The sequence below is a fragment of the Mustela erminea genome, chromosome X, assembly GCF_009829155.1.
Source record: "Mustela erminea isolate mMusErm1 chromosome X, mMusErm1.Pri, whole genome shotgun sequence".
Taxonomy (NCBI): Eukaryota; Metazoa; Chordata; class Mammalia; order Carnivora; family Mustelidae; genus Mustela; species Mustela erminea.
Genome location: NC_045635.1, coordinates 97,233,944 through 97,306,032, shown reverse-complemented (window position 1 = coordinate 97,306,032; position 72,089 = coordinate 97,233,944). Strand labels below are relative to the sequence as shown.

At 38.6% G+C, this 72,089-nt stretch overlaps 1 pseudogene; it reads left to right on the top strand.

Annotated features, from left to right (window-relative positions):
- Window positions 1-34,935: 34,935 nt before the first annotated feature.
- Window positions 34,936-39,210, top strand: LOC116582337 (annotated as a pseudogene).
- Window positions 39,211-72,089: the final 32,879 nt, after the last annotated feature.

The window sequence follows — 72,089 nt, the reverse complement described above, 5'->3', positions numbered from 1 at the left end:
AAAGAAATAAAAAGAGGCATCCAAATCAGCAAGGAAGGAGTCAAATTTTCACTATTTGCAGACTATGGGATATTATATGTAGAAAACACAAAAGATTCCACCAAAAATACACAAATTCAGCAAAGCCGCAGGATATAAAGTCAATGTACAGAAATCTGTTGCATTTCTACATGCCAATAAGCAGCGGAAAAAGAAATGAAAGAATCAGTCCCATTTACAATTGCACCAAAACAATAAGATACCAAGGAATAAACCTAACCAAAGAGGTGAAAGACCTGTACTCCGAAAACTACAGAATTGTTATGAAGGAAATTGAAGAAGACACAAAGAGATGGGAAAAAATTCCATGCTTATGGATTGGAAGAAAAAACATTTTTAAATGGCTATACTACCCAAAGCAATCTACCCATTTAATGTACTCCCTATGAAAATACCACGAGCATTTTTCTCAAAGATAGAACAAGCAATCCTAAAATGCATATGGAACCATGAGACCCTGAATAGCCAAAGCAACCCTGACAAAAGCAAAGTTGGAGACATCACAATTCCAGACTTCAGGCTCTATCACAAAGCTGTAGTGATCCAGACAGCATGATACAGGCACAAAAACAGACATATAGATCAATGGAACAGAATAGAGAATCCAGGAATGGACCCACAACTAATCGTCGACAAAGCAGGAAAGAATATCCAATGGAGAAAAGACCGTCTCTTCAACAAATGGTGTCGGCAAAACTGGACAGCAAATAAATGGTTAAGAATGTAAACACCAGCATATCTGGTGAACCTCAGGTCTCACTGTGCTGGCATAGACCCTTTACCTCATGATATAGAGGTGACATGGTGACACGTGTGTGTTGTCAACTAGACAATAAAACCAGCACTGAAAGAGAGAAAGAGTTTAACACAGTTTATTCTCCAAGGCCCACCAGTCAGTTAAGCCCCTTCTCCTCTGGCAGGGAGAAAGGCCAAGAGTATTACTCTAGGGAAAGGCCTTCCACACAGAACAAGTGGAGTGGGGAAGAAGTAACCACTCACCTCCAAAAAAAAAAAAAAAAATCATTCAACTCTTGGAATAAACAGACAGGTAAGAACTGCCTAGTGCTTAAGTTGAATTATAAATCTCATTTCTTAGGGTTTCCAAGTTCAAGAAGAAAGGATAATGGTATGAACTACCCTTATACCATATATACACCAACCTGAATATTCAAAGAAATTAAAAGTAAGGTTTTCTGTGGAAGATGAACTCTCAGATAATGGATGAAATTCTGTGCCATATAATTAAGCTCCCCCAAATCAAACTATGAGAAAAGGAATTAAGGTATTGAGACAGATGCTCTTTCTGCGATTTACAAGAAATACCATTTCTTAATAAGACATTGATTAGTGATCACTCTGCAGAAAACATCTTGTGTACTGAAGCATGTAATAAACTGTCAGGAAACAAACTGAACCAGCAACTAACCTTTTGAAAATTCCCTTTAAGTTTATTTGATCTCTTTCATAAAAAAAAAAAGAAGATGAAAAGACTTATTTCTTACCATTTTATTCTTGGTTTGGATGCAGGCCAAATGTAAGCAGGAATCGTAAATAAGAATGTAATATCTAGCATGCATAAATGGGCATCACCTATGGTTGAGTGATTAGAATTGTCCTGCTGTTCTCTTTTCAGTTTATTTTATTAGAAGGATAAAACTTTTCACTTTGTTGGTGTTAAATACAGGAATTAATACACCAAGAGTAAGAAAACTCTTTATTCCCCCAAAATAAGATTAACAGCGTTTTCATAATTAGACCAAACTAAGCTACCAAGTCAGGTCTTTCAACATATTGTATCTTCAGCCTTGGTTTCCATTTAACTTGGCAAAGAAACATCAACCTCTTCATTTAGAGTACAGTCCAATAAAACTCTTGAGCAACATAAATGGATTAAATTCCAACTATATGGTATACCCTTTAATGTAGAAGATATAGCTTCTCCCTCAAAGATTTTCCATTCCAGTGAAAACACAAAACCATCAAATGCCCTTCACACCTGTTCTCTGGTGATTTGAGAAAGGAGTGGTCAGTAAAGGTTCTCGTGAATAGGAAGGCTCTGTGGAGGAAGGTGTCCTTAAGGAACAGGTAGGTTTACTTCTCTCTCTGTTTTTATCTTAGAGTCTATAGTTACAAGAACAAAATGAGAGTGGCTGGAGGGGAGAGGGGTGGGGGGATGGGCTAAATGCGTGATGGGTATTGAAGAAGGCACTTGCTGGGGTGAACACTGGGTATTATATATAAATGATGAATCAACAAGTCTACTCCTGAAACCAATACTGCACTATATGTTAATTAACTTGAGTTCAAATTCAAAAAAGGAACAGGTAGGAATTTGGTAAATAAAGGATAGAACAGAGGGTATTCCTCAATGTGGGAACAACATGGAGCTAGAAATGAGATTGGTGTGAAAGAAGAACAATTTATGTGGAAATCTCATGATATGGAACTAGTGGAAATAGAAGTGGGGATAGAAGGTAGATCCCAAACATGGAAAGCATGCCAAGTGTTCAAGACGGATACATTGACAAGTGCATCATTAATGAATTCTGAGCAGAACAATGTGCTTAAATTTGCGTCTTAGGAAATAAGAGGTTATATGAGAGGGACGCCTGGGTGGCTCAGTTGGTTAAGCAGCTGCCTTCGGCTCAGGTCATGATCCCAGCGTCCTGGGATCGAGTCCCACATCGGGCTCCTTGCTCGGCAGGGAGCCTGCTTCTCCCTCTGCCTCTGCCTGCCATTCTGTCTGCCTGTGCTTGCTCTCTGCCCCCCTCTCTCTCTGATAAATAAAATCTTTAAAAAAAAAAAATAAATAAATAAAAATTAAAAAAAAAAAGAGGTTATATGAGGAACGACAAGATAGGAGATACTGTAACAGGCTGCTGTAGTCATGTAGGCTTAAAATAGGAGAAACGGAGAGCATTACACAGGAAAAGAAACAAATCTGTAATTACACCAGGAGATTTTAGCACAGATTTCCCCAGAAACTGATAGATCACACAGACAAAACACAAATAAAGATATGAAGGATATGAAAAACACAATAAAAAATCTCTATCTGTACCCATCATTTAGGTGGTACACATTCATCTAACACAGGTATTAACCACGTATAGGTCACAAAATAAGTCTAAAAATAAGATATTTAGCCCATTTTTGCTGACGACTATGTGATAAAATCAACAAAAAGAGAGTAACCTCCATATATCTAGAAAATCAAAAACAAAACCAAAAAATTCCATGTAATTTATAGCCCAAAGAAGTCATAATACAAATAAGAAAATGTTTGCAACCGAGTAATAATAAAAACACGGCATTTCCAATTAGGGATGAAGCTAAAATGGCCCATAAAAAAAGTCTATTCCTAAAACCTTTTTTTCCAATATAGATTTTAAGCACAAAAATTGCCTTTGTAGCAAAATTGCCTTTGTACCCTACCCTTTGTAGGGTAAAAAAAGTACAACAGAGCCAACTCAAAGAACTGGAAAAAGGAAATAATAAATACCTAATACCTAAAGAAAATCAATTTCATGCAGAAATGGTAACAGAAAGAGAAAACAGACAAAAATCAAACGCTGGTTCTCCGAAAGGTCTAATAAAAGAGAGAAACCTCTGGCAAGATTCACTCTCTAGGAAAAGTTCCATAACCACAAAGATCACGTTTGCGTTTTTGATGTTATTAATCATTTTTTTTCCTACCACTTTACCCCTAGAACCTAGTTCAGATCCTGAAACATCTGGTTTGTCGATTAATACTTACTTAAGAGCTGTTGGATTTGAGAGGATGAACTGCCATCCAAATGGAACCAGGGCCTCTATAGAAATCAGGTCCCCGCCCTGTAACGATGGGAATGAAACTTCTCTCTGGACCTTAAAAATACAAATAGGAAATAGATTTGAAATCCATTCACATTGCCTCTTGCCCTAGGACTCGGACTGTGAATCTGCAATGTACTTTTCTCAATTAGATATCACACATCTATTGATTTATCTATTCCTTGTGCCTCTTTCCCCCACTCAGCTTTCTTGCATAACCTTGTCTGTTTCACTTCCGATGTCTACCCAAGACCTCAAGTCGCCCTGAGCGTTTACCAGCACTTGATTAATGTTAGTTAGCTGACTGAATCAACGGAATGCTGGAATAGATTTAAGACCCCGAGTTTGAAGAGAGACCTATGGGTCAGGAGCGGAGAGATATACATGTATATGGCTTGGGTGCAAAGTTCAGGGAGAGTTGTAGTTTTAGGAGGCCTTGGAATAGAGGAACCAGCCAAAGCTGTGAGGAAAGAAATCATTAAAGAAAACAAACTTACAGGGCCTCTCCATTTTTTTAAAATACCATATAATTCTCTACTTTAAATGTAATGCAGAGTCATCGCATAGGACTTGAAAAATGGAGAAATGTACTAAGAGGGAAGCCATGCACTTTCAAAATGGGTTTGAAAGCTATTCACTTCAAACTCTAGTTAGAACAGATCTATCCATCGTCTGTTCGGTGTTAAGTTGTGCCTGGGCGGGTGGCAAAGGATTGTGAGTTGTTATTAAGCAAGGAGGAAACATGGCCCCTGTCCTTTAAAGAGTTCGCAGTTAAATCGGGGGGTGGGGGGTGGAGGGAGGACATAACAAGCCCCACGAAATAATCAAGAATAACGCCAAAGTACTACATGATGAAGGGCATAATCGCGCATAAAAATGAAAACTTACAGAGGGGTAAGTCTGTGATCAGTGTGGGCTGGAGAATGGAGTTAGTCAGAGGTTTCCCCAAAGAGGCAAATTTTTGCTTAGGCTGCGACAGGATCTCTGGCGGGGGGCGGGCAGGTAGGCTGTGGAGGCGAAGTAGGAGCCGAGCACAGCCCGGAAATGGAAGGGAAAGACTGTACGCTGTGTGAGAGCCTCAAGGCCTGAGATCTAGCCTCATCTCTGTCACTAATTGGCTGTGAGTTTGAGAGAAGTTGCCTCAAACTCCGCACCTTTGTAGGAGCAGAGTTCCTTGTAGCTCCCATTGTGGTGGAGAAACCCATCCAGTCTGTCCTTTCCACTCCCGATGGTCGCCTATCCTGCCTCCTTGGACTTTCCAATAAAGCCTGGCATTCGTGGAGAATGCGGATTGATTTGAGAGGAGGAGCATTCATTTAGGCGAAACATGACTTTCCAGTTAGGACAATTTCTGCAGATTTGAGAGTATTTTCCACTGGAGGCAAAGCCAAAGGCAGATTTGCATGACAATTGGTATAAAAGTTACATCACCTCTCACTTCACTTGTCTCTTTAGCCTACCCCCAGGATGGGAAGAAGGCTCTGACACACGAATTTGTGTGATGTGAAACTTTCCCTAAGAAGTACCAAATTGCATGGTTAAGTACTTGCAACAGGGGATATGTTCTATAAGTACAGTGAGATTTTCAGAATCCACAGGCAATTTGCCTCCTGTGGAGAAATCCTCCTCAATGACTACTATATACTCCTGCCAAAGGCAGATGAAACCCAGCAGTTTTTAAAGGCAATGCCTTCCCTTTTGTGCCCCTGACAGTTTTTTTTAAAATATTTTATTTATTTATTTGACAGAGAGAGAGATCACAAGTAGGCAGAGAGGCAGGCAGAGAGGGAGGAGGAAGCAGGCTTCCTGCTGAGCAGAGAGCCCGATGTGGGGCTTGATCCCAGGACCCCGAGTTCATGACCTGAGCTGAAGGCAGAGGCTTTAACCCACTGAGCCACCCAGGTGCCCCTAGGAGGTTGATTTTCAGGAAGAATTTTTTTTAAAAAAGATTATTTATTTATTTATTTGACAGAGAGAGAGAGAGAGAAAGAGATCACAAGTAGGCAGAGAGGCAGGCAGAGAGAGAGGAGGAAGCAGGCTCCCTGCTGAGCAGAGAGCCCGATGCAGGGCTCCATCCCAGGACCCTGAGATCATGACCTGAGCCGAAGGCAGAGGCTTAAGCCACTGAGCCACCCAGGCGCCCCTGTTCCCCTGACAGTTTTCACCATTGTTCTCCTTCTTTCCCTTTCCTCTCTCCGTCCCCCTCTCTCGCTCTCTTCCTTCCTCTTTTTTTTCTTTTGTTCTTTCTGTCTGTGCCCTTCTCCTTTCCCTTCCCCCCTCCTCTCTCTCCCTCTTCCTCCATTTGTTTCTCTCTTTTTATTTCTAAGTTCCTCTCTTTTTTTTTTTTTTTGTATATAAGGCAACTTCACTCCCTCTTCCCTCCAATTATCCATTAAAGTTAAGTTTCCTTCCATAACCCTTATTGACGATTTCTCCCCCTCTGAGAATCTACATTCAGACAGTTGAAGTCTTTCTTGTCAGCTTGAAGTCAAGGAAAAGAACCAAAGGTGTGTTCAGGTTGCATAATAAAAAGAACAATGAAAATTCATGTCAACATGTCAATGAAAAGTCCATGAAAGTGAGACCACACAGTACATTGTTTTACTAATATATAGTTGAGTAAAAATGTGAAATCTGTCAGCTAGAGCAGCAGAAAATGAGAAGTCTCAGTTAGTATTCAGAAGAACAAGCTCTTAGTTGAGTCAATTAATTCTTGCATTTCGTTCTAGAAATGCAGGAGTTAGATACTTCCCCGGGTTTTTCATTCCATTCTGCAGATCTGAAACACATCTCTTTTGTCCTGTTGTTTCAGAAATAGCTTTGTTATCATTTAAATGTCATTGGCGGCTACCTCTGCAAGTCTCATCCTCCTCTCCTCTTAATATAACATTTTTCTGTCTTCCACAGAGCCCCAAACGTGAACCTTCAGCATACCTACCAATCAAAATGTATTTTTCTAAATTTAGAACTGCCTAGAAATGGTATTACTAGTGGCCATGATTTTTATGCTTTTGGGAACAATAAGATTATTCAGGAACAAAAGTAGAGGCATTCATTTCCTTATCCTCTGTTGATTTCAATCAAAAGAATTGTCAAATGTAAGGCTGAAGGAAAATGAATATATTGTAGGTAAGATGTCCTCTTACTTTCTCCCGTATCAATCATTTTTAGGGTTTGCAGATCATAACAAACAAATGAAAACAACCAACGAAACAATCATAAATGCCCAACAAATCTCTAGAAACTTGCATGTTTTTCTTTCTTGAGATCTATCCACTCTAAATTTGATATACCATCGTTGGATTCTGTTAAGCTAAGTGGGTAGTTCTGATGATTCAGGGCACTTGTTTGTTCCCCTAGTAAAGATCAAATAATTGTAACACATTAATTCATTTATTAATTTTGTTCATTTTTAGATGCACCTGTCCACCAAGCGGGGAGTGGGTGGGCTGTGGCGATTTTTCCACTCTGCTTCTGGGCTTAGTAAAGTAATCGACAAAAGATAAAAATTCAGAAGGAAGGCCCAGATATGCAGGGTTCCTGAGGAAAAGTGCAAAGGTGTTTTGAACTTTGGCTGCCTTACTGCTCCAGAAAATCTATAACATGCAGTTACTGTAATTATAAACCACAACCATTCGAGAAGTTCATAGTTTTTAATCATTCATTAAGAAAAAAAAATAATTATTATACTCATACGATAGGACAAGCTTTGTATTAAATTCTGAATATAAAATACAGGCTTTACCTGCAAAGTATTCGTATGGCCCTTATTTTTTTTCTCTTTTCTCTTTTTAGAAGATTTTTATCTCTTTATTTGATGGAGAGACCACAAGTAGGCAGAGAGGCAAGCAGAGAGAGAAAGGGAGAAGCAGACTCCCTGCTGATCAGAGAGCCCAACATGGGGCCCAATCCCAGGACCCGGATCATGACCCGAGCCGAAAACAGAGGCCCAACCTACCGAGGCCCTCGGGCATCCCCCTTACTTTTTTCTCTTTTTCCTTTTTTTTTTTTTTAATTTTAAGTAATCTTTACACCCAAGATGGGGCTGGAACTCACAACCCTGGGATCAAGAGTCATATGCTCTCCTGACCGAGCCAGCCAAAACCTTCATTTGGCTCTTATTTTTAATCTGTTAGTCCTGTTCAAGAGTGTCATAGTAGATGTCCTCAAGCTCAGAGTAACTGGGTACAAGTGGATCTCCTTTCCATCTTATTTTTTCTTGGAAGCTAAACTAAGCTAAAATAGACAAGAATAAGACTTTCTTCACATAATCATAATATGTAAGGCCAAACCCATTTGGACATAATCACTCTCTAGATGACACAGAAGTACAGTTTTATTTCCTGAGAAAGCAATTTGTCAAACATTATTTTATTAGATAAAACTAGAAAAAATAAAGAAAACAATCTTTTTCATTCCCACTGCCATTGTCTTGTCAAGTACTTAGTATTCCTCAGTAACACCAATCTAATATCTCTTACTGCATCTCAACCTCTTAAATAATCCTTTACCCTACCTATAGAGGTATCTGTCCACAAATACAAATCATATCCCTTCATTCCCCCCAGGGAAAAAAAAAAGTATAGATTGCTAATCATATCATTCGGATTTGATTCTAGAGACAGCAATTTAAATCCCTTTATCCACTAGTCCCAATCCACTTTTTCAAAAATCTCATCTCCAGCTGGAGCTGTCTACACTCTCAGGCTTTAACCACACCGCCAACAGTTGAACAAGCAAGCAACGTAAGCTCCTATCTCCAAGTGTTTCCTCATAGCTGCTCCCACTACCTGAAGCACATTTGCCGTCTATCAAAACCCATTCATTGCAGCTCACCTCAATGCCACATTTATTAAACCCACCCCAGTTCTCGAGGTTGAGATTAATCTCTCTTTTTTAAGTACCTCCTCCGCACTTTGTTTAAATCCTTGTTATTGCATGTATATTGTTTAGTAGGTGCATGTGGAAGCAACACATCTTATATCTTCTTGGGCGCGTTTCAGTAGCTTGTATCTTTCTGAGAATTGGTCCATTTCTTTTAGGCTATCTAATTTGTTGACATAGAGTGGTTCATAGTATGCCCTCAAAATTCATTTTATTCTTCTATTTCCATAAGGTTGGTAGCAGTTTTAAGTCTTCTCTGTTTTCCTGATCAATCTAACTTAAGGTTGAAGTAACATCCTAAATATTTTTTTTTGTCTTCATATGTGTATGGTAATTCTGCTTGTGGCTGCAGTACACTTTCTTTTTTTAAAGATTTTATTTATTTATTTGACAGACGGAGATCACAAGTAGGCAGAGAAGCAGACAGAGAGAGGAGGAAGCAGGCTCCCTGCTGAGCAGAGAGCCCGACTCAGAACTCGATCCCAGGACCCTGGGATCACGACCTGAGCCGAAGGCAGAGGCTTTAACCCACTGAGCCACCCAGGCGCCCCTGCAGTACACTTTTTGTAATATCTAAGGTAGCTTCAGAATAATAGCTCTAACATGCATGTGTGCTGTATAGACTCGACAATCATCCATATATCCAAATACTTGATATGGAAAAGATTAAGTTTAAAGTAAATTTATATTATGATAAGAAATTGCAACATTAAATTTACCAATGAAAGAACAGATAAACTATTAGTTTTTTCCAAAGTCTCTAAATAGACTACTTAATTTCTTTACATTAAAAAAATTGGGGCATAATTTACATATTTACATAATTTACAAATTACATTTAGTTTCAATGTACAATGTAATGATTTAATTTTTGAATAAATTGTGAAATGATCACCACAGTAAGTCTAGTTAACTTCCATCAGCAGATATAATTACAAATTTTTTTTCTTATGATGGGAACTTTTAAGATCTGTTCTCTTAGCTCTCTATAAATACGCAGTACGGTATTATTAACTATAATCACCATACTGTACATTGCATCTTTGTGACTTATTATTTTTGATTAGAATCTTGTACCTTTTTAACCCTTTCACCCATGGTGTCCACTCCCCACCCTGCAACTATAAATCTGTTCTTTGTATTTATGAGCTTGTTTTTTTTAACTCCACTTAGGAGATCACGTGGCATTTATATTTATCTGACTTATTTCATTTAGCATACTGCCTTCAAGTTTCATCCAAATTGTTGCTAATGGCAAGATTTCATTCTTTTTATGGCTGAATAATATTCCATTATATATATATGCCACATCTTCTTTATCCATTCATCCATCAATAGATACAGGTTGCTTCCATGTCTTAGTTATTATAAATAATGCTAAAATAAACACAATAAACATGAGGGTGCATTTATCTTTTTGAGTTCATTTTCATTTTCTTTGGATAAATACCTGGAAGTGGAATTGCAGGTTCATGTGGTAGTTCTAGTTTTAATTTTTCTTTAAAGATTTATTTATTTGTTTATTTATTGGTTTGTTTACTTATTTATATAGAACACACGTGTTGGGGGGTTGGGGCAGAGGGAGAGGGAGACAGAGTCCACTGAGTGTGGAGGCCCACCTGGGACTTGATCTCATGACCTCAGAGATCATGACCTGAGCCAAAACCAAGAGTCAGATGCTTAACTGACTGCACCAAACAGGCACTCTTATTTTTAACTTTTTAAGGAACCTCCATACTGGTTTCCACGGTTGTTGCACTAATTCACATTCCCACCAGCAGTACATAAGTGTTCCCTTTTCTCCACATCCTTGCCAATGCTTGTTATTTCTTGTTTTTTTTTTTTTTTTTATAACAGTCATTCTAAGAGACTAGACTTGAGCAATGCCATCAAGCACACAAACATCCACATTTTTTTTTTATTTGTGTTCATTCTATTCTCTCTCTGCTCCTCATTGGATAATCTGAATGGATTTATCTTCAAGAGTGCTGGTTCTTCCTTCTGCTTGCTCAAATCTGCTGTTGAATCCCTGTAGCAAATTTTAAATTTCTGTAGCAAATTTTAAATTTTAATTATTTTAACTTTCAGCTCTCTGATTTCTTTATTTTAAGATTTTATTTATTTATTTGTCAGAGAGAGGGAGAGCACAAGCAGGGGGAGCGACAGGCAGAGGGAGAGGGAGAAGCAGGTTCCCCACTGAGCAGTGAGCCTGCAATCCCAGGACTCTTGGATCATGAACTGAGCCGAAGGCAGACTCTTAACTGACTGAGCCACCCAGGCATTCATCAGCTCTAGAATTTTTATTTGATTCCTTTTTAATAATTTCTATGTCTTTATTGACACTTTCTATTTATTAAGACATCATTCTTTTGGTTTATTTTTCATCCTTCATGGTTTTCTTCAGCTCCTTGAGTGCATTTAAATAATCAGTTGATTTGATTTCCTTTCTTTTTTTATTATTTATTTTCTTTGACAGAGAGAAAGAGAGAGATCACAAATAGAGCAACAGGCAGAGAGGGGGAAGCAGGCTCCCTGCTGAGCAGAGATCTCAATGTGGTGCTCAATCCCAGGACCCTGAGATCATGACCTGAGCTGAAGGCAGAGGCTTTAACCCACTGAGCCACCCAGGTGCCCCTTGATTTCCTTTTCTAATATGTCCAATGCTTGGGTTTCCTCACAGACAGTTTTTACTGCATTATATTTTTATGTGAATGAATCATACTTTCTTATTTCTTTATATACACTGTTAATTTTATTGAAAATTGAAAATTTTGCACATTATAATGTGGCAATCATAGAACTCATATTTCCTTCCCTCTCTGGGGTTTACCATTTCTGTTGGCTTGTTTGTTTGTTTAGTGATTTTCTAAATTTTTTTGGTTGTCTGTAATCTTTGTCATGTGTGGGCATTGAAGTCTTCCTCTGATATTAGTCAAATGGCCAGCTACTGTTTTGACAGGTTTTTTTTTAATACCTGAAGCCTAAATCAGTCAATCAATCAATGGAATAATAATCTCCCAGTCTTTACAGGCTGAAACTGTGTTAGGACTTTTCTAGGCCTTGATAACTCTGCCTTAGTTTTCACTTCCTGCTTACACAAGGTCTTTATATCAGCTGGAGGTGAAGCTTGGGATTTTTCTGGGCTTTCCTGAAGATGTCGGCAGTCTTGCTTATACCCATAGCCATTTTGAATCCCTGGTATGTATGGGACCTTTTAAAAGCCCTTATTTTGTCTCATATCTTCTCTCCTAACATCTTCCTTCCCAGATTTTCTGGTCCATCTATTGCTTGCCCTGACTCTTATTTCTTGCTGCAATCTGCTAGGGCTAAAACTTGCACCTTTAAGTATTTCTGGAAAATGCCACTCAGAAAGCCATCCCTGCCCCAGGAACACTCCTCATTGGGCAAAACAAAAGCAAGCTTATGGTTTTGTCCTTCATGAGCCATCAAGCAGTTCAAATAAGACAACCACAGTTCTTTAAGTATAAGGTCTTAATCGTTCACTTTGACACTAGCGACCTGCACCATTACCTCACGGCCACTCTCAGTCTAGGAACTGGCAATTTTAAATGCCACATTACTCTCTTACTGCAAAACAGTACCTTCTTACCTCATTAAGCCTTCCCCTGGTTGTTACAAAATTTTTACTCGATTCCAGAGTTCTATAAAGTTGACGGTGACAGTTTTTGCCAGCTCATTAGCTACTATTGTGGAGATGAAATCCTGGAGTTCCCTATTCCATCATTTTCCAGAAGGCATCTTTTAAAATCAATATATACATACCATATTGGAGCATTTCATGTTTTTTTCCCAAAAAGATAATGTCAATTTTTTGCTTCTGTCTGTAAGGGAGTAAAGGTATATAAAATTAACTTCCAGCCATAAAAAAATTAGAAAACTGGATCATATATATGAAACATCTGTTTTCAGTTGTTAGACTGAAGTGGGCAACATAAGATTATGATCCTGGAAAAAAGAAAAAGACTTAACTAAGCCCTACAATTACCTGACTTTCTATCATGAGGAAGTTTCTGGGCCTCAGGGCAGGGAGGGGAAACTCAAACAGAGCCTAGTGTTCTTGCTGGGTTAAATAAAATATATGGGTTTAAAGAGTCTAAGGCAGCTAGAATTTGAAGGGCAGAATACTGAAAAAGAGGGAGCTACAAAGAAAAAGAGATCCAGAGAATTGTATGAGTGGCTGAATATTCATTTGCATATACATAAGGTGAAATCCCCCTGATGGTTGGCCAAGTGCAACTTCTGGAGAAAAAAATAATTACAAGATCCGTAAGGCAAACTATCCCAGAGCTCACACAGAGCAAGGAATCCTTTGAATTCCTATTAGGCAGAGTGAGGAGACCTCACCAACTACTTCAACATGGGCTCTAGTAGCGGGGCAAAATTAGCTCTAAAGGCTGATCTAGACCCACCACAACAAAATTATAGAACAATCAGAGAAAAGAGCAAGTTATCTGCAAGTTACTAAAATGTCTGCCATATGTTTAATATGTCGAAAAATTTCAAGAAGAATATGAAGAAAATAAGAGGACAACAAATTATTTTTAAAACCTAGAGGTGAAAATGCAATATTGGAAATTAATATTTTACTAAATGAGATTAAGAGCAAATTAGAAAAACAGATGCACAAACTTGAAGATCTAGCAATAAAAATTATGCAACACAAAGCACAGTACAAAGTCTTATAAATCAAGATAATATCAGTAAAAGATAATACAATATCAAGTGTTCTAGCAGGCTCATAATTGGATTACCAGAAAGAGTGGGGTAGAAATATATTTGAAGAAATAATGCTAAAAATTTTTGAATTTTATGAGAGATAGAACTTGCAGATCTACTAAGATCAACGGAGGACTGTCAAGATTAAACATAAGAAAACCAGACAAAAGTACATCATATTCGAATTGCCAAAAACCAATGTTAAATAGAAAGTCCCACAGTAAACCAGAGATAAGAAGCATGTTTCAAAAAGCAATGATCAGACTTTGAGCATATTATTTTCAGAAACCATGGCAGACAGAAAACAATGGAAACACATCTTTAAAGTGCTATGGAATAAAAAAGACAGTCTATAATTCTATATACAGAGAAAATGTATTTCAAAAGTGAATAAAATTTGGCCTCAGTGGACTGTCACCAGAAGGTATGCGAAAGGAAGTTTTTTTTTTTTTTTTCGAAAGGAAGTTTTTGAGGCAGAAGGCAAATGATACCAAATGGAACCATCGATATATACAAAAGGAAATGAAAAGCATAAAAAATAAGTATATGATTAAATGTGAAAGGCATTTCTTTCTTATTTTTAACTCTTTAAGAGATAATTGTTTAAAAAATAATAACACATTGTGAAGTTTATAACACATATAGAAATAAGATCTTATTTGACACTACCTGTATAACACTAATGTGTTAGTACACATTATATACTAATTAATGTAATATATTAATATATGTGCTATATATTATACTAGAACTATATTGGTATATAACGTATGCTAACACATTAGTACAAAGGAAGGAAGGGGGAAATGGAAGACTACTTTTGAAAGGTTCTTATATTTGACATAAAGTGATACAGTATTATATGAGGTTGGATCATGGTAAGGTATGGGTATATATTATAAAATTTAGAGCAATGACTGTAAGAGTAAAACACAGATGGTTAGTTGATAAGTTAATTGTGGAGACAAAATCCTAAATAAGTAATTAGTGGTTCTAATTGAAAGCTGGAAGTAGAAAAGAGAATAAAGAGGAGAGGACTCAATAGCAAAGTTGGAGGACTTACACTACCAGATTTCAACACTCATGAAAATTTACAATAACATAAGCATAAGCAATAGCATAAGCGTACAAAAATTACAACAGGCTCAAGGATAGAAAGATAGATAAATGGAATAGACTGAAGTCCCAAAAATAAACTCTGACATTTATGGTTGATTTATTTTCAATGAACATGCCAATGTAAATCAATAGGGAAAGGAGTCCTTTTAATAAATGGTGCTGAAACAATTGGCCATCCATATGGAAATGAAATCACTTTGAAAATCACCTAACACCATATGCTAAAGTTATCCCACAGTGTATCACAGAACCTAACATAAACACTTAAATTATAAAACTTCTGGGAAAAAGACATAGGAAAAATTCTAATTAGGGAAGACAAGCTTTTCTTCTATGGACACAAAATATATGAACTCTAAGATAAATTAATAAATTGCATCTCATCAATATTGAAAACTGTGTTTTTTAAAGAACACTTACACTATTGAAAACATAAGCTCCAAAACATAAGCTCCAATACTTATATCTGACAAGGAATCTGTGTCCAGCCTATATCAAAAATTCTTACAACTCATTAATAGGAAGATAAGCTCATGAGAACAGCTAAAATGAAAAAGAATGTCAATGCCAAGTGTTCGTGTATGCGGAGCACATGTAACTCTCACGTACTGATGGTGGGAGCATAAAATGATACAAGCACTTTGGAAAACAGTTTGACAGCTCCTTAAAAGTTAAATGAATACCATGACCCCAGCAGTGCCACTCTTAGAGAATTTATCAGAAAGCAGTGAGCTACATATTCACACAAAAACCTGAACATGGATGTTCATGAAATTTTGATTCATCCTAGCCAAAAACAGTGAACCACCCAAATATCCATCAACTGGCAAATGGATAGACAAATTGTGGTCTAGACAACAACAGAATAATACTGAGAAAAAAAAATGGAGGACTGATACACAAAATAACATAATCGATCTCAAAAGCATTCTTCTAAAGCAAAGGAACCAGAAAAAAATTAAGACACATTTTATGATTCCATTTTTTATAAAGCACTTTCAAAGTCCAAATTTAATCTACAAACACAGAAGGAACCGTGATTCTGTGAGCTGGGAGCTGGAGAAGGGCATTGACTGGAAGGGGCATAGAGAAATCTTCCATGATTATGGAAATACTGTCTCTTGACTGTGGACGTTGTCACACATGAATATCTATCTCAAAGTGCCTCAAACTGTGATCAAAATGGGTACCTAATGTTATAAGTAAATAATCTTTTAATAATGTCAAGAAAATGATGGTTTCTTATAAATGAAAAATAAAACAGTATTTTATTGTTCTCTGTGATATTGTGGCTTTTCTCGGTAATAAGATTGATCGGTGTATTTTCTGTCCTGCTCCTCCATTTACTTTGGGATCACTTGCCTTTACCTGGAACTAGACACTTAGAAGGAAGACAATATTCAGAAAAGAAAATTCAGTGTTCACAGGACAGCCATTTAAATACACGCAGGCTTACACAAATTCAAAAAGCACATGAATCCATCAGAATCCTAGAGAAGAACATAGTCAGGAACCTCTTCGATATCAGCCACAGCAACTTCTTTCAAGATATGTCTCCAAAGGCAAAGGAAACAAAAGTGAAAATGAACTTTTGGGACTTCATCAAGATCAAAAGCTTCTGCACAGAAAAGGAAACAGTGAGCAAAACAAAGAGGCAACCCACGGAATGGGAGAGAATATTTGCAAATGACAGTACAGACAAAAGGTTGATATCCAGGATCTATAAAGAACTCCTCAAACTCAACACACACAAAACAGACAATCATATGAAAAAATGGGCAGAAGATATGAACAGACACTTCTCCAATGAAGACATACAAATGGCTATCAGACACATGAAAAAATGTTCATCATCACTAGCCATCAGGGAGATTCAAATTAAAACCACATTGAGATACCACCTTACACCAGTTAGAATGGCCAAAATTAGCAAGACAGGAAACAACATGTATTGGAGAGGATGTGGAGAAAGGGGAAACCTCTTATACTTTTGGTGGGAATGCAAGTTGGTGCAGCCACTTTGGAGAACAGTGTGGAGATTCCTCAAGAAATTAAAAATAGAGCTTCCCTATGACCCTGCAACTGCACTATCGGGTATTTACCCCAAAGATACAGATGGAGTGAAAAGAAGGGCCATCTGTACCTCAATGTTTATAGCAGCAATGGCCACGGTCGCCAAACTGTGGAAAGAGCCAAGATGCCCTTCAATGGACGAATGGATAAGGAAGATGTGGTCCATATACACTATGGAATATTATGCCTCCATCAGAAAGGACGAATACCCAACTTTTGTAGCAACATGGACGGGACTGGAAGAGATTATGCTAAGTGAAATAAGTCAAGCAGAGAGAGTCAATTATCCTATGGTTTCACTTATTTGTGGAGCATAACAAATAGCATGGAGGACAAGGGGAGATGGAGAGGAGACGGGAGTTGGGGGAAATTGGAAGGGGAGGTGAACCATGAGAGACTATGGACTCTGAAAAACAATCTGAGGGTTTTGAAGGGGCAGGGGGTGGGAGGTTGGGGGAACCAGGTGGTGGGTATTATTGAGGGCATGGATTGCATGGAGCACTGGGTGTGGTGCAAACACAATGAATAACTGTTATGCTGAAAAGAAATAAAAAATTTGAAAAAAATAGGAATTTCAATTAAAAAAACACATGAAATAAGGAAGAAAGGAATTAAAGAGAATGGACAACAGGAAGGGAGGAAAAGAAGGAGGAAAAAAGAAATAAAGAAGGAAAAATGTCATGGCAGGATACAGAGAACTTCAGAGCTGTAAGTTTGACCTAATCCTGGCTCTAGCATTGTTTAAGTGCATTCAGCCTTCTATTAAAAAAAAAACAAAAAACAACAACAAAAAAAACACAACACCACACTCTAGGTGGTTAATAAAAACAGAAATCAATGTCCCATAGTTCTAGAGGCTAAAAGTCTGAGATCAGGGTGCCAACACACTCAGATGAGAGCCCTCTTCTGGGTTGCAGACTTACTATGTCATTATAGTGGAAGGGTCTAAGGAGATCTGTGCGTTCTCTTTTATAAGAGCACCAACTCTATTCATAAGAACTTCACTCTGATGATTTGGGCACCTCCAAAAGCCCCACCTTCTAATGCCATCATGTTGGGCATTAAGATTTCAGCATAAAAATTTGGGGGGATGCAAACTTTCAAACCAGAGCAACCATGTATTTTCTACCCTGAATTAAGCCACTTTTCCTCTCTATGCCTCAGTTTCCCTACTTGTCAAAGAGTAGGGAGTAGGTGGGGCTGGATTAAATCATTTCTAAGTTCTAGGTTTCTGAATTTCTGAATTTCATATCTCTAAAAAAAGATATCTACCTTCAAATCTCATTTTAAAAAGAAACCAAGTTGGTTTGGTTATGTATTCTGGGATAGTAAGGTGAGAGGTCAGGGAATCAGTTCTGGAACAAGTCTTCTTGGGTTTAAATCTCTGCCCTGCCATGGGACCTTGAACAGATGACTTCACCTTAGTTTCCCCATCAGTAATACACCGATAAGAAGTATCACACAGCTATGTCAGGTAGCTGTGGGTCTGATGAAATAAACCCTATGATGCATGCAAAATGCGTAGCACAGTGATTGGACAGTGGGCAGTCCTCAACAAATGCTTACTTAGCACAATGCAGCAAGTCAGATGGCAGGCCATGAGACTCCAGTGCCATACCTATTTATAAAGGCTCAAAGAAGGGTGAACCACAGAAGGGCTGCTCCAAAGACCACCATCAGAGTGGTCTGACATAGAACAATATCAACAGACTTATATCTCCTTTAAACATAGATAAGAAGACAGCCTAGTTAGAGATCATTTTTCATGCTTTGCGCTGCCTCTTTTTCAGAGATGGCCTTATTTGAGGGGTCAAGTATCTTCCAGAAAACTGCTTTCATTTTCATGGAGCTAGGGAAATCTCCCATGGAGAATTGAAAACACTCCCTTTCATTGTAGTATGTCAGGCTTTTCCCCAGGAGATGCATTCAATGATCCAAACACAAGTAGGTCAATAGAACACATAACTTTGAAGTTGGCTTGGAATTTTCTCCTAATATATTCATAATGTTTTTAAACACCCATCTTTTCAGCTTTCTTCAAGAAAAATAACGTCAGATTGATATGGAAGAAGGAATGTCTGTCAGTTATTTCTATAGATAATATATAAACTGTGTTTATAAAAAATGTTTCTTGGAAATATTGAGTGTTTTTCCCCAAAATATTACAGACTGTTTAAAAAAACTGATGAAAAATTATCTGTGCTGGATTCTTTAATTGAGTCCTAGAAGCAACAGCCTTAAAATGAAGCCAATTCAGAGACAATGAGGAACCCTTTCTTTTTGCCCAGAAACAAAGGTGCAAAATTAACAGCTCTTCTGTCCATTACCCTCCTCCCACCATGATGTCCTGATTGCCTGAAGAATGCGCTCAGAGAACTTAATTGCATCTAAGACTTTTTGATTTCTTCCTTTTTCTGGCCCTCTCTTCCCCAAACTGACATCTTTTACAATTTACCTTTCTTCACAGATTTTCTAAGTGTATTTTTATCAATAATTTTGCTATTAGAGAACCTATTTGTGTTCTAGTAGCCTTTTCAATGCCTTAACCTGAAAAAATATAACAATTTTTGATAGGCTCAAGCCTTTAAGGAGGTTGGGGACATTTCCCTGTGCTTATTTTTCTTGATAGAGATGATTGAAACTGGAATATTCTGAAGATAAACTTCCTTCCCTAAGAGCATTCACTGAAATATCCTCTGGTAATATCAAATGATTAGAAAAAGAATACATTTACTATTCTGGTTACATTCTGGAAATATTCCTTGCAAGTGATGATCTGTATATTTGTGGAAAGACATTCAGTCAACTGCATTTCTGCATAAAGATTAAAAGCCTAGAATAAAGGCATGCTAAATAAAGGGACAACAAAGAGAAATTTGGATACAATGTATTATCATGGTGTGATACTTTGCATGTGATTCCAACTCATAGAAGGTACGGAATAAACTCAGTCAGAGTAAGACAAAATGGAGTCACAGTGGTCAGTGTGAACGCCCACATTTGTTGTTTGTCAATATCTGATGTACGGCTTTGAGTGTGTCCATGTAGATAAGCTGTGTAACTGGTAAGTAAAACTCGTTTGGAAATGTCCACAGAAAGACTTGTGGGGAGATAGAGCGGACTAAGCTGACATGGCAAAAATCCTCAGATGGAACCGTTACTACACCCACCTTAGTGAACGCTTAAAAGAAGGAACCGTCTAGCAGCAGCTGGAAGGCTGATGGACCATCCATGCAATACACTGCTTCAGAAAGGTGCTCTTGGAGGCTCTGACTGCACAGAAGGCACCTGACTGAACTTCCAGTCATCCTTTGTCTCAGGATTGAAGACGAGGATGGTGCTTCACTGCTCACATTGGGATGCCACCTTCTTGGATCCTCTTAAGAGTGTTTCATTAACTTCCCCCTCTAACCTCACATGACTAACTTGTGGGGTAGGTTTCAGGATAAACCAAGTGATTTGTGAATAGAATATTGGCTACCTTGGTTATTTGAAATGTGCCACAATCTGGTGACCCTTACCTGACCTTGCCATTCATTCTGCTTTATGTATTGATATTGTCTGTTCAATTCATGGCCTCAGAAAATGGTTCTATGATAAGAAAGAGCATAGAGAGGAAGGTAGTAGCTAACCTGACTCTAACATTTCACTGTATGAACTTGGAACAAGTCTCGTCCCCCACTCTGAGCATGTATCTCTTTATTTAAAAAATGAAGTAGTGAACTAAAGTATTTTTAAGCTTTCTACCAGTTCTAAAATTTCATGATGGTAATTAACACTGCCTGGGGTTATGCATAGTCTCTGGATCCTGGAGGATTCAAGTTTATTTTAATTCAGCATTCAAGATCATGCCCCAGTTAGCCTCCTGCCAACAGAGCCTTGATTTTCTCTACTCTCTCGTGGAAATCTGTTTGAAATAGCTGCTATTTGGCTTCCAGCTCTCTCACCTGCCAAATTAGTTTCCTCCTTGATCTAGCCCTAACTGGCACTATTTTCTTATTTATGACCCACCACTTTCCAGATAGGTTTGGAGGAAGGCTTAATCCACTATGATACTGTGATTTACAGGAAATATATGTTTGGTCACTAAAGTGACCAAAATATGTTTGTCATTGACGTTTGGTCTTCCACCACAGTTCCTATCTCCTGGCTTCTAAAACCCTTGGAATTTCCTGTGATGAGGGTGATAGAGGTGTCTTTTGCTATGTTAATGAGGTGACTTTTAGAAAGCCCCTCCACTCTCTGATTGCTTCCCATTTAGTTTTCCCTCTCTTCCCCTATGGTTCTCTGTGCTATGCCTTGTATTCCACATATGAGTAAAACCATATGATAACTGTCTTTCTCTGAGTTATTTCGCTTAGCGTAATCCCCTCCAGTTCCATCCATGTCAATGTAAATGTTAGGTATTCATCCTTTCTGATGGCTGAGTAATATTCCTTTGTACATATGGACCACATCTTCTTTATCCAGTCATCTGTTGAAAGGTATCTCAGTTCCTTCCACAGTTTAACAATTGTGGACATTGCTGCTGTGAACATTGAGGTGCATATGCCCTTTCTTTCCACTACATTTTTGGGGTAAATACCCAGGATGCAATTGCTGGTCATAGGGTAGCTGTTTTTAACTTCTTGAGGAACCTCCATAATGTTTTCCAGAGTGGCTGCACCAGCTTGCATTCCCACCAACAGTGTAAGAGGTTTCCCCTTTCTTCACATCTTCACCAACATTTGTTATTCCCTCTCTTTTAATTTTTGCCATTCTAAGTGGTATAAGGTGGTATCTCATTGTGGTTTTGATTTGTATCTCCCTGACGCTGAGTGATGTGGGACATTTTTTTCATGTGGAAAGCCCTTTCATAACCTAAGGATTAGGGTGGGGGCTGGTCCTTTATCATATACTTCAATAAACTGCTTATCTTGTTTCCCGGAGTTCTGTGAGATGCTCTAACAAATTAATCAAACCTAATGAAGTGGTCATTGGACCATGCCTAGGGCATGCAACTTGTGTCTGGAGTGGGGTGAGGAGCAGTTTTGTAGAACTAAACTCTTAACCTGTGGAATCTGATGCTATCTCCAAGTAGAGAGTGTCAGAATTGAGTTGGTGTTCCAGAATTGCTTGGACTTGGCGGGGGAGGGGGAGCAGGGTAGATAACACTGGAATTGGGTCTGGGAATCCTAAAAGATCCACTTTATCCTGGGTTTCCCACTGTTTCCTGATAAATTAGTTTTGTCTCACACATCTGATTCCGAATATATTTTTCCCCTCTACTTTGCCCTGATTCAACTATTATGTTGTCTCTTGGTTATTACTGTGTATATCCATAAACCTCCACACGTAACTTGTATAACGTGAATTTTATTGGCAACAAAAGGAATACACTCAATATATACTTAGGGTAACTACAAAAATATTTTCCTTATGACTCCTTTTGGTGTCTACATTTTTTCCAATGAGATGTGAATCCTTCTTTAGAGACTCCTAGAGAAAAATGGTGAATTGGCTAAATTATTGGAATTTTCTTTAAAAAATACAGTGGGGTATCTAGGAGGCCAGGGATTATCAGTTGTCTTAAGTGCTGTGCTGTGTTGAATAAACCAATATCAGTTGGTAGAGATTTTATGATTCTCTCTACTCCTGGGTATTATAAAATAGAAATACCATATTACTCAAGGCTTTCAAGTTACAAAGTTCCTTTTTTATTCCTTCGCATTTATAGTTTTAATGTAAACTGAAAACTGACCTAAAGTAGAGCAATCAAAATTAAACCCTTTCAAGGATTCAAAAATCCGTACACTTTTACCTTCTTCTCTATCCTTATTTTCAACTGAATGCCAGTCAGTCCTTAATAAGCCCTTTCTCGCTCGCTCTCTCTTCCCTCTCTCTTCTCTCTCTCTCTCTCAAAGCCAAATATGGGTGATCTTCAAGCACTGGTGTCCACGTCTATAGTGTGGTGTCCACGTCTTATCCCTATAACTCAAAATGAATCAGCATTTACAACCATTTGGTTAGTATAAACAGGCAGAAAAATCAAGACAATCCATATAACTAGAACCACTTGCTGAATCACAGGATTCCAGGTAAAGACTACAGATGTCCCATTATCTTATAACCCTATTACTGGGTCTAGGCAAATGATAAAGAGATGGCACAGATCCACTCATTCATACACCTTTTACTCACGGGAGACCACTGATTCCTATTATTTCGGCCTATAATAATGATTGACACTTATTGAGCACTTAATCTGGGACAAGTACTGTTCTAAATGTTATATATGCATTACCTCATTTAAGCTTGTTCCCTGGATTATGCAATAAGTGCTATTTTTATCTTCATATTAAAAATGGAAAAAGTAAGTTACAAGGAAGTTAAGTAGCCTGCAAAGTCACAGAGTTAGTAACTGGCAGAGCCATGATTTGAATGCAGCAGTCTGGTCCCTATATTAACCATCTCTCTAGAGGAAATGTGGATATTCTCTGGTGATAATAGTAGTTCTGACAAAAATGGTTCTTTTGAAGGATGAAATAGGTAGCCTATTCCCACGAGAAAACGAAGGAGTCAAGAAAAATGCAATTACCATATCTAAAATTGTTTCTTCACCACCCAAGTACAATACTTGAGTTTTTGTTTTGTTTTGTTTTACATTGAATAGGGTTAATAAGGTTGCTTTCATAACAAGAATTTACCCAGAAATGGTAGTATATTAAACCATTGTCATCCATTGCCAAGTTGGCTATTCATCAAATTTATTAGTAAAATGAAGGAACACTCGTATAACAGGGGAAAGGACACAAGATATAGTTTCCATACTACACCAAGTTAAACCAGGAAGATGCAGGGAATTCACAGAGGTGCTGTGGGATAATTTTAAAATTTAATGGGAAACAGTATGGTATTTGACATATATCAGTTGTCAGATGGAGTACTAGCTCAAGACATTTCACAATTTCAACATTAGATTTTACTGCGTTAGTTTTGATGACATCATACATTTGCTGTGCTGGGATTTTTGTAGTTCTTGTGATTAAAAAGCACATACTGGGGGTGCCTGGGTGGCTCAGTGGGTTAAGCCTCTGCCTCCAGCTCAGGTCATGATCTCAGGGTCCTGGGATCGAGCCCTGCATAGAGCTCTCTGCCCAGCAGGGAGCCTGCTTCCCTCTCTCTCTCTGCCTGCTTCTCTGCCTACTTGTGATCTCTCTGTCAAATAAGTAAATAAAATCTTTTAAAAAATACATGCAAGCTTGTAATTTAAAAATTAAAAAATAAATTTTAAAAAAGCACATACTGTGTGAAAGTCATTGTGGAGTATGAAATGACGATATCCAATCTGATTTTAAAAGTTTAAAAAGTTATGTATCACATAAGTAAGTAATTATGATTATTTGAAAGTGAAATACATATTTTCTTTTCATTTAGGTGTGTAGCTTTTTTCCCCCAAATTGCCACTAAGTTGTTAAAATATAAAGAGTTTCTAAGATTTCCAGAGAAGATGGCCAAGTAAAAGGACCCTAAGCTTACCTCATTCCATGGATACAACCAGATAACACCCATATCAGTGTAAATAATCCAGAAAACAACCTAAAGACTGGCAGAACAAACCCTCCACATCTAAATGTAGAGAAAAGCTATACTGAAAGGGTAGGAAGGACACAGATGTGATCAGGAGCTAAATGAACCTGTGGGCCTGTCTGTGGGAAGGAAGGTCACTGCAGGCATGGACAGAGGAGAGAAACAGACTCTCACATAGTGGAGCCCACCTGGGGAAGATGAATTTGGCTTTGAAAACCAGAGGGGCCAAATTTCATGAGTTCTTACACTCAGCAGGGCTTAAAACCTGAAACTTGAAAAATCAGCAGGCTCGGGGCACCTGTGTGGCTCTATCGATTAAATCTCTGCTTTCAGCTCAGATCATGGTGCCAGAGTCCTGGGGTCAGAGCCCCATGTTGGGCTCCCTGCTCAGCACGGATTCTACTTCTCCCTCTGCCCTCCCCATGCTCATGCACACCCTCTCATTCTCTATCAGTCAAATAAATAAACAAACAAACAAACAAACAAAATCTTTAAAAATAAATCAGCAGGCTCATAGGAGAGCCAGGAGGGCAAGAGGAAACTGAGTCTCTGCACTTTAAAGAGACAGCATCAGATGTTGGCGAGGATGTGGAGAAAGGGGAACCCCCCTATACTGTTGGTGGGAATCCAAACTGGTGCAGCCACTCTGGAAAACAGTATGGAGGTTCCTCAAAACATTGAAAATAGAGCTACGACCCAGCAATCACACTACTGGGTATTTACCCTAAAGATACAAATGTAGTGATACAAAAGGGCACACGCACCCGAATGCTTATAGCAGCAAAGTCCACAAAAGCCAAACAATGGAAAGAGCCTAGTTGTCCACCAACAGATGAATGGATAAAGAAGATGTGATATAGATACACACACACACACACACACACACACACACACACACACATACTGGAGGCACCTGGGTGGCTCAGTGGGTTAAGCCTCTGCCTTCAGCTCAGATCATGATCTCAGGGTCCTGGGATCAAGCCTACACTGAGCCTACACTCATACACACACACACATACACACACACACACAAAAGAATACTGTGCAGCCATCAAAAAATGAAATCTTGCCATTTGCAATGACGTGGATGGAACTAGAGGGTATTATGCTTAGTGAAATAAGTCAATCAGAGAAAGACAGTTATCATATGATCTCTCTGATATGAAGAATTTGAGAGGCAGGGCAGGGGGTAGTGGTGGGTAGGGAGGGAAGAAATTGAAACAAGATGGGACCGGGGAGGGAGACAAATCATAAGAGACTCTTAATCTCAGGAAACAAACTAAGGGTTGCTGGGGGTGGGGAGGGAGAGATAAAGTGGCTGGGTAATGGACACTGGGGAGGATATGTGCTATGGGGAATGCTGTGAACTGTGTAAGACTGGTGATTCATAGACCTGTACCCCTGATTGAAATAATACATCATATGTTAAAAGAGAGAGAGAGAGAGAGAATCACAAACAGCCCTTCTATACGGCATAGAAGAAGCAGTCTGAAAAACACTTAGGGTATATGGGAGAGAGATTCGTTTGCTAATCTCAGAGCACATGCTGGAGGGGTAGGGATCATTGGAAGACTTTTCCAGGAACAGAGAAGCTATAAGGCACCATTTCCCTCTCTAACCCCCCAGCCTAGACCCATGGATACCTACAGGAAACAGTGCGCCGCCAATGCTTGCTGCCTAACTTGCTAACAGTGATCCCCATGCTGGTTTCTCCTGCAGATTGGAGCTACCGTATCTCTGACAAATGCCTGGTATGACTCAATTTAAGACAAAAGCAGCCCCAGACTGGGTCACTCACAACAAAGGAACCAAACTCTGGCCATAACAGGCAATGAGAGCCATTGCAGACAATTGAACTGAAGGCAAAGGCAGCTCAGCAATAACAGCAGGGTACATGTAACACACAGACACCCTGAAACTCCAGCTTCTGGTGAATAAGGGACATTGCACTGCAGGGCACTACAGGACCTCTTCTTCGTAAGGACAGTACTTTCAAAAGTGGAGGATATAGCTGAATTTCCTAACATATAGACATAGAAACAGACAGAAAAAATGAGGACACAGAGGAATATGTCCCAAATGAAAGAACAGGGCAGAGGTGCCTGGATGGCTCAATCGGTTAAGCATCTGCATTCAGTTCAGGTCATGATCCTAGGGCCCTGCAATCAAGCCCCGCATTGGGCTCCCTGCTCAGCAGGGAGTCTGCTTCTCCCTCTCCCTTTGACTGTTGCTCACCCTGCTGTGCACTCTTTCTCTCTGTGTCAAATAAATTAATTAATTAAATCTTTTTTTAAAAAAAAAAAAAAAAGAAAAATGAAATGAAATAGGGCAGAATCACCTCTGGCAAGAGACCTAACTGAAATGGAGATAAGTAAAATGCCTGATAAATAATATTAAAGTAGTTGTCATAAAGATACTCACTGGACTTGAGAAAAGAGTAGAGGACATCGGTGGTATCCTTAACAACAACAACAACAAAAATTTTAAAAAGAATGAATCAGGGGTGAAGAACTCAATAAATGAAATTCAAAATACACTTGGTGGAATAAATAGACTAGAAAAAGAAAATATCAGTGACTTGGAGTACACAGTAATGGAAAGCAGTTGAGCTGAAGAGATGAGAGAAAAATAATAACAAAAAATAAGAATGGACTTAGGGAGCTCAGCCAGATCATCACATCAAGCATAATAACATTTGCCTCATAGGGATCTCAGGAGAAGAGAGAGAAAAGAGGGCAGAAAATTTATTTAAATACATAATAGCCCCAAACTTCCTAAATCTGGAACAGAAATACAGATGCAGGAGGTGCAGATGGTCCTTCAAACCAATACAAAAAGGTCCACACCAAGAACGTGTAATTAAAATGGCAAAAAGTAGTGATAAAGAGAGAATTTTTAAGCACTAAGAGAAAAGAAAAACAGTTACATACAAGGGAAATACCATAAGGCTATCAGCTGATTTTTTTTTAGCAGAAATTTTGTAGGCCAGAAGGGAATGACATGATATATTCAAAGTGCTGAAAGAAAAAAAAAAAAAAAACAGCAGCCAGGAATACTCTATCCAACAAGGCTATCATTAAAAATAGAAAGAGGGGGCGCCTGGGTGGCTCAGTGGGTTGAGCCTCTGCCTTTGGCTCAGGTCATGATATCAGGGTCCTGGGATTGAGTTCCGCATTGGGCCTTCTGCTCAGCAGGAAGCCTGCTTCTCTCTCTCTCTCTCTGCCTACTTGTGATCTCTCTGTCAAATAAATAAATAAAATATTAAAAAAAACTTTAAAAACAAAGAGTGTAACAAGAGAACAAAGGACAGTACATAATCACAAACAGAAAATGCAACAAGAAGATACAAAATTATAAATATTTATGCATCCAACATGGGAGCACCCAAATACATAAAGTAACTAAAAACAAAAATAAAGAAAATAATTGGTAATAATACAATAATAGTAGGGGAGTTCAGCACCCCACTTACATCAATCCATAAATCATCCAAATAGGAAATACACAAGGAAACAGTGGCTTTGAATGACACACTAGACCAAACGGATCTATAAGATATATTCAGAACATTCCATCCTAAAACAGCAAAATACACATTCTTCTCAAGGACACGTGGAACATTCTCCAGAGTAGATCACATATTGAGTCACAGTTAAAGTCTCAACAAATTCAAAAAGACTGAGGTCATACCATGGTTCTTTTCTCACCACAATACTGTGAAACTAGAAATCAACCACAAGAGAAAAATCTGGAAGAATACATATACATGGAAGTTAAATAACATGCTACTAAGCAATGAATGGGTCAACCATGAAATTAAAGAGGAAATTTAAAAAATACATGGAAACAATTGAAGAGGAAAACACAATTGTCCAAAATCATTGAGAGACCATAAAAACTGTTACAAGAGGGAAGTTTATAACAATACAGGCCTACCTCAAGACAGAAGAAAAATCTCAGAAAACCTTACATGCAAAAGAGGTAGAAAAAGAACAAACAATGCAAAACCAGTAGAAGAAAGGAAATAATAAGGAGTAGAGCACAAAGTAAATGAAATAAAAACTAAAAATCAGTAGAACAAATCAATGAAACTAAGACCTGGTTCTTTGAGAAGATCAACATAAAACTTTAGCCAGAATAATCGAAAGAAAAAAAAAAAGAGAGGAGAGGAATCAAATAAACAAAATCAGAAATAAAAGAGGAGAAATAACAACTGATACCACAGAAATAAAGGATTATAAGAGAATACCATGGAAAATTATATGCCAAAAAATTGGTCAACCTAGAAGAAATAGATAAATTCCTCGAAACATACAATTTTCCTAAACTGAATCAGGAAGTAATAGAAAATTTGAACAGACTGATTACCAGCAATGAAATTGAATTGGTAATCAAAACAAACAAAGTAAAAAAGAGAGGAACCAAAAAAGAGACTCTTTCCTACAGAGAACAAACCAATGGTCACCAGAGGGGAGGTGGGGGGGGGTGGGGGAAATAGGTGATGGGGATTAAGAGTGCACTTACCTCCATGAACAGAGTAATTGATGGAATTGTTGAATCACTATATTGTACAGCTGAAATCAGTATAAATAGCACTGTATGTTAATTATAAGGGAATCAGAAAAAAAAAACACACCACTTTCAAAATTGCTTGAAATTAACTACTAATTTGTTTGAAATTAAGATCTTCTTATGGCCTGGTAAAGGGAAAGTGAACACAATTACTGAGACACTAAGTGATCTGTGAACAGAGGAATTTGGGGAACTTCAGTGAACTGATTACAACACGTATTTATTTTGTGGGTAGAAGGTAGAAAGAGGGTCAGTCCAATATCTGAGCTGGCAGGCATTGCCCCATCTGAATGGGCACATGAATGGGAAGAAAGTGTTGCAGGACAGAAATGGAGCAGTCCTAAAGGACAACTAGAGACCCAAATCACCCATGAGTACATTAGACTTCAAGCTCTATGAGGAAAGACAGAGACCATGTAAATTTAATTCTCTTGTGGTTTCTCAGTTTCTAGCGTATTTTCTGGCAGAACAAACATTTTCTGAAGGAAGAATGAGTGGAATCTTTTTTTTCTAGTCTTATCTCAATAGTTCAATCTGGCCAGCTGGCAAATAAAGTTGTTAACTGTCCTCCTTGTCTCTAGCAATCTAAAATGGAAAGATCCCATTTGATTATATCACAGCTTACAAGCACTGCTCTCTTAGCCAACAATGAGTGCTTCCTAGGACTTAGGGACACCTTTACCCTGATACTACTTCCCACCTAAGCTGGGGATACCTAAACAACTCTGCTGGGAACTAAATTTAATATAGGCTCAAAAACACTGATGAATTCAGAACACTGTTGTTGGGGACATTGACATTGATTCATTGTTTTTTTTACCTTTTTTGCCTTGGTTAACTTAAGTAAAATTAAGTATAATTTTCCTTTAAAATCAGAAACAAGATAGCATGACGCACTATCAGTATTTCTATTTATGGTGGGCCAGAGGTCCTAGCAATATAGAAAACAATAAAAAGAATCACAAAGTATAAGTTTTGGTAAGCTCAAAACAATAAGTTATTTTCACATGATAAAATGGTCTATATAGAAAACTAGAAAAAGTAATCACAGATAAATTCTCAGCACCATCTTAGAAAAGTAAGGTTGCTGGATGTAATATTAACATTGAAGTTCATTTCTATAGGCCAATATCCAAAAAACTAGAAAATACAATTTAAAATCAAACAACTTACAAGAGAAATTTTTACAAGTCAGTTTCCATTTTCTGCTTCTAGCATGATGGAGTAACAGGTACTTGTCCTAAAACAACTAGAAAACTGGGCAATTAAAAAAAAAGATTTTATTTATTTGTCAGAGAGATAGAGAGAGAGAGAGAGCATGAGCAGGAGCACAAGCAGAGGGAGTAGGAGAGGGAGAAGCTGGCTTCCCATGGAGCAGGGAGCCTGATGCGGGGCTCAATCCCAGGAACCTGGGACCACGACCCGAGCCACAGGCAGAAGCTTAACCGACTGCGTCACCCAGAAGTCCTTGGGCAACGTTTTTAAAAACATCTGCAGGGGCACCTGGGTGGCTCAGTGGATTAAGCCTCTGCCTTTGGTTCACTTTATGATCTCACGGTCCTGGGATCAAGCCCTGCATCCAGCTCTCTGCCCACGGGGGAGCCTGCTTCTCCCCCCCCCCCCACGCCGCCTGCCTCACTGCCTACTTGTGATATCTCTCTCTCTGTGTCAAATAAATAAATAAAGTCTTTAAAAAATAAAAAGAAATAAAAACTGTCTACAAACATTAGACAATAAAAAGTGAATGACTCTTACCCTGGAGAGAAGTGAAAACAATGAGATGAGCTTTATGATCATTTTGTCTCTCTTCCTGGGGACACTTTCTGGACCAAAAGAACAAGGAATGGAAAGCTAAGCAGAGAATAAACATTTTTAATGATTTGAGAAGACAGACATTGGGAAGGCTGAGGTCCTTGAAATTTGTGAACAAAAGGGACCTATTCAAAGAAAGTGTTGTAGAATATTTGTAGGTGATTCCTTGAATCAGTTGCACAATATTAAGACACCCACGAAGAAGATGAAAATCCATGGTGAAATAAAATAGCTCTGAGACAAATAATTCTCAGAGCTTTCCCAGGGTGGTGAAATAGTCAAATTCTCAGCAGCTAGTGTGAAATTTGCTGTGCATCTAAATAATTCAGTTGAGAATCCCACAAGTGTCATACCTTAGAAATAGGACTACACAAGTCCTAGAGTAAATACCATCGTAGTCTCATGCCACAAAGCCTAAAACTGGCTTCAAAAGTATCAAGCTGATCCAAGAGTACACTTAATGCCAGTCATAACACAATCCAACACTGGCTAAAGCAAGATAACAAATTTCCAGTACTTGGCAATGTAAACTTCACACTGTTGAAGCATCCAGTTCCTATTAATAGACATGCAAAGAGGCAGGAAAGTGTGACCTATAACTTGAATGGAAATAAGTCAGTAAGAACAGACCCAGAAATTAGAGAGATGGTAGAATTTGCAGACAAACATTTTAAACAGTTGTTATACATATGCCCAAGGAATTCCAGAAACACATGAAAATGAGAAGAGAAACCAGTGCTACAAAAAAAAAAAAATCAAATGAATATTCTAGTGCTGAGCAATATACTGTTGAGAACGAAAGCTTTACTGGAAGAGAAAAGCAGTGAGCTAAGTACTGAAAAATAAAGGATAGGCTCTTTAAGATGTAGAAATAGAAACTGTCCAAACTGAGCTACAGTGAGAGAAAATAATGAATAAAGTTAGCAGACCATCAGGGAATCTGGCTAACATATAAATAATTATAATATCAGAAGAGAAGGAGGGCCAAAAAAAATTAGAAAATAATGACTGAAATTTTCCAATATTGAGCAGAAGTATAAACAAAGATCCAAGAATTTTAGCAAACTTCAAGCAGGATAAAAACACGACCACCAAAGCACAGTGTGATCCAGTAGATGAAAACCATGAACAGAGAAAAATATCATTCAATCAACAAAAAGAAAGATGAATACACAAAGAGAAGGAATTCTTTTTAAAAAATATTTATTTGTTTATTTTAAAGAGAGAGCACAAACAGGATAGCAAAAGGAGAAAGAAAAATCTCAAGCAGAATTCTCACTGAGTGCAGGACTCCATGTGGGGCTCGATCTCATGACCCTGACCTGAGATCACCACCTAAGCTGAAACCAAGAGTCCAATCATATGCTCAACGAACTACACCACCCAGGTACTCCGAGAAAAAATTCTTTATAAAAGATGACAGATATTTGATCAGAAAAAAATGCATGCCAGAAGACCATGAGCTTTCAGTAAGTGCTGAAAGAAACAAGAAAATCTTAGCCTCGAATTTTATACCAGTGAAAACATTCTTTAAAAAAAGAAGGCACAATGAAAACACACAATCAGTCAAATAAAAGCTGTGAGTGGTCATGCATTACAAAAACTTGGTCAAGGACATTCTTCAGATTGAAGGAAAAATTGTATCAGTCACAATTTAAAATTAATATGAATATGTGGGTGAATAAAAGAGTTAGATTTATCATTAACTTACACATGGAACAACAAATAAACCACATGAGTATATTAAAATTTGTCCTCCAAATAATGGTCACTAGGTAATGATGGACATTGATCTCCAAGAATCAGAGAAAAAATAACCTGTTCTTAATGTTGCCCAGGTACTGCCTAGAGCAAATCCCCAGGCCACAGAGAACAGGATGGGGGACTCGAGTGAAGCACAGCAGTCTACCTGAGTTGAAGAGATGGAGCTAGTAGTCTGGGAAGGCCAAGATACCTAGAATTCAGAGGGACAAGTAGTGAAGAAGACAGAAGTGCACAGAGAACTTGGTAACTGCAAAGCAATCTCTTGGAGTTTTGTTGTTGTTTTTAAAAGATTTTTATTTGTTTACTTGAGAGAAAGAGAGTGCCAGTGGGGTGGGGAGGAGCAAAGGGAAAGGGAGACTAACACAGGGCTCGATCCCAGGACCCTGGATCATGACCTGAGCCAAAGGCAGATGTTTAACCCACTGAGCCACCCAGGTCCCCCCTCCTAGAATATTTAGCTAAATGTAGATCATTGCATATGGGAGGGGTTACAGAAAGAATCATCCAAAAGAATTGCAGAAAAAAAATCTTAAAACTTATATAAGACTAGGCATGAAGCCCATTCCCACCATCCAGAATGAACAGTCTCAATCTCATAATTCAGAGCATTGGGTGGAGTTCTCAGAAGTTTTTTTGTTTGCTTCTGTTTTTGTTTTTACCTCAGGAACAGGAAAAAATTATGCTAGACTAAACACTGGTTTGGTGTCACCTAACAACAATAAAAACAATACCCAAAGGGATCAAACTTTTTCCATGTAACATAAATATGCCCCAGAATGAAGCTCAAGAATATTTTTAGAAATGCCACCATATCCGTCATCAAACAAGATGAAATTCACAATGGCTGTTATCCAGTCAGAATTAACAGGCATGCAATGAATAAGGAACATAGTAATGTAACAATGATGAATATTTATCAATCATAAATGACTCCAAATTGACATTATAGATTAAGTAGACAAAAACATTAAAACTGTTTTAGTATAGTTTCCATATTTTCAAGAAGCTACAGAAAAAATTGAATATATCACACAGATAAATGGAAAATATAAATAGACCCTAATAAAATTCCTAGAGATAAAATATCAATGTCTAAGATAAAAAATACTCTGAATGTTATTAAGAGCAGAGCAGACAGTGCAGAATAAATGATTAGTGAATGCAAATGTTATAATAGAAACTATCTGAAATGAAGCAGAGGGAAAATATGAATAGGGCATATGTGCAGTATAAAAAAAAAATCCAAGCTGCCAATATATGTGGAATTGGAGTCCCTGAAGGAGAGGAGAAAGTGGGGGAATAAAAAAAGTATTTGAATTAATGGCTCCAATGTTGATGCAAATAATCAACTTACAGTTTCAGGAAGTTAATGAACTCTAAGTACAAGATACATGAAGAAATTGACCCTAAGTTATGCTGTGATCAAATCATGTAAGCCCATCAATAAAGAGAAAATATTAAAAGCATTTGGAGGAAAAAGCATGCTTATTATATGCTCCAGAAAAAAGATAAGGACAATGGTAGATTTCTTATTGAAAATAATATAAGCTATAACACAGTGGAGCATGAATTCTTTACTCAGTGAAAATTTCTTTCAAAAATGAAGGTGGAAATAAATACAAATTTAAAAAAATACAAATAAAAATAATGAAGGTGAAGAAAGCAGAGGGGGAGGGGCACCTGGGTGGCTCAGTGGATTAAAGCCTCTGCCTTCGGCTCAGGTCATGGTCCCAGGATCCTGGGATCAAGTCCCGCATCGGGCTCTCTGCTCAGCAGGGAGCCTGCTTCCTCCTCTCTCTCTGCCTGCTTCTCTGCTTGCTTGTACTCTCTCTCTCTGTCAAATAAATAAATAAAATCTTTAAAAAAAAAAAAAAAAGAAAGCAGAGGGGGAGGACACTTCCAATATGGCTGAATGATGATCTTGGTAATTCCTATCCTGGAAAAGCAGCACTAAAAATTGACAAAATTATTTTTTGAAAGACAGCTACCATTTAAAGACTATGGAAATTTGTCACAGATATTAAACAATGTAAGAAGCATTTGAGAAAATGTACTGAATCTTAGCAAGAACAGTGAAAATCCATGGTGTTTTAACCTGAGGCTTCTCCCAACACAAACACCCCTCTTGACTCCATATTGAAGAAATACCACAAGGGTAGTAGGAGGGGCTAAGATTATTTGGAGCAGGGTGCAAAAAATTCCACATACAGCAATGTTGTTTTCCAGCTGAGGCCCCAGACACCATGGAGCAGAGAAAAAAAAAAATCCCCACTTTTCCCCTGTTTGAATTCCTGACCTGTGAAATCCATGAGACACAATCAATGGCTGCTTTACATCATAAGTGTAGGGTTAATTTGTCACACAGCCATACTAACTGAAGATATCTGTTACATAAAAATCTCCATAAAAGGGAAACAGAACATGGCAGTGTTTTGAGACCCAGATGTTAGGCCAAAGTTGGAAAAGCCTTAAGGTTATCAGAAGAAGCATGAAGGCCGTCATAAAATGTGTCATTTAAGGCTTAAAGGAAAGTGAGGAACTTGTTATTGGAACATGGAGGAAAGGAAAATCTTGTTCTGCAGTGGCAGTAAGTTTAAACACAATGTCACCAACAGGTATCTGGAAAAGAGAAACTATATATGGTAAATTGAATGATGCAACTAAGGAGATTTGAAGCAGGGTATCAAAGAGGCCATCTAACATCTTCTTGTTGCTTATAGAAAAATGTTAGAGAAATAACTCAAAGGGAAAACTGTTAAATACAAAGAAAGGTTCAAAAACTGTAACTTACAGGCTTTCCAAGATTCTAGATTTAAAGAACGGTTTTAGAGAAAAGAGAAAATGCATAGTAAGATTATAAGATCCTTTGTAAGACTAGAGAAAAATCTAATATGGTAGCTCCAAGAATCATTTAGTTGAACAAAAGCTCCCTTAAAGATCTTTTCGAACTTGTCTCACAGATCTTCTCAATTTAACAATAGGATTTGCGAGATCTGAAGAGCATTCAGTATTCCTCAGAAGTTGTATGGGGTGCCCAAATAAACCAGGGCTAAACTCAAAGAGATTTATGAGTGTGGCTTTTGTTAGTGGAGAAGATTATGTTTTGATTCATAAGAAAATCACTATGTTTTTGAAAGACTTAAAATGGCTTGAACTATGAAATTAAAGAGATTTTTGTAACCTCAACTTTAAAAAAAAAGATTTTATTAATTATTTGACAGAGAGAGAGAGCATAAGCAGGCAGAGCAGCAGGCAGAGGGAGAGGGAGAAGCAGGCTCCCCACCAAGCATAGAGCCTGACATGGGGCTCGATCCCAGAACCCTGGGATCATGACCTGAGCCAAAGGCAGACACTTAACTGACTGTGCCACCCAGGTGCCCTTGTAGCCCCAACTTTTTATGAGTAGGATGCATGGTAAAAAAAAAAGAAAAGAAAAGAAAAGAAAAGTCAGCTATAAACACATCCCACTTTGTATTGAGAAGGAAAGATGAATAAAATCATGGAATCAAAAGCTTTGATGAGTCATTCCCAGGCCATAGGACTGAGCCCTCACCAAGGAACTAGCAACATGCAGCGAACTGGATCACTGAATTGCTGTGGACCTTTGACTCCAACATGTCTCGTGCTTGTCTCCCTTTGCAGAGGAGTATCTATGCTTGTCAAACATTTCATGTTGGTGTGTGTATGTGTGCATGTGGGTGTGAGTGACAGCATCTCTTCAGTTCACAGGATTTTCAAATCAAGAAGAGCTGTACTTGACTACATGGACATGAGATCCGACAGCTGAGCAGCCTCACCCAACAGAGCACAGATCTCGGTGAGGTCCTGGGTCTTGAGATTGAACCTGTCACTTAATGGGATGAGAGTCTGGGGGTTTTGGAAGAGACACATGTGAATTTTGTATGTAAGAAGAATGTGAATTTTTCGGGCCAGAGGAGAAACCGTGGTAGATGGTAGATCCATGACAGATATATGCCACATATATGTGACAATGTGAGTAACATCTCCTCCCTCTGAGAGCTGAGATTTCTGTCCTCTCTCTGTTGATTCTGGGTAGAGAATTGTAACTTCTCTGACCAACACAGTGTAGTAGAAATAGTGTTATATAATTTCCGGGTAGGTCATAAAAAGGATATAGTTTAGATCTGTTCTTCTTTTATCTTGAGATAGTTGCCCTTGAAACCCAGACACCAAGTTCTGAGGAACTTCGGGTCACATGGAGATGCCATATGTAGGCTTACCAATGGAAAATCTAAACTAAGGTCTCAGTGGACAGTCTGCATAATTTTATACATTAGTGTCTTCAGATTATAATACTCAGGTTTTGGGTCTGCCAACCCGGGGCCCAGTATCATGAAGTAAAGACAAGAAATCTCTATTAAGCCAGGTGTTCATTCCTGTCCCACAGAATATGTGAGCAAACAATTTTGGGATAAATTTTTATCTAGCCTTAGTGAAATAAACAGATTTTCTTGGCATGAGCAAAAAATTGGTCACAAAAAGCACAAACTATAAAAGAAAAAAGTTAACAAATTTGACTTCTTCAAAATCATACTTTTATATCTTTTAAAAAGTGCCATTAAGAAAGTGATGAAGGCAGGGGCACCTGGGTGGCTCAGTCGGTTAAGTGTCTGCCTTCTGCTCAGTCATGATCCCAGGGTCCTGGGATTGAGCCCCATGTCTGGCTCTCTGCTCAGTGGAGAGCCTACTTCTCCTACTTCCTCTGCCTGCTGCTCTACCTGCTTGTGCTCTCTCTCTATAATAAATAAATTTAAAAATCTTTTTAAAAACAGTGAAATGGCACGCCACTGAATAAGAAAATACATTTGAATACATATATCTTAAGTAGAACATTTTAACCAAAATATAGAAAGAACACTTACAATTCTTTATTAAGAAGACAACTCACTAAAAAAGAAAAGACGACTCACAAATACAATGGGCAAAATAGTTGAACAATTAAAAAATTACATAGATAGTAAAATATAATAAATATATAAAGATATCTTTAAAAATATAAAAATAGTTAATATAAACATATAGTAGTAAGGACACAATCAACATCAGCTACTCCTCGGGAACATGCAAATTAAAACCACAATGAAAAATGAATACACAGCCACAGAAGGATTAACATTTTAGTGGCCCCAAATTACGTATTCCGAGCAAGTGTTGCTGGTGGAAGTTTAAAATGCTCTACAGAGGTCAGGGCCTTTGTCTTTCTCTCCCTGCAGGTGGGAGGCTGCCCAACGGACCTATTTGGTGTTAGCCTGGCATCAGGTTCCCGGCCCCTGGGGGGCTTGCTCAGGTCAATTTTTCCATAACTTTGTGGAGAGAAGGGAAGTAGAGGCGTGGCTTGGTAACATTTCTGTTACATTTCTTTCTCGGAGGAACTGGCCAAAAAAAAAAAAAAGTGAAACTTTGGGAGCGCCTGGGTGTCTCAGTGGGTTAAGCCTTTATCTTTGGCTCAGGTCATGGTCCCAGGGTCCTGGGATTGAGCCCCGCATCAGGCTCTCTGCTCAGCAGGGAGGCTGCCTCCCCCCTCCTCTCTGCCTGCCTCTCTGCCTACTTGTGATCTCTCTCTATGTTAAATAGATTTTTAAAAATCTTAAAAAAAATAAAATTCTGGATCACCGGATTAGTCTGAGTGGGGCAGTCCAGCCCAGGCATCTATCTCTCCAATTACTTGGGATATTTCCTCAAACTTCTTCCCCTGGAGCTCAGTTTTTATTTGTTAAAATGGCTCAGTCCTCAGTCTGCACGTAAAAATTCGGGTTGGCACATAATGATTCTGTTCAGGATGCCTTGCCCTGGAAGAAGGTTTGTTTGAAAGCTTATTTGAGAATGAAGCAACTGGAACCTTGAAGCCTTTGAGCCCTCATCATTAATGGGACACACTGCCAGAGGGTATGCTTGACCACAAAAACAGCTTTCTCTGCACAGGGTCAGACGACTTGTCGGCAAAGCTGCGGGAAGTGAGCACAGGCCAGTGCATTTATGGAATCCAGATCCACAGTTGGGCAGCAGTGAAGTGTGATGAACAGGAGCTTGGGATGGGCTCCTTTGAGAACACTGTGGCCTGTTGGGAATGGAGCTCTGGAAGCCAGGACCCAGAACTTCCGGGGTCGCCAGGGGGCAGTGTTAAGCGTTGAGTACAAAGATGAACTGAGTATCTTGGTGAGTGACTCTGAAGAGTTCACTGGGAAAATACGGACTTAATCTGCTGGGATGAGCCTGAACACATGCACCGATGCATGGAATGGGTCACCAAAGTGATTCTGCAAGAGTGTCAAGTCAGATCTCTTTTGCACAGCCCTGGAGACTACATACTCTGAAGTGTGGACAACTATGAGATCAAGATTTGGCCAGCTGGGAGAGAAATCAACTGCAAGTGCTTAAAGATGTTGTTTGTCACTGAGACTAGAAGCATCTGCCTACCTCCAAGACTTCAGTATGATGGTACATACATTGTAGTTTGGCAGTGCAGGACTTAGTCGGTTGTGATATTCTCAGGGTCAGCGGACTCCTGAGATAGCAAACATGGCCTTGCGTGGCTTTGGAGATATATTTTTCCCATTGTTTGACAACTGTTCCCTGCATATCATAGACTTGCAGACAGAGAACCTGATTAGCCACTGGCCTCTGCCAGAATACAGGAAGACAAGGAGAGGCTTGAGCTTCCTGGTGGACAAAGCGTCCTGGGTCAATGGACTGTATGGGCACCATGACACGGGCTTGGGCTTTGCTACCAGTGCGCTTGACCACAGGATTCATCTGATGTTGTGGAAGGAGCATAGCCCGCATCACCGGCTGACCACCGTTGACTAAGTTTGGGTGTGGGGACTATGGGTGTTCAGTGCCACCTCCATGGCAGTGTATGGCATGAACCAAAGTTCTTACCTAACAGTTTCATCATGGCGCAGCGCATGATTCTTTATCTGTGTTTGCCAAGGGACCAGGGCTTGGGGCAGGGGAGGGCTTGTTTTTTTGACATACAGCACAGCATGCTAACAGGGTACACCACTGACTTCATTTGTACTAAGCTCTTTTGGTCAGTATAGGAGGATGCATTTTGGATTCATCTTTCTTGAATGTTAGTTTGAAGTAAAGAAAGTTCTATGGTTCATTAACCTGCTTGTTGGTTGCCCATAAAACACATTCTGCTTAAAAAATAACAAAAAATAAAATAAATAAAATAGTACTACCAGTTTGGATATCATTTTAGCTATTTCTTATCAAGTAAAACATATGTTTTCCATATAATCCCACAATTTCAATCCTAGGTATATCCATAAGTTTAAAGAATCTCTGTCTTCTCACAAAATATATGTGTAGTCATTTTCTGTTGGTGTTTTGATATTTGCATGGTGGAATGAGGAGTTAGAAATTTCTTGTCTGCTATTTTGCTCCTGGTCTGTTTGCCATAACTATACTGTGATATAATTTCCAAGCAGCTTTATTTATAATTGTCAAAAATTGGGGAAAAAATCCAAACATTTCTCACCAAATTGTGAGTGTGTAAACAAATTGAAGTGTATTTGTCCAATAGAATAGTACTAAGTGATAAAAAGAAAGAAATTACTGATACATTTAATTAAATGGTTGTATCTCAGAAATATTATGCTGTACAAAAGTAGCTATACATAAAGCATATATACAGTATGATTCACTTTATATGAAATTTTAGAAGAAGCGAATTGAATCTATAGTGACAGAAAGCATATCCGTATTTGTCTAGGGCTAGGATTGTTGGGGGAATTGACTGAAAATATTTAAGACAAAACTGTTGGAGTGATGGAAGTGTTTTCCATATTGAGTGTCATAGTGGTTATACAGACTTATACATTTGTCAAAACTCATCTGAAACTATACACATAAAATGTCTATATTTTATTTCATGTAAATTGTACCCCAATAAAGTGGAATAATATCACAAATTAGGGAAATGCAAATGAAACCCATTGCCTACCAGTTAGTATGATGTATCTGTCAGAGTTCTCTAAGGAAACCGGACCTATAGGATGTATAGGAGTGATTGGGTGATTGATGTTAAGGAACTGGCTCACAAGATTGTAGAGACTGGCAAGTTCACAGACTTCAAGGTGGGCCAGTAGAATGGGGATCCAGGGAAGAGTTGATGTTGTGGTTGGAATCCAAAGACATTCTGCTGCAGAATTCACTCTTCTTGGGAAGAGATCAGTCTGTTTCTATTAAGATCTTCCAGTGATTAGATGAGGCCCAACTGTATCATGATGGGTGATCTAATTTATTCAACATCTACTAGTTTAAATTTTAATATCATCTAAAAAATACCTCCAAAGAAACATAAAGAATAATGTTTGGTATCTGGGTACTGAGGCCTAGACAAATTAACACATTAAACTAGACATCAAGGATGGCTGTTATTAAAGAAATAATAATAACATGTTGACAAGAATGTGGAGAAATGAGAAAACTTGTAATTGTTTGTTGAAATGTAAATTAGTGCAGTCATTATGGAAAACAGCATGGTGACCCTTCAAAAAAAATAGAAACATAGAATTACCTCATGATATAGTGAGTCCCCCTCTAGGAAGATGTTCAAAGCAACTGAAGGCATAGACTCATAGAGACATTTTTGCTAGTGAAAAGAGCCAGACTCAAAAGCCCACATGTAAATTCCATTTACATGAAATGTCCAGAGGAAGCAAATCCAAGGAGATAGAAAGTACATTTGTCCTTGCTCGGGCCTGGAAGAGAGACAGAGGGGGTTAGAAGGTGGTGACTAACAGATATGGGATTTCTTTGCTGTATAAATTAAAGTGTTCTAAAATTGATGGTGACAATGGTGATGCAACTCTGTGCTTATAGTAAAAAACATTGAATTGTACACTTCTTAAAAGATTCTATTTTTAAATAATCTCTACACCCAATGTGGGGCTGGAACTTACAAGCCCAAGATCAAGAAATGCATGCCCTACTGACTAAGCCTGCCAGGTGCCCCAAACTATACACTTTATATGATTGAATTGTATAGTATTTGAATTATACTTCAATAAAGATGTTTAAAAAAGTAATAATATATGGCACCTATAGTTGAAATATTAAAAGATATCTAAGAACATTATGGTCACAGTTATAAAACTTTATTGAAAATAACTAAAGATGACACAAATAAATGCTAAAATTAATTCTGTTCTTGTATAGGAAAACCAATACAAAATGTCACTTCCAATATTCGTCCATAGATTCAAAACACTCCAATCAAAATAATGACAGCGTTTTTCTTTGAATTTGAGAACATGATATTGGTGTAAAGACTCTACTGAAGAAGGAAAATGAAAACATTTCTGCTTTATATCAAAATTTTATGGAAGATACAGAAACAAACAAAATGGTGCTGGATCAGGCTACATAAATTGATTAGTGGATCACAATGGGAAGGAAGGAAGGAAGGAACGAAGGGAAGAAGGAAAAAAGAAGGGAAGGGAGGGAGGAAAAAAAGAAGTGAGGAGGGAGGGAGGGAGGAAGAAGATAGATGATAATTGGATGATAGATCGATAGGTGACAAAAGTGCCATTGCAAGTAAGTAGAAAGGGAATGACCATTCGGTAAGTGATGAAATAGTGCTGAGAGAAATATTCATCCACCAATTGAGATACAAAAACCACATGCCACACACAACAATCAATTCACAGTAGGTTAAATACTTAAATGTGAAAATCAAAACTTTCTTAGAAGAATATATGGAAGAATATTTTTATGATCTTATGTAAGAATGGATTTAAATAAAGTGTATTCCTTAATGATAATTTTAAAAGTAATTAATTAATTGATTAAAAAATAAATCTACAAGACTCAAATTCCATAAAGGAAAAGAGAGATGTGTTTGATTATGTTAAAATTAAGATATTCTGTTCATTGAAAGCACTACATATTTAAAGACAAGTCAAAAATTAAATGAAGATATTTACAACACATTTAACTGCCAAAGTCCTGATAGACATAATAAATAACCCCTATGACTCAATATAGAAAACCACAAATGACCCAACACAAAAAAATGGGCTAACTCCATGAATAGAATTTCACATAAAACAAAGCTCAAAAATTATAGCAGTGTATGCTAATTTTCATTAGTGATCAATGAATTTACAACTAAAGGCACACAAAATACAGTTTTATACCTTCCAGCCACAAAAACAAAAAGCCTGCCTATTTCAAGTGTCTTCCAAGATATGAAGTAATGGGAACCCTTATCTACTACTGTTGGAATTCAAAAACCACTTTGGAAAATAATTTGGCATTATCTGGAAAATTTAAAAATGTGCATACCTAGGAACTCCACTTTCATGCATATGCCATAAAAAACTTCTTGCACATGAGTGTCGGAAGACATGGACTGCATCCTTTGTTTAACCATTCTTTGCAGAAGCCAGAGACAAGAAAGCCCAAATGTACATCGGCAGGAGAATGGATAAATTATGGCATATTCTACATGAATAAAAAAGAAAGTAAGTCTGGCAGCACTCATAATCATGGTTGATTTCAGACAAGTGCATATAGGCTGTTACTGTTTATAAGTTAAAAGTAAATATCTTGTTAATGATATGTACTGCACGTGGAAGTGTGTTATCCACAAGGCACCATTCTTTCCAATTAGCACTGGGAGCTATGTTTTCAAGAATCCTCCTCTCTATATAATTCTGCATTTGAGTTGGCCATTGGGAAAGCAGAAGTGAAACAGAGGCTAATATACTAGGAAGTTTGTGGGATTGAGATATAATGGTAAACAAAGAAGTTTCGAGGACCCTACCTTGTCTTGCTCTTCTGTTCCATTGCCAGTTCTTCTTTCTGATGAATTGCCTTACCTAGCTGGCAGGTTCCAGTGCATCCCTGAGGGTCGGCTGTGGTCTCACCGAGGAAGCTCCTTCCACTGAGGGAATAGCTTTTGCAGAGATGGCAGTTTCCATAGAACTCTCAACAAAATCTTTTGTGGTATGAACTTGGCAGCCAAATGTGCTCCATTTCTCAAACATCCTCACATTCTCTGACATTCTTATTAGTGATTCAGGTGGATGTCAGATCTGATCACCACCATAAACCGTGTATTGCCATTGTTTTAGTCTGCTAGGGCCACCATAACAAAATAACACAGACTGGATAGCTTATTACAGACATTTATTTTCTTACAGTTTAGTCTGTAACACCCATAATGCGTATCGTGGTCTTAACACGTGTTCCTAACACGTCTACACACAGAATCATACTATATAATAAAATTTTATAGGATGCATAGAAGCAATGAAATTATAAACACACAAATAAGAATAGTAGATACTCTGAAAAGAAATATTTCATTTAGCACCTCTTTAGCAAAACTCCATGTCCTGGGTGCTCTTGGCTCAAAGCCAAAACAAAACAAAACAAAAACAAAAACAAAGAACAAACAAACAAACAAAAACCCTGTTCAGTTAATATTTTCCTCAGTGACCTTGGAAGCATCTTAAACCATTGCTAACTCATCATTTTTCTTCCCTTCCCCTCTCTTCAAAACTGTCCCTTCATTTCCCTTTCTTAACTTTTTCATTTCACAAATCTTTTTACTGCTCATATAGAAGAGAAATTGCAAAGTCATGACCCCTGGCCACATCTTGGCTAGAGATACATTTTGCTTCATACATAATTTTAAAAATGGTTAAATATGCAATAAATTAGCTGCCAACATTTTAAAATTGGGAAATTTTACATTGCAGTCCAGACTTCTGACTTTTCTTACAGCTGAAAGACCAGGAAATATTGACCATACATACTAGAACCCTCCACACTATATCATCTTCCATTTGGCCAGCTGCCTTCACTCCTATTTTATCTATCCCTTCACTGTTGGCATTTGAGCTGGTCACCACAATCCCCAGTTACCAAAAAAAAGTTAGCATATATAATATTTTCCTCATTTCCAGTTGTCCTTGATCCCAAGATATTGTGTTCGTTCTGTCCTGATCCCTACTCTCATGAGAAAATGCAGCTGATTCTAGTGATTCAAAGATTGAATCATTTATGACTGGGTAGTAGTCAGCTCTCCCAGGAATATTTTCATTCATTTTTAGCAACATTACCTGGAGAAAGGAGGAAACTCTGCTATGTATCCCCCTGCTCCTTTGCTTTCCTTTTCATAACATTCAACTCACATGTTGTTATTTGCTCAATGTTTTTTTCCACAGTAAGTTCTTATGAGGGTAGAAACCATGTCTGTTTTTTTTCACTGCTGTTTTCCCAGTACTATCTCAATCTGTATCATTGATTAAGCCCTGGATAAATTTTGTTTGTTTATTTATTTGTTTTTTTGAAGATTTTATTTATTTATTTGTGTGTGTGTGTGTGTGTGTGTGTATTTGTGTGTGTGTGAGAGAGAGAGAGACAGAGAAAGAGAGAGAAAGCATGAGCAGGGAGGAAAGGCAGAGGGAGAAGTAGACTCCCTGCTGAGCAGGGAGTCCAACATGGGGCTCAATCTCAGGACCCCGGGATCACAACCTGAGCTGAAGGCAGACACTTAACCAACTGAGCCACCCAGGCACCTCTTGGATAAACATTTTTGAATGAATAAAGGGACAAATAAGTATTTTTATCCCTGATTTTCTTAGTGGTCTTGGTTCAAAGCAAGCATGATCAACTCTTTGGAGAACCTTTATCTGATAGCAGCTAACTGGGATGACCAATCCCATAGAGTTGATCTTGTACCCTTATCTAATCTATTGATAATAGCCATGGTCCAGGTTTAAATAAGGTAATTTTCCAGCAGACCACAGAAATTGTACCTCTAAGTAACCACTTGTTGGTTCACAACCTTAGACACGGGCATGTACTGTGGAGGGTAAAGAGAGACAGAAAAAAGAGGATACTTTGGAGTGGTAGGTGACACATTCAATATACAAAGGAACTTACAGATGGGGTCTTATCTTGGGTGGCCACAACATGAGTAGATCGCCACATCCACCCACCAGAATCTTAAAAGTTTATATCTCTATATAATAATATCTTAATAATATATATCTAAGCTGGGTTCAGTCCTATATACAGTCCAGAGTGTCTCAACATCACAAAAATCTCTCAAGGCTGCATCCTTAAAACAGCTCCTGGTGTGGAATGGTTGGTAGAATGTACATTCCAAGGACAGAGAAGGAGGCGATGTACCACCAGTTCCCCTGGCCCAGCATTAGGGTCGACAGGCACTCACATCATCTCTATGACCTCTTTCAAAACCATTATGCAGGAGGAATATATTTAGATAAGATGTAAAAGGCTTTCCAATGCCTTATGATCAACCCAACCTCCTTGAAAAAGTGTGTGTGTGTAAGAGAGAGAGACAGACAGACAGAATGACAGAGACAGTGATTGATTCTGTCCTCTGTGCTATTAAATGACTAAACACAACACAAAGGAGAGACAAGCTCTGCCCCACTAGATACTAGGGAGCAAAGCAAAGGCAATTTTCAAGAACCAGAGAGAAGATACAGAACAGGGCTTGGAAATATTAGAAGATTTGAATTCATAAGTTTGGCCTAAGTGCTCTTTCGACTTGCACAATCTATTGATTTAGTGTCTCAACAAATTAAGTCAAAATTGCATTTCTCATTTCAAAAAGTCGTCTTCCATTTATCCAAACAGGCCTGACTTTACTTTAAATACATTTTATCTATTACAGGTTGGTGTAATGTAATTTACAGATTGGTCTCAGAGAGCAGGATTGGAATGGTGAGCTATTTTAAGACATTTGAAGATTTCATTTGAGACCAAAAATTCTTTCTATATTCATCATTAGATGAGCAAATAGAAGTGCCTACTGAATTGATTTCTCTCCCCCCTCCTCAGCTTTTATTGAAGTAGAATTGACAAATAAAATTGTAAGATACTTAAAGTGTGAAACCTTGATGATTTGATGTAAGTATGCATTGTGAAACAATCCCCCCCCCCACTGAGTTAATTAATACAACCATTGCTTCGCATTTTTGGAGGATGGTGAGTAGGTTTAAGTTCTAATCTCTTAGCAATTACACTCACACTATATAGTATTACCAACGGTAGTGACGATGTTACACATTAGATCCTCAGACCTTATTCATCTTATAACTGAAAGTTTGTATCATTTTACCAAGGTCATCCTATTTCCCCTGCCCCTGGCAATCATTTTTTTGTTCTCTGTTTCACTGCATTCAGCTTTTTGTTTGTTTGTTTGTTTGCTTTTTATTTATTTTTTTAAGATTCCACCTATAAGTATTTGCTTTCTCTGTTTGGCTTATTTCACTTAGCATAATGCCCTCCAAGTTCATCCATGTTGTTGCAAATGACAGGATTAATTTTCTTTTAAAGGCTGAATAACCCTGTATTTTGTGTGTGTGTGTGTGTGTTACATTTTCTTAACCCATTTTTCTATTGGCAGACACAGGTTGTTTCCATACCTTGGCTATTACGAATAATGGACACTGGGAATCCAGATATCTCTTTGAGATAATGGCTTCATTTCCTTTGAACATATACCTAGAAGTGGGTTTGCTGGATCATAGAGTTCTTTTTTTCCATTCTTGGGGAACCTCCACCTAGTTTCCTACAGTGGCTGTACCAGTTAATATTTTCACCAACAGCATACAAGGCAACTTATGTAACGGAAGAAAATATTTGTAAGCCACATATTCAATAAGGGGGCAACATCCAAAATATATAAGAAACTCATACAACTCAATAGCAAAAAACCAAATGACCCAGTTTAAAAAAGGCCAAAGAGCTGGAGAGAAATTTTTCCAGCAAAGACATATAGATGACCAAATGGTCCATGAAAAAGTGCTCAACATCACTCATCATCAGGAAAATGCAGATCAAAACAACAATGAGACATTACCTCATGCTTATTAGAATGGCTATTACCAAAAAAACAAGAGCTAACAAAAGCTGGCGAGGATGTGGAGAAAAGAAACATTGAAATTGGTTTCTCTTTTAAGATAACTCACAGGCACTAGTTTAGTTACCTGTTTTCTCAGAGAAAGCCCTCTATGGCAGTAAAGAACAAAAATGCATGAACATGAACTTTCTGCTCACTGGCATAGAAATGAAGAGAGCACCTTTGCAAGGCTAGCTGAAATTATTGTCCATATTTTCCTCTTAGGGCAAATATTGAGTTTTTTATTTAAGTTCCAGCACACACATAATACAGAGGCCCTTATTTTATGTCATAATGAAATCACAACACTTGGTTTCAAATATTTAGCTTCACCATTTGCTAGTCCATAAGCCAAAGTGATTGAGCTTAAACAGTAATTGAAGAGAGATTTGGGGACACAGGGAAGAGTCTGCAGGATGTACCACAGCCAAGAGCCTTGGGCAGGGAAGAGGGAAGTATCATAGGATAAAAGCTAAATCACTGTAACAAAGAGACCAAAATAATTCAATGGTTAACAAAAGATAGAAATTAATTTCCTCTTCACATAAAAAAATCTTGGGTCAGTTGGGGGGTGCCTGGTTGGTTCAGTAGGTTAAGCATCTGACTTTTGATTTTGGCTCAAGTCATGATCTCAGGGTTGTGAAATTGAGCCCCGTGTCAGGGGCATGGGGCTTGCTTAAGATTCTCTCTCTCCCTCTGCCTTTCCCCACCCCTACTCATGTGCACGAGCTCTATCCCTTTCTCTCTAAAAATAAAAAATAAAAATAAATTAAAAAGTATATATATAAAAATTTCCTGGATTGGTAAATGGACTCTGCTTCACAAATTGATCCTACGATCCCAGATTAGTAGGGAGTTCTGCAACCCTCAGTAAATAGCTTTTAACGTCATTACTCCAACCTTCAAACTTTCCAGTCAGCAGAAAGGAAAAAAGAATAGAGATCCCAGAGCAATCTTCATTTGTACAAAATGACTCAAATTGCACAGCTCACTACCATGCTCGTCCTTTGGAGAGTGTATATCATTTATCTACACCTCAACACAAGGGGTGCTGGGTAATATAGCTTAGCTAGGCAATAGTGTGTCGGGCTACAGTTCAATTACTATAGAAGATATGGAGGACGAAATTTGATGGACAAGTAGCAGTCTTCACCATAGGGCATGATAGAGCTGAGGCTCTAGATTAAGAAGCTTAATTTTGTAATGGGTCAAATTATAAATATTTCAATCTGCTTGCCTTTGACAAGCTTTCCTGGGGTATATGTCCTCTGTCATATACTCTTTTTCTTTTCTAAACCTTTTAGAAGGTAAAACCATTCTTAGTTTGAGGGCCACATAAACAAGGATATAAGCTCTCAGGCAGAAGTTTTCCGACCCCTGCCCTAACGTAGAGATGATTCAGTTACTCACCTGTTTGCTAAGAGACTTTGGAGAAGTCACTTGACGCACAGAAGCCTCAGATTCATTCATCTTTATCCAACAATGTGTTGGTAAATATTTCACAGTTGGCTAGGGGATAGGGATAGGTAAGTATTTGTAGCATTTGTTGATTTGCAAGGTGCTAATACTCCTACTAAGGCCAATTTCAAGCTATCCATATGACCCCACTGAACACTGATTTGAGAAGAGGTGCACAAAATCGGTTCTTACCAGATGAGGTAACTCATACCACTGACACCAATTCTCTTGCCTACTTCACTGGGTTGTTTTAAGAATTAAAACCACACAAAATGCTTTAAAAATAAAAGTATTTGTGAGTGAAAGAAATGATAACTATTATGTGAAGAAACTTATTCCAAGATGGAATCGTCTTGGTAGAAAATTTATTCTTCAACAAAACCAAATTTAACACATGAAAATTTTGAACCATTAATATGAACTGTGTGCCTCCTAAGCCAAACAGAATATTTTTACTCTTTCACATGGCAGCCATTCAATATCTTAAGGCACCCATCTTATTTACCCTCAGGCATTCATAATACTCTTTCAATTATTTGGATTACATTCTGGGTCCCATGAGTAATTTTTATGTACTTCCTTATCTGGCAATGGAGAGTGACTGAGCAGATTCATTTATTACGCCTGAATCATGCATGTACCTTCCAAAGCAGAAAACAATTCGCAAGTTTTATATAATTTGAATATGCTCTTTGAACAAGGTGTGTGGAAAACATTTTGTCTGCTGAATGGTCTCCCTTGAACTTCCATCATGATTTCAGAGAAAAGTCCGGACAGAAATAAATATGAGTCCATATGTAATCAAAATCATAGTGAGAAATGCCAGCATTCAGTTCAGGGAACAATATGTCTTTGTCAGAGACATTGTGTTTTCTTTCATAGGTTGATTCAAAGATAATTTACTCACATGCTCTCTGACACACTGATTCAAGGCACATGTTTGGTTTGACTATAAATCAAGGAGAGAGAGTATTAACCATTTTTGTAACAATTTTATATCAATCAAGGGGCAAATTTGTGCAGTCACCCTAGAACATTCTGCCCTGATTCCAACCTGCACAGTACTGCTAAACAACCAGCCAATGGTTGAACTTCCCTGAAAGTTATTGTGGTCTTCCTGTCGCCCTTGAGAGGGATCATCTTGTTCTGCTCCCCTGTGTTTACAGAGGCTATGGTCCCTGGACCACCATATAAAAATTCAGAAACAGGACTCTGACGGTGTGGAGAGACCGAAACAGCTAGACAGGGCAGGATACCAGAGTGGGAAGAAAACTCAGGACACCTCAGGAGACCCCATGCTAGTATTTAGCCAAGAACTAGGAAGTTAATGCATGCGAGGAAACTGACTGACACTGGAAAAATGACTGTCCTAAAGGATTAGAGATAACAATGCCCGGTGCTCACGCAGGGAAAGAAATAGTGTTTACTCATACCAAAAAGATAAGAAAACATCATGACTCAGGAGACATTAGGTGGAGTATACATAAACATCTTGTCTAGTAATGGAATAATTCACCCTGGACCCAACAATTCTCTGGCTCATCCCAAAAAGCCTAACAGCAAGACCCAAAAAGATAAAACAGTTTCCAAGTAAATTCACTGTGCCCCAGAAAAAGAGCTTAAGGATACTGATAGGAATAAAAATTATTCAGCAGCTGACAAGGTAAAATTCACAATATCTGACTTTTAATCAAAGATTACCAGGCATGTGGAGCACCTGGGTGGCTCAGTCGGTTAAGTGTCTACCTTGGGCTCAGGTCATGATCCCGGATCCTGGGGTGGAGCCCTGAGTCAGACTCCCTGCTCAGGGGGAAGTCTGCTTTTCCCTCTCCCCCTTCCCCACACTCATGCTCTGTCTCTCTCTCTCTCTCTTTCTCTCAAATAAATAAATAAAATCTGAAAAAAAAAAAAAAAGATTACCAGGCATGCAAAAGGGCAGAAAGGTATGGGTTATGTTGAGGGGAGTAATCAGTTAAAACCACCTCAGAACTGACATAAATGTTAGAATTAACAGATAAAGACATTAAAGAAGTTACTGCAACTGTGTTCTATATGTTCAAAAATTACGATATGCAAGAGTTTGTTGTTTTGTTTTGGTTTTTTTTTTTTTTTAAAGAAGAACCAAATCAAATGTCTAGAGAGGAAAATGGCACTGTATGGGATGAAAACTATGCTGCATAGGTTAATGACAGATCAGCTATTGCCAAAGTATAGATTAGTAAACTAGAAGACATACTGATAGAGAAAAAACTCAAAATGAAACAGAGAGAAAAGAAAAAAAGCACCAAAAGCAAAGAAAATGGCCTCAGCTGAGCAACAACATCAAGAGCCTTCCCATTCTTTGGAGACACAGAAAAAATATTTCAAGAAATAATGTTCATAATGATCATTTATGTAGATAATGTTATGGAATTTACAACAAAACTGATAGAAACAATGAGTTTACCAAGGTTGTGGGATATAAAATCAACATATAAAAACCGATTTCATTTCTACATGCTAGCAATGTACAATCATAAATTGAAAGAAAAACTGTCTAAAAGACCATCAAGAATATGAAATATTCAGTGATAAAGTTGACAAAAGACTTGAGAAAACTTTATGCTAAAAATGACAGAACTTTGCTGAAGGAAATAAAGGAAAGCCTAAGTAAACGGAGAGACATAATCTGTTCATTGACTGGCAAGCTGGGTATTCAATATCAATTCTCCCCAAATTGATCTACAGATTTAATGTAATCCAAATCAAAATTCCTGCACTCTTTTTTCCAGAAAGTAACATTCTATAACTCATATGAAAGTACAAAGAAGTTGGAATAGTCAAAATAACTTTGAAAAAGAACAAATTTTGAGAACCAATGTTACCTAATTTCAAGATTTCTTTTAAAGTTACATTAATCAATGATACAAATGTTGATACAAATAGAGACAAATGGGCCAATGAAAGAGAATTGATTGTACAGAAATAGACCCACACATATATGGAAAATTAATCTTTGACACAGGTGCAAAGGGAATTCAATTAAAAAAAAGATAGAGCTGGAAATTAGATATACATTTGTTTAAAAAAGGGAAGTTCAATCCATACCTCAAAGCAAATACAAAAGTTAATCCAATATTGATCATATACCTTAATGTAAATCTTACAACTGTGCAAATTCTGGAAGAAAGTATAGAAGAATTTGTGTATGTGAGAGCCTGCATTGAGGCAAGTTTTACCTGTGGTGGAGGGGGGGTGGAGGGTCAACACCAAAGGCACATCTATAACAGAATGAATTGCTAAATTTTACTTCATCAAAATCGAAAACTCTTATCCTGATGAAACACTGGTAAGAATGAAAACACAAGCCCCATACTAAGATACAGTATTTCAAATCATATATTTGCCACAGGAATTCTAGCTAGAATATACTGTGCCCTCTCAAAACTCAATAATAAGAAAATAATTTAAAAATAGGTAAAACGTTTTACAGACACTCCCTCTCCCCCCAAAAAACCCCTTTTGAGTGGAAATTAAGCAGATGAAATGTTGATCAACATTAATAGTCATTAAGGAATGCATAATAAGACCACAATGCAATACTACTGCCCATATATTTGACATGCTAAAATTAAAATGATTGGCCAAACCTAGTTTCATACACTGCTGGTAGGAATGAAAAATGATCCAACCTCATTGGAAAAAGGTGTGACAGAATTGTTTTAAGTTAGGCTTATACCTACCATACGATCCCAGTCTTTCTATTCTTAAGTATTTGCCCAAGAAAAATAGAGGCATATGTTCACCCCAAAATTTATATAAACAAATGTTTATAGTGACTTTATTTTTAATAGACCCAAACTAGAAATAATCTAAATATTCATAAATTGGTGAATCAACCAACAATCCATAGTATAGTCACATGATGGAATACTACTCAGTAATATAAGGGAATGAACTATTGATACCCACAACACAGATGAATCTCAGAAATAATTATGCAGAATTGAAAAAAAATTATGCATTAAAAATTATAGACTATAGGAATAAAATGATATAAAATTCTAGAAAATGCAGACTAGAGTGTGACAGAAAGCTTTGGGACAGAATGCGTGGTGGCTGGGGTGGCAGAAAATATGGGCCTACAACCTGAATTGTGTCCCTGCAAAATTTCTCTGTTGAAGCTTCTCACTTCCAGTGGGATGGTTTTTGGAGATGGGTCTTTGGGAGGTAATTGGGTCTGCGTGACTTCATGAAGGTGGAGCTCTCATGATGGGACTAGTGTCCCTCTATAAGGAGATACCAAAGAATTTGTTTTCTTTCTCTTTTTTGATGTTAACCCAACATCTTGAAGCCAGTGGTTATTATGTAGCAGAGAAGCAGAGGAGAGTCAAAAAATTGGGAGCTTCCAGTTTTCAAAAAGCTCAGGGTTTACAAGACCAAAGTCAAGGAAGCAAAGAAAACACAACAAAGTAAGCCAGACATTCTGAGTTCCCTTTGTTCTCCAGACAGTCAACAATTTTGGGGGGGAGCATTGTAGGATTACCAGTCATAACTTTTTTTATTTTAGTTTTTTTTAATTAACATACAATGTATCATTTGCCCCAAGGGTACAGGTCTGTGAATCATCAGGCTTACACATCTCACAGCACTCACCATAGCACATACACATTTGACAATTTCTGAGTGGCATAGGACAAGAAAGAGAAAAGCCAACCAGAAAGCAGCTGCTAATAAACGGAGATGCTGAGCAGAGTTCTGGACCATCTTTACAGCACTAAGCCGGGGGAAAAAATGGTCGAAATCAACTTTTTCAGAGCTCAATGGCAGCCCCGAAGAAAAGCAGTTGGCATTTGCTGTGAAAAGCAGCAGTCTTACAGCCACTAAGGGGGCTGACTTGATTTGGAGTCCCTTCAAAAGCCCCATGCACAGAGAAAGGTCCCTATTTGACCTGTCTCGTGTCTCCCTGGAAAAGCCCTGGTCACAGAGCCTTGGCATTACTGAACTTTGGGGAATGCTTTAACATAGGGCTTTGGTGAAAACAGTCAGGGGTCATGATGTGAAATCGCAGTTGGGGTCCTCAGGATCTTTAAAAAAAAAAAATATGCAGGGTTATACCCATGTCTAGTACAGACCTGAGAAGACCTGAAGCCCTCTACTCTGGTTGACCTTGAGGCCTTGCAAAATTTTCAGGAAGTAAATAAAGACCAACCCCATGAGGACAAGTGAATGCTGTTTGTTCAGGGCTTGCAATAGTGAGGGAGTCAGCTGCCATCATCAAGTGGGCTTTGGCAGAGACTCCAAGTCAGGCCGAAGTGTGAGAAAGCTTTATAGTAGAAAAAAGAGACAGCTTCAAGGATACCCTGATTGGAGGTTGTTGCCGTGGGGAAGCCGAAAGTAGTCTAACTGGAAGCCTGGATCACATGTGATTGGTTGGGGGGAAATGTATTTGGCTTTCTCTGATTGGTCCTAAGTTGGAAGCAGAGACAAAGATTAGGGAAGCTGCCCGTTATTCATGGAGTCATGGCCATTTAGGGTCAACTGTTATAGGAATTATTATTTGGCTTCCTGAACTGGTTGCTACAGACAGTGGCCTGATTTCCCAGAGGTCTGACTTTTAGATAACATGCTGACTTCCTGGGCTGATTCCTGTAAATAATGGGTTGTTTCCCTGAGCTGGAGCTGCAGATTATAGATCAGAGTTCTATTTTTAAAAATATTTATTTATTTGTTTTAGAGAGAGATGGAGAGAGTGCAAGCAGGAGAGGGGCAGAGGAAGAGGGAGAGAATCCTCAAGCAGACTCCCTGCTGAGTGCAGAGTCCAACATGGGGCTTGATCCCAGGATGCTGAGATTATGATCTGAGCCGAAATAAAAAGTCAGACACTTACTTAACTGACGGTCACCCAGGCATCCCAGAGTTCTATTTTTATTTTTTTTAAAAGATTTTATTTATTTACTTGAGAGTGAGAGAAGGCAAGCACAAGCAGTAGGGAGGGACAGAGGGAGAGAGAGAAGCAGACTCCCCACTGAGCAGGGAACCCAAGACAGGACAGGGCTCCTTCCCAGGACCCTGGGATCATGACCTGAGCCGCAGGCAGATGTTTAAACGTCTGAGCCACCCAGGCACCCTCAGAATTCTATTTTTATATATGGTCTGACTATTGTCCATTCGTATATTCAGTCTACTGTATTTTAATGAACAGTTTTAATATCTTGAAATAAACATGTACTGTAGTTAAAGGAGGGGAAAAAAGAAGGAAGGAATTTAGATAAATGCTGGTTAGAAATATAACTTAAAGGTAAACTATGTAATGACATTAAGCAAATCTATGAGAATAAATGAGCTTGAAAAGACAGAGACAGATTTAAAATACAATTTTATCTTTTTTTAAAAGACAGAGACAGGTTAAAATACAATTTTGTTGCTGAGGCTAGAAATTCCTTAAAGGGGCTCCATAGTCCTTTCAAATTGTGAGAAAAGCCCAAAACAGACTTTTGGATGTTGGATCTAAAAATCTCAGGTATTAAGTGGAAGTAGATATCACGCATAAGCCAAATGACCACAGATGGAAATGTGTTGGCGAGAATTGGAAAGTGGAATTAAAAGGAGGGGATGCATGGGTGGCTCCATCGGTTAAGAGTGTCTGGCTCTTGGTTTTGGCTCAGGTCTTGATCTCAGGGCCATGGGATGGAGCCCCAAGTCAGGCTTCTTGGAGAATCTGCTTGAGATTCTTTCCTTCTCCTCCTCCTCCCTGCTTTCTCTTACTCTCTTTCAAATAAGTAAATAAATCCTAAAGAGAGAGAGACAGAGAGACAGAGGACAACAAGAGAGCAAGAAAGGCCAAAGAAGACAAATAAAAATACCAGAACACACAAGAAAAATGAAAGTACGAAGGAACAATCATGAAGAACTATGGTTGGGGACTTGTACAATTTATGCAATTGCCTCCAGCAAATTCCATCTTAAAAGCAAGATCGTGCAAAAGCTTCTTTTTAAAAAAAAGTGAGAAAGGAGGGGCCCCTGGGTGGCTCAGTTGGTTAAGCACCTGCCTTCAGCTCAGGTCATGATTCCAGGTCCTTAGATTGAGCCCTGCATCTGGCTCCCTGCTTAGCAGGGGTCTGCTTCTCTCTCTCCCTACTTTCTCTCTCTCTCTCTCAAGTAAATAGAAATCTTTAAAAAAAGATAGGGAAGGAAAGAAATTTTGTTACAAGAACATACCTAGAAGGAAACTTGACTGAGAAGAGCAGAGAGGATTTGATTCTACTGGGTATTAGAGAGGCAGGCTGTATACATTCGGGATGGAGGCAAGGCCCTGCCATTTTTGGTAGAAATGTGGGCTAAAGAAAACAATCTATTCATAAGGAGGATTTTGCCCAAAGACATGAAGAGCCATTGCAGAAGAGAACTCTGATTTTTCTTCTTCTTTTTTTTTCTTTTTACTTTTTTCCACTCCCAGGAGGAATCTCTTCACAGACAACCCATCTGTAAAATGTAATTTAAATAAATGGGTCTGTCCTAAAGTTACATGAATTCCAAAGAAAATAAACCATCTGAAATTCTTATTTCTATAATTCAACATCTGTTGTTTTTCTTTTCACTTTTTCTCAAATACAAGAAAAAAATTTCACTGCTGGGCTGAATGGAACATTTCATACCAAATTTTTATAGAAGGGTTTTTTAATACTTGAGTGATTGGGCTATAAAGTGAGAAATTCTAAATTAATTTGGGATGATGCTAAAACGTATCACTTCATTTCTCCCATCTCTTCTTGGAAAAAAGCTTTGATCACCTTGCTTTCAGTATCCTGTGACCTTCCTTCTATAGTGTTCCAAAACCTGTTTGGCTTGGCCGCTGAAATGTGGGGTTCAATTTACAGGCCATGCTTGATTACTAATCTTCATTTGGAATGCAAATTTAAGTATGGATATGACAGTTGGGGCCGAATGGTTAAGAAAGGTGGCAGGGAGAAAGGCAAGTGGAGAATATGCCAGATAAGATCTCTGATCTTTCAGAAGGCATAATAGAAAATAGCAACTGTCCCCCCAAAACCCTACCTACTACTACGTCTACGGCCTCTACCAATCAGATGGTATTGTGGAAATACATTTTTTGGTATGGTGGCTAATTCCATATCCTGCTAATCTCTTTTACTAGACAGCAAACTTCAAGGAAGAATCTTCGACACTATACCTACGATATTGTCTGGTCCCAAAAGCAAAAAAAAAAAAAAAAAAAAAAAAAAAGCTCAGCAAATGTGTGCTGAATGAATATACACAGAAGAAAGAAAGGGAAGAAAGGGAAGGGAATGGGGGGTCAGGGAAGGAAGGGGGGAAGTAGATAGGAAGGGTTCTATGGGGAACTGGCTGGCATTGCTACATGGAGCTAGAATGCTTTATACACTAAGAGTGTCCTTCAAACCCAAGCATAAACTGAAGATGCGGGATGAAATCCTTTCTCTTTCCTAGGTATGCTTTTTTCTCCCACCTCTGCCACTTCCGCCACTCAACAAACAGGCAAACCAATAAGAAAATAACACAATGATTGGATCGCAGGAAATACTAACCCCCTTTAAAAACCTCAGTAACTTTTTGTTATGTAATTGCTTTTCATATAATGATCTTTAGCCTAAATTACTTTCTATCCTATCAGCCCACACCGAACTCTTTTGACTCTAATCGTTTTAGCATTTTACACGCATATAAGAGTCTGTATTATGTAAAATTTGTATTCCATTTTATGTCACTGTCACTATTTGGCTAAATAGATTGTAACTTCTAGAGGGTTTGGACGTGGCTTAGCATTCTTGAATTATTTCACAACACCTAGCTAGCATCCTGTTTTGCATCTAGGAGTTACTCAGTAAACAAGTTTGTTAATTAAAATACTATGCAATGCAGGGTACCTGGGTGGCTCAATTGGTTAAGTGTCTGCCTTCGACTGCTTAGTTCATGACCCCAGGGTTCTGGTCTCCCTGCTGTGTGGGGAGTCTGCTTCTTCCTTTTCCTCTTCGCCTGCTTGTGTGCTCTCTCTCTCTCAAATAAATAAAAATCTTTTTTTTAAAAGATTTTATTTATTTATTTGGCAGATAGAGATCACAAGTAGGTAGAGAAGCAGGCAGAGAAAGGAGGAAGCAGGCTCCCTGCTGAGCAGAGAGCCCGATGCGGGGCTCGATCCCAGGACCCTGAGATCATGACCCAAGCCGAAGGCAGAGGCTTTAACCCACTGCACCACCCGGCACCCCTCAAATAAATAAAAATCTTTAAAAAATATTTTAAAAAATACTACAAAACAGGACATCTGTTTTTGCTAAAATGAAGGAATCTTATTCTTCCCATGTTTTCCATCTTACCATTAAAAAAAAAAAAAAACCCTGGATATAGCACAGTTAAAAAGCACAGGACATTCCAAAAGGCGAAAAAAGTAGATTGTCTGCCCAGGGACATGGGGACTTGAGGAATGATGTGGCCATGGGTTCTCTTATCTCGAAGATAACGTGCTATGGAATCCACCAACCCAGAACTACCAACAAGCACGGACCCCCTCCCCCCAAAAAAATCCAAGAAACACCTGTTCCTTCTAGCAAAAGAACCAGAAAAAGCATGGCCTGATAATAGCAACATTTTTGGAATTCTCACAGTACTCCAGCCAACCCCCAACAGGAAAATCATATGCTACTCTCCTGTGGTTTCAGTAGTGCTGAGTGGGGAGTAGTTGATCTCCTGCTCTATTCCCAACCCCAGCAAAAGTCGGTAGCAGCATTCCCATTTTCCAACCAGTGGTAAGTGCAGTCAAGCATGGAACTACACTTCCATCTCCTACATGACAGAAGATGGTGGTGCTAGAGTTCCCAAGCTGGGGAGTGTCAGCAAAGACAAGCAGTGATCAGAGCCTCCACTCACAATGGGCACAAAGAGACTTAATCAGATAATGCGAAATGGGCTCATCTCCACTGTACTTCACCTCCTCTCCTCTCATATCAACGGGATCCAAAAGCAAGCTGAGCCTCCACCTTCCACTGGGATCAATAAGACTGTATGGACCATGTGAGTAGAGAGACTCCGAAGGATTACAATTCCTCCCCAGCCCACCTTCACATCAGCTGAACCCAGTGAAAAAGCTCAGCCTCCAAACCCCACCAGACCTCAACAAGGCGGAAATGAAGTGGTGTGTAGTTGAAGCTCTGTACCCTCACAGCCTCTGTTTCCAGCAAGGTCCAAAGGGAAGCTAAGGTTACAAGTTCATTCCCAGCTGACAAGACAATGCCAGTTCATGTTCCATTTGACTAGGAAAGTGTTGGGTCACCTGGGTGGCTCAGTCAGCTAAGAGTTTGCCTTTGTCTCAGGTTATGATCCCGAGGTCCTGGGATGGAGTCCTGCATCCAGCTCCCAGCTCAGCAGGGAGTCTGCTTCTCTCTCCTCCTCCTCCTGCCTGCTTATGTTGTCTCTTGCTCTCTCTCTGATAAATAAATAAATAAAATCTTTTAAAAAGCCGTCACCAGAGCTGAGTGGGGAGGTGGACTTCCACCTTACTTATTTACAATCCAGAAGTCTGAGTCAGTGATCTACTTTTTATCAAGGTGGTATTGGTGGAGCCAAGCAGGATCCAATTTTTTTGGTAGATTGTATTTTTTAAGGGCAGATTTAGGTTCAAAGAAATATGGGGTAAGATGTACGGATTTCCCATATACTCCTGACTGCCACATAAGCACAGCTTCTCCAATTATCAATGTCCCCCACCAGAGTGATGCATTTGTCACAGCTGCTAAACCTACATTGATACATCATTGTCACCCGAAGCCCATAGCTTCCATTAGGATCCATTCTTGATGTCAGACAGCCTATGAGTTTGTACGAATGTAAAATGACATGAATCTTCTATTCTAGTACCATACAGAGTTGTTTTGCTGGCCCTAAAAATCTTCTGTGCTCTGCTTATTTATGCCTCCCTTCCCCCTAATTCCTAGCAATCACTGATCATTTAACTGTCTCCACAGTTTTGCCTTTTCCAGAATGTCACCCAGTTGGAAATGCATAGTATGGAGCCTTTTCAGATTGGCTTCTTTCACTTAGTGAAATATTTTGTGGAGAAACTAATCTGAACACTTGCACAGCCATCAACACCCAAGCTCTGATATAGAAGCAGAGAAGACTAATTTTAAGATTGCTCCAAATGTGATACTGTGGAAGGTAAGCATGAGAGAAGGGACAAGACAAAGAACTAAGGGTGCTCATCAGAGAACACATCAGTGATTGGCCATTGGATCAAGGCTGGGAAAAAGTATACTAAGTTGAAAGCTGATGGACTAAGAGAAAGTTGAAAAATGTGGCAGAAAATCTTATTAGCTTCAAAAAGCAGGTGTAATGAGAGCGAATGAGCTGGAAAAAGAGAAGTTTGTAGTCAGATAGTAGGATGAGAATTCATGATATAGCCATGGACCTGGGTTAATTAGAGCTGGTACATGGGAATGTTTGGGGAGTCAAGGGTCTGAGAGTGGTTTATAGATTTTAAAGTCATCCAAGAAAATGAAAGGACAAGGAATTGGAAAGAAAAAAGGTACATAAGGAAGAATATGCTTTAGCTGGACAGGTCAGCAGCAGCAGCAAACATTCATATAGCTCTTACTAAATGCCAGAGAGCGTTCTAGGCACTTTAGATATATTATGTCATATAACTCTCCCAACTTCCTTATTAAGAAGGCATTATTGACACTTTACAGAGGAGAAAATGGACACACAGAGATGGTAGGGAACTTGCTGAGCTACACTGCCAAGTAAGTAAAAGATCTAGGATTGAAACACCATGTGATGCCAGAGTTCACGTTCTTGCCTACTATGCCATGGTACCTGGAAGTCGGACGGAGAGGGGCAGAGGGTAGAATAACTCAGTGACTGTCAATACAGGACACTAAATCTGTGGGCCAGGATATGAATAGCCTCTGAGAAGGCCACATGGGAAAGAGTGTTCCTTGAAAAGATCCATGTTTCAGTTAAGGCAAGGAATTTGTGTGAGAGAAGGTTGGTGCCCCATGCATAGGCATTGGGTATCCAGCCTTCCCTTATATGCCAGCAAGTTTCTGTTGACTGAGGCAGAATGACTGAGGAACAAACCTTTTGGAAGGGAGGATAATGGCTCCCTAATAATCCTGTGTCTTAATCCTAGGAACCCATGAATATATTATGTAACACACAATAAGGAAAAAAAAAAAAAAAAACAAGGTTTCCAATCAGATAACCTTGTGGATAACCTTGCAATAGGAAGATGATCCTGAGTTACCTGGATAATGTAAATAGGGTCCTCATAAATGGAAGAGGGAGGCAGAAGAGAGGAAACCTGACAGATGGCACATGAAAAGGACTTTGCTTAACGTTGCTGCCTTTGAAGTAGAAGGAAATGCTTTACGAGCCAAGGAAAGCCTCCAGAATTGGAAAATGAAAGGAAATGTGCTCTCCTCTAGAGCCTCCACGGGAAAATGCAGCCAGGCTGACATTTTGGTTTCAGCTCACCACGATTTACTGTGGACCTCAGACTAACAGAATTGTACGATGATTAACAGTAATAATAGGCATAATAATAACAAACAAAATAATAATACATTCGTGATGCTTTGTTAAATCAGCCATGGGAAACTAATACAACCCTAAGCCAGTGAGAGACAGGAATTGGAAGATGAGCACCCCAGCTTCCTCTCCCCTGAGTGGAGCAACTTAAATGCATTGTTCTCAGAGGTGCATAGGAAGCTAGAACACCGGTTACCCACACCCATCTCTGCTTGACCTGCTAATTAAAACACAGTATTGACTTTCTTCCTTTTTCTGTGTCATTTCTTCCCTGATACTCCCCAGGGGATCATTTCTCTAATAAACCACTTGCACACTAATCCATGGGACTGCTTCTGGGGGAACCCAGAGTAGGATAGATATTAAAGAAAATTTCTATGAAATTGAGGATAATATAGGGGACATTTTTTCTTACAAAGTGATGATTTCCAATAGAAACTCTGTAAGGAGGATTGTAAAGAGATAATGAGCCATATTTCTGGGACTTTCAAAATGATACAAGTTTTTTTTTTTTTTTGATTAATTTTTTATTTTTTATAAACATATATTTTTATCCCCAGGGGTACAGGTCTGTGAATCACCAGGTTTATACACTTCACAGCACTCACCAAAGCACATACCCTCCCCAATGTCCATAATCCCACCCCCTTCTCCCAAACCCCCTCCCCCCAGCAACCCTCAGTTTGTTTTGTGAGATCAAGAGTCACTTATGGTTTGTCTCCCTCCCAATCCCATCTTGTTTCATTGATTCTTCTCCTACCCACTTAAGCCCCCATGTTGCATCACCACTTCCTCATATCAGGGAGATCATATGATAGTTGTCTTTCTCTGCTTGACTTATTTCGCTAAGCATGATACGCTCTAGTTCCATCCATGTTGTCACAAATGGCAAGATTTCATTTCTTTTGATGGCTGCATAGTATTCCATTGTGTATATATACCACATCTTCTTGATCCATTCATCTGTTGATGGACATCTAGGTTCTTTCCATAGTTTGGCTATTGTGGACATTGCTGCTATAAACATTCGGGTGCATGTGCCCCTTTGGATCACTACGTTTGTATCCTTAGGGTAAATACCCAATAGTGCAATTGCTGGGTCATAGGGCAGTTCTATTTTCAACATTTTGAGGAACCTCCATGCTGTTTTCCAGAGTGGCTGCACCAGCTTGCATTCCCACCAACAGTGTAGGAGGGTTCCCCTTTCTCCGCATCCTCGCCAGCATCTGTCATTTCCTGACTTGTTGATTTTAGCCATTCTGACTGGTGTGAGGTGATATCTCATTGTGGTTTTGATTTGTATTTCCCTGATGCCGAGTGATATGGAGCACTTTTTCATGTGTCTGTTGGCCATCTGGATGTCTTCTTTGCAGAAATGTCTGTTCATGTCCTCTGCCCATTTCTTGATTGGATTATTTGTTCTTTGGGTGTTGAGTTTGCTAAGTTCTTTATAGATTCTGGACACTAGTCCTTTATCTGATATGTCGTTTGCAAATATCTTCTCCCATTCTGTCAGTTGTCTTTTGATTTTGTTCACTGTTTCCTTTGCTGTGCAAAAGCTTTTGATCTTGATGAAATCCCAATAGTTCATTTTTGCCCTTGCTTCCCTTGCCTTTTGCGTTGTTCCTAGGAAGATGTTGCTGCGGCAGAGGTCAAAGAGGTTGCTGCCTGTGTTCTCCTCAAGGATTTTGATGGATTCCTTTCGCACATTGAGGTCCTTCATCCATTTTGAGTCTATTTTTGTGTGTGGTGTAAGGAAATGGTCCAATTTCATTTTTCTGCATGTGGCTGTCCAATTTTCCCAGCACCATTTATTGAAGAGGCTGTCTTTTTTCCATTGGACATTCTTTCCCGCTTTGTCGAAGATTAGTTGACCATAGAGTTGAGGGTCTATTTCTGGGCTCTCTATTCTGTTCCATTGATCTATGTGTCTGTTTTTGTGCCAGTACCATGCTGTCTTGATGACGACAGCTTTGTAATAGAGCTTGAAGTCCGGAATTGTGATGCCACCAACGTTGGCTTTCTTTTTCAATATCCCTTTGGCTATTCGAGGTCTTTTCTGGTTCCATATAAATTTTAGCATTATTTGTTCCATTTCTTTGAAAAAGATGGATGGTACTTTGATAGGAATTGCATTAAATGTGTAGATTGCTTTAGGTAGCATAGACATTTTCACAATATTTATTCTTCCAATCCAGGAGCATGGAACATTTTTCCATTTCTTTGTGTCTTCCTCAATTTCTTTCATGAGTACTTTATAGTTTTCTGAGTATAGATTCTGTGCCTCTTTGGTTAGGTTTATTCCTAGGTATCTTATGGTTTTGGGTGCAATTGTAAATGGGATTGACTCCTTAATTTCTATTTCTTCTGTCTTGCTGTTGGTGTAGAGAAATGCAACTGATTTCTGTGCATTGATTTTATATCCTGACACTTTACTGAATTCCTGTATAAGTTCTAGCAGTTTTGGAGTGGAGTCTTTTGGGTTTTCCACATATAGTATCATATCATCTGCGAAGAGTGATAATTTGACTTCTTCTTTGCCGATTTGGATGCCTTTAATTTCCTTTTGTTGTCTGATTGCTGAGGCTAGGACCTCAAGTACTATGTTGAATAGCAGTGGTGATAATGGACATCCCTGCCGTGTTCCTGACCTTAGCGGAAAAGCTTTCAGTTTTTCTCCATTGAGAATGATATTTGCGGTGGGTTTTTCATAGATGGCTTTGATGATATTGAGGTATGTGCCCTCTATCCCTACACTTTGAAGAGTTTTGATCAGGAAGGGATGCTGTACTTTGTGAAATGCTTTTTCAGCATCTATTGAGAGTATCATATGGCTCTTGTTCTTTCTTTTATTGATGTGTTGTATCACATTGACTGATTTGCGGATGTTGAACCAACCTTGCAGCCCTGGAATAAATCCCACTTGGTCGTGGTGAATAATCTTTTTAATGTACTATTGAATCCTATTGGCTAGTATTTTGTTGAGTATTTTTGCATCCGTGTTCATCAAGGATATCAGTCTATAGCTCTCTTTTTTGGTGGGATCCTTGTCTGGTTTTGGGATCAAGGTGATGCTGGCCTCATAAAATGAGTTTGGAAGTTTTCCTTCCATTTCTATTTTTTGGAACAGTTTCAGGAGAATAGGAATTAGTTCTTCTTTAAATGTTTGGTAGAATTCCCCCAGGAAGCCGTCTGGCCCTGGGCTTTTGTTTGTTTGGAGATTTTTAATGACTGTTTCAATCTCCTTACTGGTTATGGGTCTGTTCAGGCTTTCTATTTCTTCCTGGTTCAGTTGTGGTAGTTTATATGTTTCTAGGAATGCATCCATTTCTTCCAGATTATCAAATTTATTGGCGTAGAGTTGCTCATAGTATGTTCTTATAATAGTTTGTATTTCTTTGGTGTTAGTTGTGATCTCTCCTCTTTCATTCATGATTTTATTTATTTGGGTCCTTTCTCTTTTCTTTTTGATAAGTCGGGCCAGGGGGTTATCAATTTTATTAATTCTTTCAAAGAACCGGCTCCTAGTTTCGTTGATTTGTTCTATTGTTTTTTTGGTTTCTATTTCATTGATTTCTGCTCTGATCTTTATGATTTCTCTTCTCCTGCTGGGCTTAGGGTTTCTTTCTTGTTCTTTCTCCAGCTCGTTTAGGTGTAGGGTTAGGTTGTGTACCTGAGACCTTTCTTGTTTCTTGAGAAAGGCTTGTTCCGCTATATATTTTCCTCTCAGGACTGCCTTTGTTGTGTCCCACAGATTTTGAACCGTTGTGTTTTCATTATCATTTGTTTCCATGATTTTTTTCAATTCTTCTTTAATTTCCCGGTTGACCCATTCATTCTTTAGAAGGATGCTGTTTAGTCTCCATGTATTTGGGTTCTTTCCAAACTTCCTTTTGTGGTTGAGTTCTAGCTTTAGAGCATTGTGGTCTGAAAATATGCAGGGAATGATCCCAATCTTTTGATACCGGTTGAGTCCTGATTTAGGACCGAGGATGTGATCTATTCTGGAGAATGTTCCATGTGCACTAGAGAAGAATGTGTATTCTGTTGCTTTGGGATGAAATATTCTGAATATATCTGTGATGTCCATCTGGTCCAGTGTGTCGTTTAAGGCCTTTATTTCCTTGCTGATCTTTTGCTTGGATGATCTGTCCATTTCAGTGAGGGGAGTGTTAAAGTCCCCTACTATTATTGTATTATTGTTGATGTGTTTCTTTGATTTTGTTATTAATTGGTTTATATAGTTGGCTGCTCCCACGTTGGGGGCATAGATATTTAAAATTGTTAAATCTTCTTGTTGGACAGACCCTTTGAGTATGATATAGTGTCCTTCCTCATCTCTTATTATAGTCTTTGGCTTAAAATCTAATTGATCTGATATAAGGATTGCCACTCCTGCTTTCTTCTGATGTCCATTAGCATGGTAAATTCTTTTCCACCCCCTCACTTTAAATCTGGACGTGTCTTCGGGCTTAAAATGAGTTTCTTGGAGGCAACATATAGATGGGTTTTGTTTTTTTATCCATTCTGATACCCTGTGTCTTTTGACAGGGGCATTTAGCCCATTAACATTCAGGGTAACTATTGAGAGATATGAATTTAGTGCCATTGAATTGCCTGTAAGGTGACTGTTACTGTATATGGTCTCTGTTCCTTTCTGATCTACCACTTGTAGGCTCTCTCTTTGCTTAGAGGACCCCTTTCAATATTTCCTGTAGAGCTGGTTTGGTATTTGCAAATTCTTTCAGTTTTTGTTTGTCCTGGAAGCTTTTAATCTCTCCTTCTATTTTCAATGATAGCCTAGCTGGATATAGTATTCTTGGCTGCATGTTTTTCTCGTTTAGTGCTCTGAAAATATCATGCCAGCTCTTTCTGGCCTGCCAGGTCTCTGTGGATAAGTCAGCTGCCAATCTAATATTTTTACCATTGTATGTTACAGACTTCTTTTCCCGGGCTGCTTTCAGGATTTTCTCTTTGTCACTGAGACTTGTAAATTTTACTATTAGGTGACGGGGTGTGGGCCTATTCTTATTGATTTTGAGGGGCGTTCTCTGAACCTCCTGAATTTTGATGCTCGTTCCCTTTGCCATATTGGGGAAATTCTCCCCAATAATTCTCTCCAGTATACCTTCTGCTCCCCTCTCTCTTTCTTCTTCTTCTGGAATCCCAATTATTCTAATGTTGTTTCGTCTTATGGTGTCACGTATCTCTCGAATTCTCCCCTCGTGGTCGAGTAGCTGTTTGTCCCTCTTTTGCTCAGCTTCTTTATTCTCTGTCATTTGGTCTTCTATATCACTAATTCTTTCTTCTGCCTCATTTATCCTAGCAGTGAGAGCCTCCATTTTTGATTGCACCTCATTAATAGCTTTTTTGATTTCAACTTGGTTAGATTTTAGTTCTTTTATTTCTCCAGAAAGGGCTTTTATATCTCTCGAGAGGGTTTCTCTAATATCTTCCATGCCTTTTTCGAGCCCGGCTAGAACCTTGAGAATTGTCATTCTGAACTCTAGATCTGACATATTACCAATGTCTGTATTGATTAGGTCCCTAGCCTTCGGTACTGCCTCTTGTTCTTTTTTTTGTGTTGAATTTTTCCGTCTTGTCATTTTGTCCAGATAAGAGTATATGAAGGGGCTAGTAAAATACTAAAAGGGTGGCAACAACCCCAGGAAAAAATGCTTTAACCAAATTAGAAGAGATCCAAAATCGTGAGGGGGGAGAAAGGGGATAAAAAGAGGTTCAAAAAGGAAGAAAGAAAAAAAAAGAAAAAAGAAAAAAAAAAAAGAAAAGAATAGAATTTAAAAAAAAGAAAACGCCTAAGAAAAATGTAAAAAAGAAAAAATATATATATTAGATAAACTAGTAAAAAATCGTTAAAAAAAGAAAAAGGTAACAGTTAAAAAAAAAAAATTTTACCCGAAGGCGAGAAAAAAAAAAACAAAAAATGAAAAAGAAAAAAAATTAAATTAACTGCAAGACTAAAAAAAAATCACAGGGATAAAGCCAGGAGTTCCGTGCTTGGCTTTCTCCTCCTCTGGAATTCTGCTGCTCTCCTTGGTATTGAAACCGCACTCCTTGGTAGGTGAACTTGGTCTCGGCTGGATTTCTTGTTGATCTTCTGGGGGAGAGGCCTGTTGTAGTGATTCTCAAGTGTCTTTGCCCCAGGCGGAATGACACCGCCCTTACCCGGGGCGGGGTGAGTAATCCGCTCGGGTTTGCTTTCAGGAGCTTTTGTTCCCTGAGCGCTTTCCGTAGAGTTACGGAGGTCGGGAATACAAATGGCGGCCTCCTGGTCTCCAGTCCGGAGGAGCCGAGAGCCCAGGGCCGCACTCCTCAGTGCGCCCTCAGAGAACAGCGCCAGTCACTCCCGTCTGCCTGACCTCCGGCCGCGCTCCGAGCTCACCGAGCATGCGACCGGTTCAAGGTAACACCGAGCTGTGAGCTTACTGTCGGCTCTGTCTCTGTAGCCGGCTTTCCCGTTCCAATACCCGCAAGGTCTGCGACACTCAGACACCCCCGATCCTTCTGTGACCCTGCGGGACCTAAGGCCACGCTGACCCTGCGTGGGCTTCGCCCCGGTTTAGCCTCTGGAGCGATGTCCCTCAGCGGAACAGACTTTTAAAAGTCCTGATTTTGTGCGCGGTTGTTCCGCCGCTTGCCGGGAGCCAGCCCCTCCCCCCGGGGTCTATCTTCCCGTCGCTATGGATTCACTTCTCCGCCGGTCCTACCTTTCAGAAAGTGGTTGTTTTTCTGTTTCCAGAATTGCTGTTCTTCTTCTCTTCGATCTGCCGATGGATTTTCAGGTGTTTGCAATCTTTAGATAAGCTATCTAGCTGATCTCCGGCTAGCTGAAGTAGTCTCAGCCTGCTACTTCTCCGCCATCTTGACTTCTCCCTGATACAAGTTTTGATCAAAAATTTCAGACACCTAGATGGTGCTTATTCATTTATTAAAATATAATTATTCAAATGGAATTAGTTTCTTAAATATATGAGTATAATTTTGTCTCCTCTCTTAAATATCACTAAAGTGGTCAAAATGTAATTTTCATTAAAATGAATTAAATTTAGATTTAATTAAACCGTTCTTTTGAACTTTGCAAACTCCAATGCCAAGTGAATTATGTTATTATTAATACTTTAATTAACCATCTTTCTTTTATTTAATTTGTATAAATCCTAATTTGAAATAGTACCTTCAATTTAAAAATGTACATACACCTGACATTTCATTGAAAAATTAAAGGTTATACCCATTTTTGTACCACACAGCTATCTCATTTGATTTATATCAATAACCATATGCCAATAAGTTAATAACTTAATTTCACCTATTCACAGGCCATCTAAGAGTTTCGATTTATGTATGAAACTTAAGGTAATAATCATGATCGTTGAAATTACAGTTGAAAACATTGTCTTATAAAGTCAATCAACTTTTTAAAAATTCAGCACATAGTATCCATGTAGAACTTAGTTCAACAGCCTTCCAAGGGTGTTTTTACTTCAAGGTGGTAGAAGAGTAGTGGCTTCAATGGAAAGCGAACAAATAAACATTTCTACAATCCAGGCCCTATCAAAGCTGCACACACTGCTCTGTTGCCTGTGGGAAATGGACACATACACAAGATCCAACAAGAGTGATGAGGCGGTGGGTAGGGGAGTGGGGGTTGACATCCTTGAGTGAGAATCTCCTTTTAAGAACAGAGAGGATTAAACATTCTGTGATAAGGTTGAGAAGGTCTGGAAGTTAGTTCATCCTTAAGCACAGGACACAGTTGAAAATCTTGGGAAAGAGGGGAGAAAAAAATTGCAAACAATAAGGGGATGAGCATACAATAAAGGACATATTTAGAACACTGATAGATACTTCATACAGAGGGACGGAAGATCAATAGTCTTGAGCACTAATGAGTAGGAGAACCATATTTCCCAAACTTGTAACTGGAGCACATAATCTGAGAAATGGGAATGGATTTGTAGAGCCAATGTGATACGAGACAATGTTTGAAATTCCCATGCAGTTTGAAAAATCAGATCACCATTGCTTTGGAGAATATATCATTTCACCACAAGCATGTAACCAATGGGTGGATGAAAGGCTGACTCAAGCAACGTTAGCAGTATGTACTGAAAGACGAGGCTTCATTCTCCAAAACAAACTTTACCTATCTCAGAGAAAATTCACACTGAACTCAGTTTGGAAGAAGAATGTGTACGATTTGAATGAGGAAAAAAAGGAAGAGGAAACAATGTATTTTAGGGGATTGATTCAGTCCAGAGGAGTAGTGACTTCTGGGTGTGGGAAACTGGACCCAGGAAAGGGTGGTGGGATGTGTGTTGGGAGGGGGGATAAAATGAGGAACGTGGAAAGAAAACACAACCCAACTAAAATTTCCTGATGACCAACACTGTACAGCCAGACACCTTACAACTATCTAGACTTCAGATGATTTCTTTTTTAGAATAAGCCTGCATCATAATACACCTGACCTTCTGATCTCTCCTGGAATGATTTATATTATCAGTTTATTTCAGGATCACGTTTGATCAGAACTGGAGACAAAATCATGAAATTAGAAAAAAACTTATTAACAACATCCTAGCCTTCTTTTTCTTTCCTCTATTTTGGCTGACCTCTTGCCCTCTCCTACATACCACAGTCTCTATCCCAGTACTCCCATTTTGCCTCACCCACCTTGCATGTTAGAGAGGAAAGAAATCTTATGAAAGAAAGCACAATTTGGAGTAATCATAGAACCCATCTCATTTTTAGAAAGATTTTCTCATAGGTGAGAGGGTAACGTTCAATACTGAATTGCTAACTGTGGATTTTTTTCTACACTGCTGGATGGAGGACTGCAATGAATTGCAGTGGGTGAATTGTGTGAATCATATCACATGGGTAATTAATTATTGACTCCATCTACCTTTGAGGCTGGGCCTGCTTATGCAAATTCAGGGTTGTGACTTGTTCCATCATGCAAATAAGGTTTTTCTCTGTTCTCTCCCTCCTATACTAATCCTAGAATATGAATATTCTTGCGTGGCTAAAATTCCATATTTAAATATGAAATTATAAAACCTCAAGTATGGGCATTTTTACTAATTTCTCTACTTGTAGCAAAGGACAAGCCCTCAGAGGGTTCCAGGGATTGTGGGTTGTGCTTCTAAATAAACAGCTATCGGTGTCTCTAATTTTATGCAGGTTGATATTGACAAAAGAGCTCGGTGTTTGTGTTTGTATATCCTGGCTCAGTGGTGCTTAAATATGCAAATTAACTTATGTTTACATCTGCTTAAACAATTCCATTGATTCTGGTTAGAATACAAAAGTCAAAAAAAATCACATAATAAACTACTTTACATGAAATTGTATCAGATCTATAGAAAAGAACAAAACAACAAAAAGGCAGAAACAAGTGGCCAGGGTAGAAGATGAGTTATCACCTACCATCAATATCTGCTTCCTTTTTAAAAATATATATATTTTTATTAGAAAAAAATCATTTTGGGGCACCCAGGTGGCTCAGTGGGTTAAAGCCTCTGCCTTCAGCTCAGATCATGATCCCAGGGTCCTGGGATAGAGCCCTGCATCGGGCTCTCTGCTCAACAGGGAGCCTGCTTCCTCCTCTCTCTCTGCCTACCTCTGCCTACTTGTGATCTCTCTCTGTCAAATAAATAAATAAAATCTTTAAAAACAAAAAAGAAAAATGAAAAAAAAATCATTTTGTTTTTCATGCAATTAGGGTCATGACAGATTTGGATTTTTGAATGTCTGTGTCTCTTTTTATCCTTCCCACCCCTTTACCCTTTTTGCTCTTTGAGGGGAGAAATTTCCATTTCTCTATTAAAGGGAGAAAATAAATCATCATTTACTCTCCATCTTCCCATCTCATTTTCTAAATATTAGGTTTAGGTGTAAGACATAGTGACTGAACACTGATATACAAGAAATGCTCACCAGCTGGAAGTTTGTAGCACTTAATCCCTTTCCCCTGCTTTGCCCATTTCCCCAACCCTCTCCCCTCTGGCAACCCCCAGTTTGTTCTCTGTATTTAGGAGTCTGTGTCTGTTTCTGTTTTTTTGTTTTGTTTCTGAGATTTTGCATGTAAGTGAAATCATATGGAAAATGTCTTCCTCTCTCTGACTTATTTTACTCAGCACCATAGGCTCTATAACGTCCATCCGTGTTGTCCCAAATGGCAATATTTGATTTTATATTTTTATGACAGAGCAACATTTTATTGTGTATGTACACCACCATTTATTTATCCATTCATCTATAGAGGGATACCTAGGTTGTCTCCATATTTGGCGATTGTAAACAATGCTGCAATAACCATAGGGGTGCAGATACCTTTTTGAATTAACACTTTTGGATTTTGGGGTAAATGCCTGGAAGTATAATTACTGAGTCATATAGTATTTCTATTTTTAATTTTTGAAGGAACCTCTATGCTGTTTTCCACAGTGGCTACACTAATTTACATTCCCACCAACAGTGCACGAGGATTCCTCATCAACACTTGTTATTTCTTGTCTTTTTGACACTAGTCATTGTGACACTTGTAAGGTGATATCTCCACTGTGGTTTTGATTTGCATTTTCCTGATGGTAAGTTATGTTGAGCATCTCTTCCTGTGTCTGTTGGTCATCTGTATGTTTTCTTTGGAAAAGTGTCTATTCAGATCCTCTGCCTAATTTTAAAATAGGATTGGTTTTGTTTGTTTGTGTTTTGTTTTTTTGTTTTTGGTGTTGGGTCATAGGAACTCTTCATCTTTAGGGGCTATTAA